General features: G+C 35.3%; 3 protein-coding genes, 1 non-coding gene and 1 pseudogene across 5 annotated transcripts in view; 2 read left to right on the forward strand and 3 right to left on the reverse strand.

The window, feature by feature from the left end:
* The window catches only part of LOC131022249 (uncharacterized), a 7,561-nt gene extending 470 nt beyond the window's left edge, over nucleotides 1-7,091 (forward strand). The window contains exons 2-3 of the mRNA XM_057951719.1: nucleotides 6,358-6,543; nucleotides 6,632-7,091. Of these exons, the coding sequence (XP_057807702.1) occupies nucleotides 6,358-6,543; nucleotides 6,632-6,928 (483 nt within the window). The 3' untranslated portion in view covers nucleotides 6,929-7,091. The remainder of the gene's footprint in view (nucleotides 1-6,357; nucleotides 6,544-6,631) is intronic.
* Nucleotides 7,092-27,572: 20,481 nt separating this feature from the next.
* Nucleotides 27,573-30,882, reverse strand: LOC131022871 (uncharacterized). Its single transcript, XM_057952418.1, has 4 exons — nucleotides 28,935-30,882; nucleotides 28,473-28,773; nucleotides 28,290-28,389; nucleotides 27,573-28,205 (listed from the first exon to the last, which is right to left on the reverse strand). The coding sequence occupies exons 1-4, from the start codon at nucleotides 30,880-30,882 to the stop codon at nucleotides 27,573-27,575; spliced, it is 2,982 nt and encodes a 993-aa protein (XP_057808401.1).
* A 1,286-nt stretch (nucleotides 30,883-32,168) lies between these two features.
* LOC131024062 (small nucleolar RNA R71) lies at nucleotides 32,169-32,275 on the reverse strand. Its single transcript, XR_009101656.1, has one exon. It is a non-coding gene; the product is annotated as a small nucleolar RNA R71 (small nucleolar RNA).
* Nucleotides 32,276-44,966: 12,691 nt separating this feature from the next.
* LOC131022221 (protein DETOXIFICATION 43) lies at nucleotides 44,967-50,433 on the forward strand. Of its 2 annotated transcripts, XM_057951670.1 has the most exons (14): nucleotides 44,967-45,022; nucleotides 45,309-45,359; nucleotides 46,973-47,063; nucleotides 47,151-47,524; nucleotides 48,440-48,594; nucleotides 48,692-48,827; nucleotides 48,910-49,006; nucleotides 49,094-49,194; nucleotides 49,262-49,425; nucleotides 49,516-49,587; nucleotides 49,666-49,782; nucleotides 49,869-49,964; nucleotides 50,048-50,169; nucleotides 50,250-50,433. In XM_057951670.1, exons 3-14 carry the CDS (start codon nucleotides 46,984-46,986, stop codon nucleotides 50,302-50,304), a joined length of 1,569 nt encoding a protein of 522 aa, XP_057807653.1. In that variant the 5' UTR covers nucleotides 44,967-45,022; nucleotides 45,309-45,359; nucleotides 46,973-46,983; the 3' UTR covers nucleotides 50,305-50,433. The 2 variants fall into 2 exon arrangements, with proteins under 2 accessions (XP_057807653.1, XP_057807652.1); XM_057951669.1 differs by lacking the exons at nucleotides 44,967-45,022; nucleotides 45,309-45,359 and having other exon boundaries at nucleotides 46,819-47,063.
* Nucleotides 50,434-51,737: 1,304 nt separating this feature from the next.
* On the reverse strand, nucleotides 51,738-55,568 carry LOC131022209 (zinc finger CCCH domain-containing protein 30-like; annotated as a pseudogene).
* Between the last annotated feature and the right edge of the window lie 11,950 nt (nucleotides 55,569-67,518).

The following is a 67,518-nucleotide window of genomic DNA, read 5'->3' on the forward strand; positions in this document are numbered from 1 at the left end:
CACTTCTACCTCCACTGTGTGTTACTATTAATTACTCCCTCCGTCCACGAATTAAAACCCTACTTGCACTTAAATTTTTGTCCACCAATTAAAGTCCTTAAATTTTTGTCCACCAATTAAAGTCCTAATGTACTTTTTGTACTTTTTCACTCATTTTCTTATATTTATTATACTTTACCACTAATGGACCCACCTTACAACAACTTTATCATTTTTATATTCTATTTTTATTACTATATTTTATCACTAGTGGACCCATCACACAACACCTTCAACACTTTAGTCAACTAGGTTATCACTTTAGTCAACTACCCTTATATTTCACCCACAACACATTTTTCAGCTTTCTTAGTCTCCGTGCCCACCCTCAAATAAGGCTTTAATTGGTGAACTGAGGGAGTATGAAAATACAGCTCAAGCGATAAAGCTGAAAACACTAAATTAAATAATCTCTTATAATTAAGAGGTTATATTGGTTCATGCTTCACCAATTTCGTATGGATTGTATTTTTATTTATTTGGTTGATTTGAGCTAGTAGATTGATTAATTCTTTAATATATATTCACTTTCGAGATATGATACATATATATCTTGTGTCTCAAAAAATAATTATGAAATAAATAAAATTAATATGATATAATTAAATCACTTCGAACGTCGTGGCATAATAATATTACAAGTTCATATGTACATGATAAAACTTGTATTAGTCCTAGTTCGATTGCATCAATTAATTATGATTTTTAGATATCAAGCTTTTATTTATTTATCTATTTATTTGAGGAATTATGGATTATACTTATCACGTGATATGTGAACGCTATATATTCTGCAAATTAGGGCATTTATCTTAGTTGCGTATGGATGCCATAACCACGTGAACGCATTTATATCCTACTCCATAATTTTTTTTTTTTTTTTGATCAATAAAAAATTCATTAAAAAACTGGGGTGGTACTAGGGGTACCAAAAACATCAAACAAGTGGTGCAAACTCGTTGGAGCACCACAAAGAAAAAGAAATATTGAACTCGACAACATGGAATATTTTGTTCCAGCTCCAAAGCCTCCCTTTGACCTCATTAACAAGATTGGACACCTCCCAATTCTTGTTCTCAAACCTACTCTCATTCCTATACTTCCAGATCAGCCAAACAGTCCCAATCCAAAGAGCTTTAAGGAAGTTCTTGTTTCTTTTACCTCTTCCTCCTCCAATGAAAGATATGAAATGATCTTCGACTTTTTGTGGTTTAGCCGTTTCCATTCCAATCCATTGATGAATTTTGTCCCACACGCGATCGACTTTCGGACAATGGAGAAAAGAGTGTTCAGATGTTTCCTCCCTCCACACACATGCATTGCACCACTGTTCTTCGGCTGGGATGAGGACATTCCTTTTGAGAAGGTTTTCGCAGGTTGGCAGCCTGTTACAAATGCTTCTCCAAGCTGTCACTTTTGCTTTGTGAGGAGCCGGTGTCGTCCACATTTGGGCACTAGCTACAATGTGTCTCCCAAAGTGATCACCTTCCGCCTTTGCGCACTCCTCATAGGCCGCTTTAGTCGAGAAGTTCCCCCCCGCTGCGTTCTTCCAGCTCCAGCCGTCCATAAGTTCTAGGCAAGGAGAAAGCGTCCCAACGACTGACAACAAATTTTCCTCCATCTCCTTCTCCCTCTCCCTCAGCTCCCTTCGCCACTTGAGATCCCACACCCATCCTTCCTCCGTCCATTCCCCAGCCTCTTCCACATTACCATCTTTAAAGAGACTAAGATTAAAAAGTCTAGGGAAGAGGATCTTTAGGTGGCTGTTCCCCACCCACGTCTCACCCCAAAAACTGACCTCTCTACCATTCCCCATAATCCTTTGAATATTGCCACTAAACCACTTTTCTTCCTCCCTCCCTGCTCTCCCAACAATTTTCGACCACCATCCCTTCATCCCGCCCCTTTTCTCCACCCTCCACTCCCCTCCCACCCCTCTTGACAAATCCCCGTACAAGGATTTAATCACCCTGACCCACAGCGCCTCCCTCTCGACCAAGTACCTCCACACCCATTTTAATACCAAGACCTTGTTAAACCATTCAATGTTTCGAAATCCCAATCCCCCTTGAAGCTTGTCGACACACAAGTCTTTCCATTTGAACCAAGCAATAGACCTAGACACGCCACTTCCCCCCCACAAAAATTTTCGAAAAACGGAGTTGAGGTCGTGAATTACCGATTTAGGAATGAAGGAAAAAGACAATTGAAACACTGGGATGGCTTGAAGGACCGACTTCACAAGAACGATACGCCCTGCCAAAGAAAGAGATTTCTTCTTCCAACCTCTGATTTTCCTCAACGCTTTTTCCACGACGCAACTCCATTCCACACTGCTATTCATCCGTCCCCCAACCTTGATACCGAGATAATTGAAAGGAAGAGATCCCTCCTTACAGTTGAGATAACCTGCCCACCTCCTTAAACACGCATTCTCGACACCAACTGCCATCAAGTTGCTCTTGTCGAAGTTGATTTTGAGCCCTGAAAGGAATTGGAAGAGAAGAAGGATCCTTTTAATAAAAGTCACATTCCCCTCGTTAGCTGCCAACAGGAAGACTGTGTCATCTACATATTGAAGATGCGACACAGAAATTTTATCCATCCCCAGAACAGCCGGAGCCACGAGCTGGAGATCAGTAGCTCTCTCCATCAGGGCATTTAACCCTTCGGCGATGACTAAAAAGAGGAAGGGAGACAACGGATCCCCCTGCCTAAGACCTCGTTCCATTTTGAAGACACCTGTGGATGATCCGTTCACCAGCACGCTGCCTGACGCCGAATCGAGGCATCCCTTCACCCAATTCCGCCATTTCTGATCGAAGTTCATATGACCGAATAAAGCATCAAGAAAATCCCATTGAACGGAGTCGTAAGCTTTAGCAAAATCGATCTTGAAGAAAATACGACCAATCTTCTTTTTCTTTGCTTCCGCAATTGCTTCGTTGAGAATATATAGGGGTTGGTTATAGTGAAAATCTCAATTTAAAATGAGAGCATTGCACTAACGTATAAAATTACTACAGTCGCTGTACAATTAATTACATTCGGGAAAAAGAAAATCGCTCCCTCCCTCCCTCCTTCCAGGATTTGAATCCAGATGGTGCATCCATCCATCAAAATAATGCATCCACCGTTGATATTCATGATCCAAGGATTGAGGATGATTCTACGTTTCATTTTAAATCTTAGTTCTCATTTGAACCTCCAAAATATATATATATATACATGGCTTCACATGTGGCTCGGTGGGTTGAGTGTTCCTTTGAACGATAGTTTATGAGTGATGGTTAGTCTGAAACTCGAAAATTGTCGTCCTGTTTCGTGTTTTTAATTTTTTGCGTCGTCTACAGACACTCTATTTCCTAATTAACGTTTTTTTCATTGGATTTTCGTTAAGCGGGTTTTAACGTTTGCGTCCTGTGTTTATAAAGGTGTTTTAGGTTTTCTCCCCTGCTCTGGTTCTTCTTCTTTTTTCTTTTTTTTTATTTTATCAATAAAATTTTATTTTAATAATAATATATATACATATATACCTTCTTATAGAGTGATATTTTGACCTCAATCATTAGATCACCGATCACTTTATTTTTGATATATAATATCAGCAGTGTTTAGGAGCTTTCGTCTGACCTAGGTATAGATAGGCTACATGTAATAATAGGTACCACGATTTAATTTGGCACCATATGTCATCAGTAATTTGTATGTTCCATGATGAATTTCACACAATTATTAACTTGCATTGCACCTAAATTCATTAATTCTCAATCTTACTTACGGCTGACATATGTTTCATCATTTATAAAGAAATGTCTATTTCATGACGACGGGATCGGTCATCCCCCCCCCCCCCCCACTCCCACGAACCTATAATCAATTCATAATAATAACATAATTTTTCAATATATATTAACTGCATTCCAAGAACCACATAAATAAAAAATGATAATTTCTTATAGAAAACTTAAATAAATTAAACTAAGTAGGAAAATGTTTACCATGTGAAAAAACTCAAGATTTTCAAACTTAAGCGTGTGTTTTCTTGGTTGATAAATTTATCATTAGAAAATGAGATAACAAAAAAATTTCTTTTTAAATTCCTTAAATAAATAATAAAAAATGACAATTTCTTATAGAAAACTTAAATAAATTAAACTAAGCTATTGATTTTTAAAGTTAATACAAAAACACTCAAGATATTCCATATGAAAATGTTTACAAGATTTTCAAATCTTAAGCGTGTGTTTTCTTGGTTGATAAATTTATCATATGAAAATGAGGGATGACATGAATTTTTCTCTTTTTAAATTCCCCCCCCCCCCAAATTTACACAAAAGAGAATTTCGTCATTTCTCCTCCCTCGTATTCATTTCAAAGAGAGATACTATTATTACACAAAAAATGGAGGGATAATAGTGGAGTGAAAAGAAGGAATGAGAAATGGTATAATTCTCTTTTGGAGAAAATAAGGGGGGGGAGAAGGAATTTAAAGAATTTTTTTATTATTATTCCTTATTTTCTCATGATAAATTTATCAACCAAAGAAAACACACCCTAAAAGTTTATTCATTTATCTAATTCAGTAAGAAACTGAGTTATAAAATCAACCGGAAAAAAGTAAAACATCACGGATATTGTTCTTAATTTTGAAACTGAAGTGACTTTGTAATTATATATATCGCTCGACTAGTAAAATAAATCTAGAACCAAAATATGTGTAGCCCAACAATACAAATCTTAAGCATAGCTTGAAAGCTTCATTAAGCAGTCCCCTCTGGCTATATTTATCAAGCCCAATTGAATGAGACAATTGGGCCTATTTCAGCCCAAAAAAGCCCAATAGAAATAACCCTCAATTTCCATCTAAAATTATTACTCAGCCCATTTCTCATCGTAGATCCCACCATTAAATAAAATTAAAATGCTATCAAGATATTTGTGTTCTTCCCTTATTGATCACTTCTTCCATACTAAAGATTTATACTGCTTCATTAGTTGCACCTTTAACTACTTATGCTATTCTTGTAAAATAATTGAAACGATCTGATAGAAAGAAAATTTATATTTTTCAGCTATTGAATCGTTGGAAGGCAAATGTCAGCATTTGTAAATTAACTTTGGGAATAATTTGAACAATACCCTGATTTCTGGCCCTATATATACTTCATTCCCATTTTATTTTGTAATTGTTGTTAGATAGAGAAAGTGCCCAAATTAGCATCAGCATAAGAATAAATTGATGAACGAAGTTCAAAATCCCAAATGATTTTTTTTTTGTAATCACTCCTCAGTGCTTTTCACCCTCTATACATATCTTGTCGACTAAAAGATGAAACCACCTTCCACCATTTGTGTTTCACCAGTCATTTCAAATCAATTTGGGTCCCTTTTTGCTAATTTTGTTTTCTAATTTACATTGTGTTTTATAACATCTATGGAGTATTAAAATTGCCATGGCCACAAATATAGATTGTCTATTTTATATCTATTACATATTTTATTTTAATGTTAATTTTATAAATTACATATTATATTTATAAGGAATATATTAATTTATTAAATATTACATTAAATTTAATTGTTGCAATTATTTGATAAGGCTTATAAATAAATATCTATATCAACAAAAAAAATTAGGAGAATATATATTGATTCATTATATATACATTAAAATTCTATTCATGGTTTTTGCTTTCTACTAAAAGAAGAAAAATTAGATAAGGATATATATTAATTCAGTAAATACACAATAAAAATTTATATAATATTATATTTCATTGCTACATTAATTAAAAATATATCTTTAATTTTATATTAATCATAAAAAGAATAGCTGTGAAATTTATTACAATTATTCAACTCTAACAAGTAACAAGTATGCACCCGGGTGCAAAATGACACTAACATATACACTATATGACACTAACACTATCTTGAAATGACACTAGCACTATTTTATTTTACAAATGACACTATTATGTTATGTAAATAACACTGTAGCGAAATGACACTAACACTATATTGAAATGACACTAACATTAAATGACACTATCATGTTATCGAAATGACACTGTACACAGGAGAATTTGTTATGTATTAATATGAGGTTCATTAATAGTTCTTTCAAAAGGAGTGATCGTGTGCAAAAATTTGGGTGTGGTCGCTAACCCACATTTTATATATATTCATTAAGATTTAGTAATTCATAATTAGGATTTTTAGTACTATTTCACAATTAATTCACAACGAAAGGTTAATTGATTGAGTAGAATGCATTAGTTAGAGTGATTAGTTGAGCTAATTAAATTTGTGCAGGTTGCAGGAATTAGACAATTCAGATTAGGGGAGGGAGTAGATGCATCTGGTGTGACAACCAAGTTACTAAGCTGCAATTTTTCAATTAATCTAATAATAGACAATCACTCCAAGCTCTTTGCTCTTCACATCCATCCTCCAACAATCAAATTAATATTTGGCCGTCTCACTTTTGCAATCTCACAGGTAAATTAATTAGTTAAATATACTAGTATATCAAGAAAATATTAGTATTTTATTTTATTAATAGTTTATAATTTAATTGTGGGAGCAGATGCAGGGAAGAGAACTGTATGCTGGGAATGATGATTTGACAATGCTGAGGTTTAATGTTGGGACCAGAAATAAGGCCATGTATGGTGCAGGGAGAAACATGCAAGATTTTCTAGAATCTGAAAAAGGGTTGCCTTTGGTAATTAGAGTGAGCTTGAGATCAAAATTTAATGTGATTTGGGGGATTATTGAACCCAAATATCATCACGAAGCCCAATGTTTGGTGGTCGTAGATAATAATTATGATAAGAAACATAGAACCCAAGTGTACAACAGCACATGTATAATTCATCCCTAGCATAATGCCTCGTGTGCTACACTTATTTTTATTTACTCTAATCTATGCCACACTGGAAAAAATATAGATAATAGTGTGTTGCAACAATGAGATACATTGTGTAATAATTGTATTTGTGTATCTAAATACTATTCAATGTGTAAAATGTTGAGTTCTTCTTTCACTCGAATTATGAAATGGAACATTTATACTAAGCTATGAATTAATTGAAGGGGTGAAAAACACACCTTCATAGAGCATATGAAGTGGATAAACACCTAAAGGTGAATCAAAGCAATGTCATGTATAGACAAATAAAACCACAAATTCTCATATTATATGTACAAACTAAATAAGTTGAAGTGAAATACGAGTCACTGCGTTCTTTATAGGAGAGTAGAAGTGGTTCAAATGAGTCATTTTTTATAATGAATTTATTTTATCCTATAAATCTAATTTATATAATAATTATATAGGGAATGGTTCAAATGAGTTCACATATATTGTATTTGCGGTGAATATATTAATAACATTGTTGAATGAATTCGTGGTCTAAGATTCGAATCTCATAAGCGCTGAAAATTCTATTTTTTTAAAAAATTTATAATGAAACTTATTTTATGCGATAAATTGATTGGTATAAAATCACTCCCTATATATTTATGTAGAAAGATAACATTTTTATATGGGAAGTTCGTGTAAAATTGACATGAACCTAAAGGTTCTAAAGCTAAAAAAGAGGAAGTAAATACCAAAAGGAAGTGGCAATTTGTAGCACAAAATCATATTAATTAACTACTAGCTAGCTAGGCAATAATAAACCCTCGAAACAAAGCAATTTGGGTGGATTATCTGAAAATATTAGAAACCACTTGTTTTTCAGTTTTCACTCGGATATTAAATTTATAAAATTTATCTTTATTTCTCAACCTCACGCAACCACAAAAACAAAAAACTAAAAAAGAAAAGAAAAAAGTATAACCATCACCGTTAAGATTGCATGCTCTCAAAAACAAAGTTTGAGAACTTAATTGTTACATGATCATCCAAGGACTCAATTGAATATAAAGATAGTATATTCGAAAACATTAGTTCAAGTAGATGGAGCGAGGTAAGGAAGAGAGCGGATGGAGAGAGTTAAGGAAGAGAGGGGTAGGAACACCTTTTGCCAAGCGCAATCCGGTAAGGCATGCAAATTTCCCCAACCCTAGGAACCCAAACCAACTGCATTGGAGAGTTGATGATCGGAACAGCGACGCAAGAAATCAGGAACCAAGGAAGAGAGGGAAGCGGAAGAGAGAGATAGATGAATGAATGGGGAGAAGCTGATAACATTCTTCTTCAATAACATACCAGAAGACAGCAACATTGACTTCTTACGTATGAAGTTTGGGACGGTGCTTAAGCCGGTGGATATCTTTTGTCCGAAAAAAGGGGACATCAAAGGCAAACAATTTGGTTTCGTACGGTTCGAAGACGTGGGCGACCAAGAATCTTTATTGGCTGAGCTTGATAATCTTTAGATCGGGAGCTACAAGATCAGAGTGTTCAAACTAAGGTTCGATAGAGAAAGGAAGGCGGCAAAGCAAGATGATAATGATTGGAAACGTATGGAGCAGCCGAGGTGTTCAAAGACCTATCTGGTTTCAAATAATACAAGAAAGTCTGGAATCTCTTAGGAAAATTGAGGAACCTATCGCAGATGAAACTATCTTGTTCCAAACAATGGAATCAGAAAAGGAGTGGCTGGATGGAGCATTCACAGGTGTCATCAAATCTGATTTTCTTTGGGAGGAAATAAAAGAAGAAATCATTGCCGAATGTGCAAGCAAACTGAACTGAGAACCATGGGAGAGAATCTTGTGCTTATCCAAAGTAGCAGCAACACACCTACTGATTTGGCTATGGCGGAACTTGAGAAATGGTGCTATTTTTTGTTTCAGTGGTTTAGATTGTGGAGCTATGTGAATGTCAATCATCAAAGGGTTGTTTGGACAAGATGGAGCGGGGTGCCCGTTCACACCTGGTGCCCCAAATTCTTCGAAGTCGCAAGCTCAAAGTTCGGCCTGGTACTCAAGATCGACGATGAAACTAAACAAAAGGAAAGGTTCGACGAAGCGTTAGTCCAAATATCCACAGGGCTGAGATCGGTGAACAGGTTGTTTGAATGCAGCATCGACGACATGTGCTTTCAAAGCCGAATCGAAGAAACATGCGAGAAACCGCTCCCAAAATGGGATGAGAACCACGACAGTGGTGAGTCGAAAACAGAGTCAGATTGGACATGGAAGGAAGGCTCTCAAGCGTCGGCGGACGCCCTGGTCGGAGAAGAGGAGGAACTCGTGGACAAGGAGGCGGACGTTTCAGTTAGGCAGGCGTGCGACCCCTTCGGTACACGCACACAATCATGCACGCTACACAAATGCCAAAAATGATAATTATGAGTTGCCAGCTGCGGAATTATCAAGGATGATTCAGGGTTTCGAGACCCAAGATAGGCGAGAACCTTCTGAAGAAAACAACGGGCCTTGTCCCGAAATGGAAATAAGCCTCCTCTCATCGCCAAATAAAAACATAGCGATTGGGCCTAACCTTGAAAATCCATCCGGCCCAAGTTCTTCTAAAAAACCAACCCATCAAGATTCTGGGACCATTGCCCATTTACTAAAGCATCCAAATCCAGCCTAATTACTCGCCGTCAAAACAAATAAAGGAGGGCAGACCCTCATTCCAATTGAAACTCCTAACTCTCAGCGCGATTCCCCTTTGCCGATTCTAGGGGATCATGGCGAAAATAATGTGGCGAACAGAGAGACAAATAGAGAAGAGAACGAAGCTGAATCCAGAGGGTCGGGACTCCTCAATCTTCTCTCGGCGGACTCAGCGTCTAAAAAGGACAACAATGGCAGCAGGGAAAATGAAACCATGGCCTTCAGTGAATCTCGCTATTCCCAAAATTAGCAAAAGAAAACAGAGGATGCAAGCTAAAGAAGGAGAAAGGCAAAAATGGGGTGAGTTTATAGCTTAGATCGAACCAAAGGTTGCGGTGGGAAGGAACGAGATGCGCGGCAGCAAGAGAACCCAGGACGCTCATGAGGGGGGAAGGCCTCATAACAGTAAGAATGAAGGTCTCGAAACTTGGAACTTTGCCAAAAAATTGAGTTTCTCCAGCAAGCTAAATGATAATGAAATTACAGAACAGATTGTATCTCAAAATGAGGATGGAGCAGCAACTATAAACCTAAGAGAAAACCAGTGTGGTAATCAATGAATTTGATTTCCTACAACATTAGAGGCTTCGGGAGTAAGGCGAAGTAAAGAGAGGTGGGCGAATTGATCAAATCCCACAAAATTGATATATTTTTTCTTCCGGAAATAAAGATGGAGATATTTTTCGAGAACATTTACCAGGTGTGGTGGGTCAAAACAACTTTGAGCTTGCTTTAAAGAATTCTGAAGGAAGGTCAGGGCGTATCCTAAGTGCGTGGAACAAAGAGGTGTTCGTGGCATCTAGCAAGTGGGATACACAAGGAGCGGTCATAGTGAACGGGGTGTGGAAACAAGGTAATATTAGCTGCTGTTTTGTCAATGTTTATGCCCCTTCGGATTGTGCTGAGAAATCTACTCTTTGGAATGTGATACGGTCTATCGTTGAACAAAATATGGATGTATATGTATGTATTTTGGGAGATTTTAACGCCATCAGACAACCGAATGAAAGACTTGGCAGAGGGGAGGCTTATGGCGCAGCAGAAATGAAGGTCTTTGACACTTTCATTAGAGAGAGTGCACTATCGGAAATTAGGACCCAAGGCAGAAAATTTACGTAGTATCAACCTAATGGGGCTTGCAAAAGCAAATTGGATCGCTTCCTTGTCAACTAATCTTGGCTTAGAGAGTGGGAGTCCACCAATGGTCATGGGCTCCAGAGATCTTTGTCGGATCACTGCCCGATCTTTCTCACGTCGAAGACTGTGGATTGGGGACCGAAACCTTTTCGGTTTCTCAATGCGTAGACCTCCCACCTGGAGTTCCTACAGGTTGTCAGAAGAGTTTGGGAAGGGGATCATGCGAACGGATGGGGCTGCTTTGTTTTTAAAGAGAAACTCAAGAGGCTGAAAAACGAGTTGAAAGAATGGAACAAAAGCTCCTTTGGAAATATCGATCACTGGATCCAGATTTTGAAGGACGAACTCTAGGAATAAGACCTCATCGATGATACTTTCAGACTGGAAGAGACTGAAATCATAAGAAGAAACGAGATTAAAGCAAACATCATCCTTGAAATGAAGAACAAGATAAGTGTTTTGAAACAGAAGGCCAAAGTCAACTGGGTTAAGAACGGAGATCTCAACTCCAGCTTTTTTCACAGAGCGATCGTGGGTAGGAGAAATAAAAACAAAATCTCTGGTCTGAATTTTGCGAATCATTGGATTGATGATCCTTCGACCATCAAAACTAAAGCTAGAGACTTCTTTGCGACCTTCTTCTGGAAAGAAATGAGAGATCTTCCAACTTTCCCACATGATTTCATTGACAGGAGATTAACAGACGTTGATAGGGCGTGACTAATCAGACATTTTGAGGAAGAAGAGATCAAAGAAGCAATTTGGAATTGTAAAGGCAACAAGAGTCCGGTGCCCGATGGATTCAACCTCACTTTCTGGAAAGTGTATTGGGAAATCATCAAGAACGATATGATGCAGGTCATGCAGGAATTTCACTCAAACGGGAAAATCTCACGTGGATGCAACACATCATTTATTGTACTCATCCCCAAAAAATAAGAGGCAAGTTCGTTAATTGATTTCAGACCTATCTCCTTGATTTGCAGCTTGTATAAGGTAATAGCTAAGGTCTTAGCCGGCAGAATGAAAGAAGTCATGGGGTCAATCATTGGCGAGAATCAAAGTGCATTTATCAGGGGGAGATTCATCCTTGATAGTGAGGTGATGTTGAACGAGATGATCGCCGAAGCTAAGAAAATGAACATCGTAAGAGCTTTTCTTTAAAATAGACTTCGCCAAGGCATACGATTCTATTGAGTGGGACTTCATCGATATCATGCTCGAGCACCTGAATTTCGACCTACAATGGAGGAGATGGATCATCGGGTGCTTGTCTTCGGCTACGGCAAACGTTTTGATCAACAGATCCCCCTTGGGAGAATTTCGATTGGAGAAAGGCCTCCGTCAAGGTGATTCGATGTCACCGTTCTTTTTCTCATTGCTGCAGAAGGTCTTCATTCACTGATTGTTCGAGCGGTGAAAAAATAGATGCTTCATCCAGCTGAGATTGGTAAAGAAAAAGTCAAAGTCTCACACCTTCAATATGCCGACGACACAATTTTTGTCTTGATGATAATGAAAGAAATGCGAGAGTAATGAAGAACATTCTTATTTGCTTCTAGTTTTTATCGGGCCTAGCGGTGAACTTCAATAAATGCAATTTGATGGCCAATGGGATTGGAGAAGAAAAGTTGTCGAGGATGGCGGATATTCTTAAGTGCAAGGTCGGATCTATTCCCTTCAAATACTTGGGAATCAAAGTGGGGGCTCTAAGCAGAAGTGTGTGTTGGGAACTTTGTTGAATATCCTAATCCTTGTTTTGATGATACCAAAATCCATAGGTCTTAATTGTAATAGACTAGAACTGTTTGAACTCAAGTGTTAGAGTTCGTTTCTAGTTTAGCTTGCGGTTCTGAAGACTGAAGATACAAACTGAAGTATCAGTTCGAAACTGATTACTTAATGCGTGCCACGTGGACTCAGCGGACTGATACTAAAGTCAAGTATCAGTTAAACATTCTTCCTCGGACTGAACTTTCAACGTTCAAAGGAAGCCACATACTCCAAAATTACAGCCGCATTAAATGCAGAGATCTCAGGATCATCCCTCTCTGCAGAGGTCATTCCTATTTGGTAGCTACTTTATCAGAGACGTCACATCTCCTACTCTTCAATATAGTCGTCCCACCAAACAAGGAACCTCGAAGATTGAAGCCTCAGCCCAAATTCGAAAAGCTCTCCAACGGAAGAAATCTTGAAGACGTTCTCCGCCAACGGATCTATTCAAGACCTCTCCTATAAATAGCGCTCGAGGATCACTTCAATCTTCACCGATTCAACAACATAAGCTGAAACTCTGCCAAAATAGTTTCTCAGCCAAAAGCTTAACCTCCCCAAAGCTTGAATCAAAGAAGAGAATTCCAAAGCCAAAAATCATTCACTGCTGATTACACACATTCTCTTAGACCTTAGGCAAACCTCTGGTATCCCAGAAGCCTAGGTCAAACTTGCTCCAAAGAACTTGTTCTTTGAAGTATAGTTGGCAAGTTTTCAAACCTCCTTTCGAAAGATAGAATCGAGTGTTTGAGTAGTAAAGGAGTTCAGGAAGGTACTCTGACTCCGTGAGATCCTAGCGCGGGTTGTGCTAGGAGTGAGAAATCCAACGCGAGTGAAGTGTTGGTACTGAAGAGTGGAATCTTCAGTGGTATGGTTGTGTGCACCCGGCAAGCACACGGTTCGGTTTGCAGTGCACCAGTTAAGCACTTGCGGAGTGGATTGTTGGTCTGATCAACCGACCGTGGATGTAGGAAGTGTTTTCTGAACCACGTAAAAGTCTCTGTGTTATTTACAGCTTTCAGTTTTACATTCTTACTTGTGTTCTTTCATTTGATAAACTGAATTCTGATTAACTGCAAAGAGAAACCTAAGACTAACAACGTGCTCAACCGAGGCTATTACGAAACAAGGTTATTTCCGCTGCGTATGATATTAGTCTGACTGATCTATCCTCTGATAGTCAGGAAGAGTGATATCATCTCTGCTTTAGCAAACTCGACTGAAGCCCTTACGTGCATCAGTTATGTTCCAGTAACTTAACTGATAACTCCTTACTGAAGAGTTTTTCAGTATCAGTCGTCAACCCTGTTTGGTCAAAACTCCTTTCTGTTAACAGGTGTCTTAGTTTGCTTGTAAAGTTTCGTTTTGATCTCTATCTTGAGATCCCTCTGTTTTAAGAGGAGAAAAATAGCCCATGGGTGTATTCTTCCCCCCCATACACCTATTCGAGACCCTCCGGACCTAACAGTGTGATTGATTGGAATTTCCTAGTGGATAAAATCAAAAAGAAAGTGGCTGAATGGAAAAATAGGCAACTATCTTTGGCTGGGCGAATCACCTTAGTAAAGGCGATTTTGCAAGCTCTTCCGATCTACCAACTCTCTTTTTCTTTCATTCCTAAAGCAACAGTAAGATCGTTAAACTCTATTTGTGGTAACTTCTTGTGGAAAGAAGGGGGAAAAGGGAGTCGGGATCAATCTCGTGGGTGAAATGGGGAGATTTGTGTCTGAACAAATGGGAGAGAGGGCTATGGTTTAGAAATCTAGAGTGGTTCAATTGTGCATTGGTTATGAAGCGGATATGGAGATATCTAGAGGGGAGAGGTTTTTTGTGGGCTAGGATAGTGAGATCGATTTACGGGGATTTGGAGTGGGGAGAGCAGGGGATGAGGTGCACCGGGCAAAGAAATAGAAAGGGTGGGTGGTGGTCAAAAATTGTTACAAAGGGAGGAGGTTCGGGAGGGGGGTGGTTTTGGGAGAACTTGTCACGTGAGATTGGGAACGGACACAATACTATTTTTTGGGGTGACAGATGGGCTGGTGAGAAACCTCTTAGACTTGTGTTTCCTAGATTGTTTCACTTGTGTGAGAATAAAGTAGTTAAGATTGGAGAAATCGAGAGATGGGAAGATGGAAAGTGGATTTGGGATGTTAAATGGAGAAGGGAGCTAGGGGTTTCTAACGCACTACTTTCAGCTATCTCTAATGTCTCTCTTAGTGTAGGCAACGAGGACTCCTGGAAATGGAAGGCGACCAAGGACGGGAAGTACTCAACAAAGTCGGCTTACTCCATCTTGATGACTGCCTGGATCGAGTCGCCGCCACCGGTTACTTCCAAGGAATCAATCGCAAAGATGTGGAAGACACCGGTGCCCCATAAGACAAATGTGATAGCGTGGAGGTTGCTCAGAAACAGGTTAGCAACTTGTGATAACCTGTTAAAAATGAACATTCCAATGACAGTCGAGGAGACCTTTTGCAACGCGTGTGTTTCGAGTATCGAGTCAGCAGATCACTTGTTTCTCCTTTGCCCAAAAGCTGGGAAGGTTTGGGACGATATCAGAAATGGCTTGGTTTACCCACGGCTCGACCCCAAGGTATAGCACAACATTTTAATGTGTTCACTCATATGGGGAGAGGAAAGAAGAGTGGTAATTTTCTCAAAGCATTATGGATGTGCACAACTTGGCTTCTCTGGAAGTGTAGGAACGAAAGCCGATTCGAAGGAAAGGTATGGGAGATTAAACCTTTAGTTCTGAAAATTAAGGGTTGATTGTGGAGTTGGAATAAAATTTTTAGACTTACCGGTTTGGATTTGAGTTTCTCGGCTTGGTGTTCTTATGAGCCGCTTCTCTTGTAACTTCCTGATTTTGGTACCTCTGGTACCCTCTTATTTCTAATATATTGGTATTTTTTCTGATTAAAAAAAAAGATCGCATGCTCTCAGTTTGATTTGAATTTTGTTCATCAATTATATATAAATTTGTTAGAATAAATTGTAAGTATATAGTAATTTTATTGAACCATTTTTGTGAAACGAATGATACAAAATGACATATTTGTACTATTCATCCCAGGTGCTGACGTGAAAGATATTGGGACGAATAGTGTGAAATGATATTTTTTTGTACCATTCGTCTCAATGTCTATTGTGCCAAGAGATTATTACAAATCGTACAAATATGTTATTTCGCAACATTCATGCCAAGTGCTAGTTTTATTGGAACAAATTGCGTAATTTTTATGAAACGACTAGCGCGAATATGCCATTTTGCACCATTCATTCTAAGTATTGGCGCGACTGATATATGCTAGTCCTGTAACGAACTGGCTACAAGCTTAACAGTTGTCCCCACATATCAACACGAGTCTTTTCTAGCTGGCGTGTTTTGTCCTCACTTACACGCTTTCTGAGAAACTTCACATGGTCACCCATCATAAAATTTGTTAGAGTTAATTTTAACTTTAATAATTATTTTATTCGTATGTTGAATAAATTCCTTGGTTTTATCTTCTTCATTAATTAGTATTTTTTTTAATAAGAGAATTAATATTCATATATTTTTAGGATACTACGAAGAAGGAAGGATAAGAATTGAATCCATCAAGACGTGGTCGGGATTGGTTCAAATATTAAAAAGTGGATAAGAAGGATTAAAGCTTGAAAGACTTGGTCTTCCTTCAAAGTAGGGATGTTGGTTAAATTTCTTATCCAATGTGCGTACTTTTATTTTATGTTGTTTTTATGTTTTTCATACGGTGTGTTGGGTTGATTGTTGCATCATTCTATCTAAAATTTTTGTATTTGCGAAAGCAACATAACTTTCAAAATTGATCCAAGCCAAACACGCTTAACCTTGGATTTTTTTTCATGTGGTCACCAGAAAAAAAATGCATCCTGTTGATATGAGTAGTACCTATCAATTCATTTAAGCTCCACTCGAATATGCAGTCTTATACCTGTATATTATGTGAATCCCTCTATTTCTAGTGTGTTTTGGTTTATTGATGTACCGCTACGCTTCAAAGCATTGATAAGAGTCGCCCTTTGTTCGTGCCTTGTGCACCGAAAAATCACTTCTTACTTCTGTCCTGGGCGTCTTACGTTCAATCCAAAAACAAGGCGTAGGCCCTTTGCATCAATGTTACAAAGCTAAAAGCTTAAGTCAAGCCCAACATTTAATTTGAAAACAAGGTGAAGGCCCTCCGCATCAACATCATAAAGCTGATCAAGTCCAAGAAGATTGGAGGCATATTTCTCCAACAAATCTCAAGGACTACTCAAAACTCATCCAAGAATCAACTTGAAGAGTGTGCGTGTGTTGGCCTAGTGGTAAGAGGTTAATGCCCAAGACCTTGAGGTCCTAGGTTCGAGTCCTCTATTGTGCGGTCTTTAACTTTCTTTAGTTACTTATGTAGTTTATTAAAAAAATCAACTTGAAGAAAATAATCGAATAGTTATTATAAAATAGGAGAGAAAAAAAATTGGAGTATATTTGTCAAAAATTTAGCAAAGAGAATGGAGATATACTTTTTTTAATAAAAATATAGTAGATAATTATTTGTGGATCACAATGACATTTGATGTAAATAATGAATTGAGTGAGAGTGTTTGTTATGCATTTATTTTTCATTTTAGGAAGTGGTCTATTAAATCGAGACGTCCAAATAAAAAGATATGATTTATTTCGACGAAAGGAGTATAACTTTAAAATTGAACATTATTACAAAATATATTAATTTTAGGGTTAATTGTCTATAAATACATGAACTATACCCAAATTTTGATTTTTAACCAGATCTATTTTTTGGTTAAAAAATACATAATTTTTTTATTTTTTAGAATTTGCCTATAATCAAAAAGTTTATTGGCCAATAACTTAATTGTCTGCAGTTTGATGAGCAATTCAAAGATACCGTTAGACCTCTTGATGATATATAGCTATCTAATGATACCCATAAAAAATAAAAGATTATGTATTTGTTATTAAAAGATTAATTTAATTAAACATATATTTACAGACAATTAACTTTTAAATTTAATATTAAATATCTTTTATGTTTAGATTTATAATTATTTGTCGTATCAAATTAAAAATCTTGACTGTGCCAGTGCCTATTATCTTGCTAGGAGTACTAAGTTGGTTTACTTCTAGAAGCGTCGGTGATGTAAAATCACTTTAAAAAGTGGTAACTCAAAAGATAGTTTTCTCCTCATTGACTAGAAGTCTAGAATGACCTGTCTCAAAAAAAAAAAAAAAAAAAGTCTAGAATGACCTAATATAACACTTAGACATTGTTGCATTAATACCTAACAAAATTATTAAATATTTCCTCCCTCTGTCAAGATTATGTAAAATTGTTTGGACACAAAATTTAATAAAATTGATGATGATTTTGATGTAGTGGAGAAGGTCTCACCACTTTATGAAATGTGTGGTTGAGATTGAATTTGGAGTGAGTTTTTTGTAAATAAAGAATGTTAATAAGGATAAAATATTAAAGACGATGGTGGGGCCATTGCCTTAAAAGGAAAGTGACATAATATTGACGGACGCCCGATACAATAATTTTTACATAATCTTGGCGGACGGAGGGAATAATAGGAATGACAATAATATATAAAAGCGATAATAACGTAACATCATACTAGACTATTGATGTAACATCATAATAAGACTATTGGTGTAACACATCATATTAAAACTATTGGTGTGGTACAACCGGTACTTGCATATTAGATCGATGTGAAAATAAACAAAGAGAGATGAAGACACTAATTAATTCCTAGTAGACTTATTTAGTAATTAAATCTAGCTCCCACGATTTCCTATTGCAATCCCTCTTAGTAAATCTCACTCCAGCCTCTCCACTGTCTTGAGACGGGGCTGAGGTTCACATCGAAGAAGTTGCGGCGCTCCAACCATGGTGAGTTGGATGAGCTTGACTTTGATGATCGGTGCAGATTTGGGTAAGGAGGAGTAGAGAGAGAAAGAGATGTATAGTAATGAGGATTTTATTTTTATTATTTATTTTCAATAAAATAGCTATCTCAGCTAAAATTGTCCACGCGTATAGATAAGGTGGATGTCTGTCGGAACACGTCAGCTTTCAGTTGTCCTTTACGGGCCACAAACAAGAAAAAAATGCAATAATGAGTATTGTCTTGTAATTAGCCTTAAGTTGGGACATTATCATAAAAACGCTTAAATGATTGGCCAAAAAGTGATAGACAAAAATAGTAAGACTAATCCCTCGTTTGCTTTGATGAATTGAAACTTTGGGATATCCCAAAGTAATTGATTATTTCTATTATTTAAATTAATTTTACTTGATTCTTATCCTCATTACAAAAATAAGATTAAAAAAAAAATACTATTATTAAAGATAAAAATATTCAATCATATATATTATCGATTGGAGGTTAACAAGAAGGATTCTCTCTCGCATATATTATCGATCGTACATGAATTAACTTTGTATCACAATATATAAATCACCCCACTTCCTTCAAAAAAATATAAACCACCCATTTATTCATGTTGATAAAAGAAACGGTGCTATTTGTAATATTTTATAAGCAAAACAGCCGCACTTTCCAAATTTATGCTTGTTTAATTGATTTGCCTTTGAAGTCACCTTATAACCTACTAACATTTTATCACTTTATCATGATTATTCCTAGTAACAGCCACATGCCCACACAGAAAGGAGAATTCTCCTTTATACTATACCCGACTTAAAACAATCACCATATATCTATAGAGTGTGTTTATTTGAGGTATAAGGGAGGGATAAGTTACATTTATCATCTTATATTTTATTTACTTTGATGTATAAAAAAATTTGAACAGATTGTATAATTTTTCGGACAGACCTTTATCCCTTAGAAAATAGATAATTTTATACCTAAAAAATGGTGATATAATTTTATATCACCTTATAAGGAGTGGATAAATATATTATCCTTCAAACCAAATAAGATATAAGTATATAGCAAATGCAGTCCCTACTTTAAATGATAAGTTTATACCTTATTATATTGTCTTTCCATTTAGAGGGATAAAATTCAAGCACACCCTAAGAAAAAAAATAGAAGCGATGACATTGACATATATAAAACGATAATTTTCAAATTGATATTTTTTTACGCTACAAATAAATATAAATAAACCACCGCATTTTTTTCTATATTTTGGTCCAAAGTGAAAAATCTGCCAAACAGTTTGATACATTTTTTTCATGTTTTCAATAGATTTTTTTGATACAGTTTGATTCATTTCTTCACGTATGTGTAACAGTGTAATTAAGCGATCGAGTATGGAAATTCTATTTGTGAGTCTTGTAGACGATATGACACAACATTTATATTTATCTTTTATATGGTTAATTTAGTTATATATATAGCTTATTTCCACAAGAATAGGATTCATAAAGAATATCCACGCTTGACACGCGCCACGCTTCTTATTACTCCCTCTCCCTCGATCCGTTCCATTGATCTTGTTCTGTTTTGTTTTTTGGATTGTTTCATTGATCTTGTCCTGTTTTTATATTTGATAATGATTTTACACTATAAAGTATAAACTATAAACAATATGAGTCTCACACCTTTACACACTTTTACTACATTAATTATACACTCCTTAATAATCGTACACAAAAGAAATGAGACAAATCTAATAGGACAGAGGGAATAGTATATATCAATCAATCTAAAATTAATTTCGTAGCTATTTTGACGGAATATATATTTATTTTGCGAGTTCGATCCTTGTTGGGAGCGTCTATAGTTTCCTTCACAAATTTTGTCTGCGTGTATTTAGGGGGGGGGGGGGCTGAAGCCCCCTCCCAAATTTTGAGATTTTTTTAAATTTAATTTTTTTTTAATATATGTCCATATTATAAAAGAAATTTGTTTTACAAAAGTTGATTTGCTTATTATATTCTTCCATATATAATTAATTTAAGGATAATTGTGTTATTTAAAACTATATAATATATAAAAAGATTATACATTATTATTACTATTGTGCTTGTCTTTTAATAGAAAATGCCTAAACTGTATGTCTTTTAATTTAAGGATAATTGTAATGTATTCAAATTAATTTGTAGTAATATATTGAAACTATATAATCTACGAAAATGTTGTTCTTTATTATTACTATTATGCTCGTCTTTTAATAAAAAATGTCTTAAATATATGAAATATCCAAAAAAAATCTTGGGGACTATAGCCCCCGAAACCCCGTACAAATTCAGCCCCCTCCCAAATTAATTTCTGGCTCCGTCACTACGTGTGTTGGCTTAACAATAAAGTGGTTAATGTCGAGTTCATTGTGATGCGGTCTTTAAATTTTTTTTGTTTAATTAATTGTAAATTTATAAAATGAAATAAAAAGAAAAAGTAGAAGTAAAAAAGTTTGAGATTAATTAAACGAAGTTTGTTGTTTGGTGATATCCCATTACATGGCCACTACCAAGTGTATGGAGCAATCATAAAGTTGTATATTACAGTATATTAAAAAATAAGCAGGATAAAAAGCTTTATGGAATGAGGCATGTGGATGCCACACGCACATCTATTAAACAACACAACCACTTAGAAAAGACACATTCATCAAATTTCACAACAACAGAGATATAGTAATATTTAATTGCTAGTGTCAAAGGGATTAATTTGTATATATCATATATATAGATTTAATTTAATGTGTAACGGAACTACGGAAGATAGATAAATCTTATATCAAGTTTTTTTTTTTTTGATCAGAAAAAGTAAGATATCATTAAGGGAGGTACCAGCAGTACCACAAGGGCTTACAACAGTTTACAAATTAAATCGTTGGAACACCATGAGTCTAACTCGATCTCTTTGTCAACGATCCTCCAAATCCTATTCCAACACCACACTCTAGTCTTAATCTCCCAAACAAAAGATTTTGTCTCCCAATTCTGACTATGAAAACGTCTCTCATTTCTATTTTTCCACAAAATCCAAATGCATCCCACCCAAATAGCCAAGAGCAAGTTTTGAATTTTCTTATCATTTCTGAAACTCGAAAACATACCAAGGTGCTTGTCGATGAAAGCTGGCCTAACTGTTGTGATGCCCAGCCATTTTTGGATTTCGTTCCACACCTCCTCCGTCTTAGGGCAAAGAAGGAAGAGGTGGTTGATCGATTCTTCCACCTCACCGCACTCTCCACACTTCGAGTCTTCCTCGCTCACCGGGATCTTCCTTTTCCTCAAGTTATCGCATGTCGGGAGGCGATTTTTCAGCATTCTCCAAGCTGTCATCGAGGCTTTATGAGGAGTTTTTGCCTTCCAAACAGCCTTGAGGGTCTTTGCGTCAACGGCCTGCCTAATTGGTTCGCTCCTTCTGGTTTTGATCATTGTGTATGCCGACTTGGTACTGAAAATCCCGTCCGGTGCAGCCAGCCAAATCCAAGTGTCGTTGGTACCTGCACAAGGGGAACATTGACCAATATAATTGGTTAATCTATCAATAGCCTCCTGTTCACTATCCCTCACTTCCCTTCGCCATTTAAATAAATCTTATATCAAGTGTACTCTATTTATTCATATACGCACAAATTGCACAAATTTATAATCATTACAATTGGCGAGCTAAAACAAGTAAAGTATCATGTATCTTAATAAACCTAAAATGTTACATAATAATAATATTATATACGCAAAAAATTAAAACAGAATAATAAGAGTCGAGCCACAACTGAATTGACGTTTCATGACATTTTCAAGAGCCATTTAATTAACATTTGAATTCTTTAGTATTATCGTAATGTATCAATGTAATAATTTCTTAACAACCACCAAAACCAAAAGAAGAAAAAGTTAATTAAGCATGCACTGATTAGTTAGCTAGTCAAATGCACACTATGAGCTAAGAATGTCGACATTTATGTTGTAGTAATACAATGATCAACATGAGCCATGTATATAACATATCGCATTAAAAAAGAAATTAAGAGAGATTGTACGTACGTATTCGACGTTGATTATATGTAATTAGGTACTCCCTCTGCTTTTTTATAAGTGTACCATATATGGAAAAAAAAAAAGTACGTATACCAAGGAAGTTGGAGTATTATCTTTGTATCTATATAATTGTTAATGCATAAAATAATTGCTAACTTATGATATTAAAGAAAAAAGATAAAATAAGAACTTTGTCATTTTTTTATTCTCAAATTTTGAAATAGGACATTTAAAAAGGAACAATAAATTTATTTTAATAGGACACTTAGAAAAAGACAGAGAGAGTATATAGCATTGCACTCTTCTCGTCCTTTTTACAGCATGCACTCATTCTCTCTCTCTCACATATATATATATAGAGAGTATATGTTAATAATATATGAGTAATATTAAACGTGATTGAGAGTGATAATTCACACTAGTTATCAGGAATGAGGGGAGAGAAAAGCACCTTTAGGAATTAAATATACTTTCCATTTCCATTGGACCATTGGCTAGCTTTCTCTCAAAATTCGGCATCCATAATGTCTTTCTTTCTTTCCTAGATTCCGGCTACCTCAAATTATATTTAATGCTCGTTTGGTTCAAGTAGAGAAATGAAAAGGGAATATAATCAAATAAAATAGTAGAATGGTAACAATAACCATTATTTTTATTGAGTGTTTGGTTTAACAATGAAAATGAGTCATTAGTAAGGGATTCTCTTTCTTTTGTTTTCCCTCTATTTTAAGGGGTAACAAATTGAGTGATTGTGTTACCCTCAAGTAAGGATAATGGTTAACTCATTACACAAACCAAACAAGTAATGGATTCAATTAATTGAATCTCTTTCTAACCTCTAAAAACATCCAACCAAACGTGAGCTTAACCATCACCAGCTTTTTTTCCATCAATATGCAAACTATATAGTTCGATTAAAAATATAAAAATAATAAATTCTTAAAAGAAGGCCCATTATTATTACCCTGAAAATGTTCTTCAACTATATATATATTGGGACCACATTTCAATTTCAATAAATTTGACATGCTTCGTGATAAACACTCATTTTATATTATTTTTATTGGTATAATTATGTTTGATTATACAAGTTTTACGTTCTTTTAAGATATTACATTTAAGAGTAGTTTTGGCTATATATTTTGGTGCAAATTTGAGTGTTGCAGAAATACAAAGTCTATAATGAAGAGTTCACTACTAAAAAAATAGATTATTATGACACTTGAAAATGTCATCAGAAACATATTTTCATGACACTTTACCTTTAATCGCACTTGGTGCAGATGTCATAATAGGTTAAGTGTAATGATAGATGTCTATTACTACACTGAAAAACGTCATAAAAAATGATATATAATGTCACTAAAAAGTGTGTTGAAATGTTGTATAATACTACCCTAATTTTCCAGGACATAAAATTATAAACTGCCCCCCACAAATATTTATAATTATGCATTTTCCCCATAAATGTCTATTATTTACATTTTTACCTATAAATATTTATAATTTATATTTTTCTCCTTCAAATATTTGTAAATTATTTTTTTATCCTTCAAATATTTTAAATTTATATTTTCTTCCTTCAAATAATAAATATAATTACATTTTTTCACTGCTAATATACTACTATTATTAAAAAAAAAATTAGACATAATGTTTAATACTAAAAGATTAAAATTACATTAACAGTAACAAAAGTATGAAATTTATATTAAACTATTAAAAATCATCCAACAAAAAAAACTAATGGACAACCCAATCAAAAAATACGCAAATTAAACATAAAAAGATCCAAATATGTAATGGTCTCATGCCACATATGTAAATTGAATACATACCCAACAATATAAAGTGTTGTGTCTTCTACTATAATTTCACAAGTATAAAAAAAATCTATAGAGTTCACTGCAAGAACTTTGATTGAAACAATCCATGGCAAATTATAGGATAGCATTGATCCAAACATTTCCATGTATTCGTCCACTCCAGATTTTCTCTTCCATCGTATTACCAAGCTATGCAAAGCTCTAAATCTGTCTACGCTGCATGTAAATCAAACCAAAATATATTCAATATAGAGTCATAAGATAATATAATAGCAATCTATCTTTTACGTGGGAAACAAATTTGGACATTTTATAGCAAGCATTTTCATCCCAACAACCTAGCGCTTACAATTGCAGATAGTCAATGACTAGTTAACATATTCAAATCTTTAATAATACAAATCAAAAGCATGGTTTCCTGCATCAGCAAATTAAGTGCATATCTCAAATCTCTTAATGAAAAAAATAAACTAATGAGCTCTATCCTTTTATGCCCTTATCATTTCTTTCGAAATTTCCACAAAGAATAATACACCTACTAATCATGTGCACATTCCAACACAAATACCAAGGGATTCACATATGATATAAGTATCCATGCCATTTAATATATCCCAAGAATGATAACACAAACAATACACTTTGTCAACATAAATTTAGAGTACCTGTCATCAGATGTAAACCGAGCAATCATTAATATTAATGAGTGTCAATATTGAGTAGGTGTCACCTGCATGTATAATGTAAGTACGTAATAAGAATCAAAGTATAATGTAATTGGTCATTATATGTTAAAAATCATTGATAATTTTTACCAAAGAACATGGCCAAGCAATCATATGACCAACTGTTTGGGAAAGCTCTTGAAAATTGTCGTAAGGCCTGATCAATTGCTCCTTAGGTTCAACCACAACTTTCACATTTACTTTACACCAATTTGATCCTAACATTTGTCCCCCAACTTTTGTACTTGGATCGATGCTATGAATACATCATTTTGCAACAATTTCTTTTGTAAAGAAACTTTTTAGAGAAACATATGTGTCAAGCTTCAAAAAAAAAAAAAAAGATTAGTAGTGATTTCTAATTACAATTCTAAAGAAAATGCAAAGATACCTGAATAGGAAGAGCCATTGAAGCATGTAGCGGGAGAGAGTCAGAAGTTGTCGTATCTAGCCCAGTGTTGACTTGTGAAGCAGGAGCAGTCTGTTGTGTTGCAAGCATAGCCTCTAATCGTGCAATTTTTGCTTGACACTCGACTAGGGCACGATTCGATGTACTTCTAGAGGTTTCATTCCATACATCAGATGGGCAGATTCCTTGACCCATCATCCTTACGTGACCATGTTCGTCCTTGCCCATAACTTGGGCAAATATATCATTTGGAGCAATGGCATCTTCAGAACCTTCAACAAGTTGACTACTACGCTCTCGCATTGCAGACTGTTTATAAAGTGTAAGAAATCAATGTATATATAATGAACTAAATAAAATGAAAAAAATACATACTACATTTTATATATTAAAGATATGTAACCAACACATACAATTTTAATTGAGACATCATCACTTGAGTTTCCATTTGATGTCACAAAACACGAACTAAATAGTTGAACACGAGTTGGGCATCGTCCTTGTTCCTTTGTCTAGAAATATGTATATTAATATGTTACTAATATGTTGTAAAAATATGATGAAATTAAAAATTGAAGAAAGCAAACATTATCAATCTAGCTTTAACTTGGGCAAATGACGTCTTCCCTATTCTTTGATTCATTAACTTTTTTGCTCGAGCTCTTTGGTTTCTCTCACTTGCTTTCTAAGATCAAGTTAAAAAAAAAAATAATAAGTAAATTCATCACTTTGTATGAAATTATAATCAAAAAAGTAAATTTGCAATAAACCTTTGCATCATCTGTTCTCCAATAAGCAAGGAGTTTGATCCATTGATCTTCCAAAACTCTAACATCCCTGTCATCTATTAAACATTCAATAGGTACATCAGCCCAATATGTTGTTTTCAAATAATGCTTCCAATTTCTCCATTTAAGCCCGATGGAGCTCATAATCCACTTCTCAACAATAATAGGGACATAGAATCGCGACTACAACAAATATAGCAAAATAAAACAATGTTACAAGCACAATTACAGTAATGCAGCAAATGTAGTAAGAAAGCGAATTAAATTTAGTCTAAAAGCATAAAGAGGACAAAAAAAAATATGGGAAATTAAAAACCTTAATTATTTTAAAACATTATTACCTTTACGACTTCCAGCATCTCATTTTTTTTTCCCTTGGCATAGAGTGCCAATTACTAACATCTATTGGACAATATTTACCATTTCTTGCAATTGAACCTAAAAAATGACAAAGCTTGCTATTTTCACCACCTATAGGTTGACCAAACTCATTATATTCAACACTAATGGGTGGTAGGTTTGGAGGGCAGCCCCAAATACTTTTCATATAGGTGGGGCCTCTAGTTTCCTTTTCCATAGTGTCAGCTCCAGATGCATTGCCTTGAAGCACAAAAAAAAATATCATGGTGAGTCTATCATTGAGAAATTTAGGTAGATTAATTGTAATGACAGACAACCATTACCTTCCTCTTCTTCTTGTTCGACGCCAACATTTGTATCCTGATTTTCCAATGGTGGCACGCTATGATCAGAACATGGGACCATATCATGGTTCTCCGATGGTGGCACAGTCTCATGGCCAGATGGTGACACAGTCCCATGGCCAGATTGTGGCATACTCACATGGCTATGATCGGAACGTGGACCATATCCTGGTTCTCCGATGGAGGCGTATATCCATTATATATTCTTCTACCCACTAGAGTCCTAGTTGTAAAGCCTGTAAATAATTTAAAATAATATATTAAAGTACATGCTAAATACATAACATCGGTAGTGCCACTGTCAAGCTGAAAACACAAAAAACAAGTATTAATATACTAAAATAATATGATTTAACTCAATTAATCTAAATTGAAAGGGAATCATGAATAACAAAACAAGAAGATTCTTTCTAACTTGTATGAAAAAATAAATGCATGAAGAGAATAAGTTCATACTTGTATTTTTATGATTTTGAGCAGGAGCAGTATGATCATGAAAATAGAACATTGTCTATTGCAGTAATTTTTTCAATAACATGAATTTACTTACTGAACACATCAACTATAACATACCATTATTCCATGATGTCATTGATTAATGTCAACCTCAATTCCATCGACATCTTCACGGACCCAACGAAAGTCACCAGATTCTCCATGATCAGGAGGAACACATAAATTGCTTTGTAAATATGTGTCGACATCAGCAACAGATTCCATATTGTAATGGGCTCGTGCAGTTGTGGATACTACTACACTCCATTGTGGCTCAACTGGATCTTCAACATAGAAAACTTGCTCTGCTTGGGATGCTAGAATAAATGGTTCATTGTGACGTTTCACGTTGGAAAAATTTGCTAATGTAAATCCATCAGCATCTGTCGTGAATCGTTTACCTTTCGACACCCACTCACAATCAAATAATACAACCCTACGTACACAACCATAATCTAGCTCAATGATATCTGTTAGAATTCCATAATAATCCAAGTCACTTAAGATTGGATTTTGATCCCTAGTACTTGAAAAACTTGATGTTGTAGCCTTTACACGCACCCCACAATTTTGTGTTTTCTTCGTACTCTCCAAATCTTTCGTGTGAAACCTAAAACCATTCACAATACACTTTTTATATTTCACTCCAATAAAATTAGGCCGACCAGCAAGTAATTTCAAATCTCTTAATGCTGAATTTTCCTCATTGATTTGTAACTCTGCAACCTATTAAAAGATTGAAGAAATTAAATGAATATTAAACATGCTGCAAAACCAAATAAATATAATAATTCTTTTAGGGTAACTTACATATTGAGCAAACCAACCAGCAAAGCTTTCATTGTGAATGCGTTCAAGTTGATGGCGTGCAACACGAGGATTAGATTGTTTAACTATTGTCTGATGTAGCCTAAAATAAAATATGAACCATCATATTTTCAAAAATAAGAAATTCAAATGTTATGATAAATAAAAGTAGAGTAAATAACTTACTCAATGTATGGTCTAACAGGCTCACAATTAAACAATACATATTGATGAGCTTTTGTCAATATTTCAGCATCAAATCTCATAGCAATTCCTTTTCCAAGAGAACGGCATTTGATTGCAAATATATCTAATCCAGTGTTTGCATTGTCATTCACAATTTCATTCCTAGATGGCCGATTAAACTTTGACTCCACATAGTCAGCTAAATACAAAGAGCAAAATGTCAAACATTCTTCAGCTAGATATCCTTGAGCACTCGAACCTTCGGGTTTGCTCCTATTACGCACATAGGATTTCAATGTGCCTAAATATCAAAAAAACAATAAAATAATAATAAGTATCAGATTTTCAAACACTTTAAATAGTTCATCAATCAAACATAGTTTTCTACCAAAAAATTTCATTAATTATAACATTTAACATATATAACTTGCAAAATGTTCATATTACCTCTCTATTGGATACATCCACGGTAGTGAACGGGCCCACCTAGCTTTACTTCTGTGGCCAAATGAACAGTCAAGTGGACCATAACATCGAAAAATGATGGTGGAAATATCTTCTCCAATTGACAAAGTACCACAACAATATCTTTCTCTAAACGAACTACATCGGTAGGACAAATTACTTTAGAACATAGCTCTCTAAAGTACTTACTCAAGTGAATTAAAGGTGAGCGAACTGTCTTGGAGAGAGTTTTGCGCAATGCTATAGGCAATAATTGTTCCATCATAATATGATAATCATAACTTTTAAAGCCTAACAGCCTCGGTGGTTTTACCTTAACACACCTTGAAATGTTTGAGGCATAACCATCGGGAACTTTAATTTTTTTTAAAACCTCACAAAACAAAGTTTTCTCCTTCCTGCTCATTGTAAAAGCTGCTGCAGGTAAATAAACTTTTCCAGGTTCCTTTGAAATTGGATGAAGGTCAGGCCTAATTCCCATTGCTTCCAAGTCAAGGCGTGATTCAAGATTATCTTTTGACTTACCATCCAGATCTAACAATGTAGCACAAATACTCTCACAAACATTTTTCTCTGTATGCATGAAATCTAGGTTGTGACGCACAACATTATCTTTCCAGTATGGCAACTCAAAAAATATACTCTTCTTTTTCCAGTTCAAAAACTTTGGTTTATCTTTAATCAGCTTACCAAATAAAATTGAGAAGTCTTTTAGTTCATCTATCACCATATCACCTGATAATGGTTGCGGTGCTTCTCCATACTCAGCCGTGCCATCAAAGAGTCGCTTGTTCTTCCGAAACTCATGTTCTTTGGGTAGAAACTTTCGATGACCCATATAGAAATGCTTTCCACCATTTTTCAATCTAATTGAATGAGTTTGTCTATTACAAACTGGGCATGCAAATTCCCCTTGGGTAGTCCATCCCGACAAATATCCATATCCTGGAAAATCACTAATTGTCCATAGTAGTGAATCACGTAATTGAAAATTTTGCTTTTTTGATGCATCATACGTTTCAACTCCTAGTTCCCACAAATCCTTTAGCTCAACAATTAGAGATTGCAAATAAATATCAATATCGTTCCCAGGTGCTGATGGACCAGGAATCAATAGAGATAACATAAAGTAGGGCTCTTTCATGCACATCCATGGAGGAAGGTTATAAGGAATCAGTATAACAGGCCATGTGCTGTGTGACACACTCATATATTTGAATGGATTAATTCCATCAGATGCTAATCCCAATCGAATATTGCGACATTCCTTAGCAAAATCAGGATGCAAGCTATCAAAAGTGCTCCATGCTGGGGAATCAGCGGGATCTCTCATATACCCATCCTTCGTACGGCCTTCTGCATGCCATCTCATATGGGAAGTCGTCTTCGCAGACATGAACAATCTTTGCAACCTTGGTTTGAGAGAAAAATACCACACCACCTTTTGTGCAATCTTCATTTTCTCACCCGTAGGATCTTTATTAGAAGTACACCATCTTAGCTCATGGCATGTGTCACAAGAAATTCTTCTTTCATTCATCCCCCAATATAAAGTGCAATCATTCGGACAAGCATCAATTTTCTCATAACCAAGCCCTAGTTCTTTCATCAATTTTTCAGATTCATAATAAGACTTCGGTAGACCATCCATGGCATTTGGAAAGGCTTCTGTTAATAATTGCAACAACATATCAAATACCTTATTGCTCAATCTCCCAAGACACTTTAAGTGTAGCAAACGGATTATGAACGATAGTTTTGAAAATTTCTCACATCCTTCATATAACTGTTGTTGTGAAGCATCAATTAACTTGTAAAATTCTCCTGCTTGCCCATTAGCAATCTCTACATCTATCGAAGTAGTGTGATCTTGAGTATATCCATCTTCATGTGGAACTCCAAAAGCATCATGAACCAAACTCTGCATATCATCATTGACAAACATGGTTTTCATACCTCAATTCCACATGTTTTGTTGTCATTTCCCTTCATGTTTTGCTTGTGAATGCTTGTTTGTGCCCGAATATTTAGTTTTATGAAGATTTGATATCTTGGTGTAGTTTTGGAGTAATTTCAGGAAAAATAAAGGATTAATTGGAGCATTTTGAAGATATGAGATTGAAGTACGTCTCGAGAGGAATCCGTGAGCGCAAACGGCGACCAAATCCGAGTCCGGACGAGGGAGAACGGAGCAAAACGAGCGGACTGTGCAAAACGCCCAGTACCCCGCGGTCACCACCCGCGGCCGCGGGGTGGGACCGCGGGTCAGCTGTTCCCAATTCCAGGGGTGTACCGCGGTCACCACCCGCGGCCGCGGGGCGGGACCGCGGGTTCCCTGAGTTTTGCCCACGTTTGAGCACCACGGGCGCGGGCCATGACCGCGGGAAAAGAGCGGAGTCGCATTTTTCAGCCCTTAAACCCCTTTCTCCCCCTTTTCCTCACACTATTCATCATCCCCAACCTCATACTCACCCATTTCCATCTTCCCCAATTCATTCACACCAAACCCTAGCCTCCATTACCACATCTTTTACCAAGATTACTTGTGATATTTTGAATCATTGTGCTTAACTACTTTGGACATTTTACTTGCTTTATTTTTATTTTCAATTTTAAGATTGTGTCTTGACTCTTTGTTTCTTTTTGGTTGGTAGGTAGTGTATGAACACAAGGTCTAAGGGTGCACCTCTTATACCCATTAACCTTGAGGTTGAAGCATTTTGCCGACACAACAAAGCAAGAGCAAGAAGAGAGAAAGAAATGGAGGGAAACATGATGGAAAATCAAGAATTGATCCTCCAACTCCAAAGACAATTGGAGGCTATGCAAGGGCGTATCAATGAGCAAGAGGCTCGAAGGAATGCACCACCACCACCACCTATTAGCAATATGTTCCAACCCGTGGTCCAACAAGGGGGAGTGCATGCCCCAAGAATCAATGCCAACAATTTTGAACTCAAGGCGAGTCTCATCAACATGGTGCAACAAAATCAATTTGCCGGTCTTTCTCAAGATGACCCGAATGGACATCTCGGCAATTTCTTGGAGATATGCGATACTATCAAGATAAATGGAGTCCCGGAGGATGCCATTCGACTCCGACTCTTTCCCTTCTCACTAAGGGGCATAGCCAAGACGTGGTATCAATCTTTGGAGATTGGTTCCATCACTACATGGGAGAAAATGGCTCAAAAGTTCCTTATCAAGTTCTTCCCTCCAAGTAAGACAATGAAGATGAAGAAGGACATTGTCCAATTTCATCAATTCGATGGAGAGACCTTCTATGAAGCTTGGGAGAGATTCAAAGAGATGATAAGGAAGTGTCCCAACCATGGTTTGGATCAAAACACCATTATTTGCTCATTCTATACCGGGTGTAGTGGTGAGATGCAAAGAGACATGAATGCATCGGCCAATGGAGCATTGTTGGAGAAGAGCCACGAGGAGGCCGCCCACATCATTGAAAATTTAGCCGCAAATAGCTACCAATTTCCGGGGGAGAGGACTATTTTGAAGAAGGTGGCGGCTACAACAAGCTCGGATCCAATAGCTCTTTTGACGGCTCAATTGACCGCTATGAATAGCAAGATTGATGCTATGTCAATATCAAGAGTAGAACCCGTGGTTGAAGAACAAACTAGCTTTGAGGATGTGAACTACATCAACAACAACAACAACCGAGGCTATGGGAACTTCCGGCCCCAACAACAAGGTGGCTATCAAGGACAAGGGCAATACAATCAAGGGTTTCAAGCAAATCGTCACCCGAATCTTTCCTATGGTAATCCCAATAACTTCTTGCAACCACCGCCCGGATTTGCGGTTAGTGATGGCATGATCAAGGAAGAGAAGAAGCTCAACCTTGAAGAGATCTTAATGAAATTCATAACGGCCACTCAAGCCCACATGACAAGAACCGATGAAAGGTTAGAGGCTCAAGCAACCCAATTGAAAATGCTTGAGATGAAAGTGGGACAAATTGTCGAATCCTTAAGCAACCAACATCAAAAGGGGCAATTTCCGAGTAACACCGTTGTGAATCCAAAAGAACATTGCAAGGCTATCACTATAAGAAGTGGGAAGATACTTGAAGAGTCCAAGATACCTCCGGAAGTCATGAACAATGATGAGAACATTTCCTCAAAAATGCAAGGCGATAAGGAGAAGGAGAAAGATGTGTACAAGGCACCACCACCTTATTGCCCACCAATTCCATTCCCTCAAAGACTTCAAAAGAAAAATGTGGAGAGTGAGTTCTCTAAATTCCTTGAGATCTTTCGGAAGGTACACATCAACATCCCCCTTGTTGAAGCTTTGCAACAAATGCCCAAGTATGCAAAATTTCTCAAGGAAGTTCTATCCAAGAAGAAGAAATTAGAAGAATTTGAGACGGTCAACCTCACCGAAGAATGTTGTGCCATTCTTCAAAAGAAGCTACCCATCAAGATCAAGGATCCCGGGAGCTTTACTATCCCATGTGATGTTGGAAATGGTCGTTTTGGAAAGGCCTTGTGTGATTTGGGAGCAAGCATAAATTTGATGCCTCTCTCCATCTTCAACAAGCTTGAAATAGGAACCATTAAGCCAACCACGATTGCTTTGCAAATGGCGGACCGTTCCGTTTCATATCCAAAAGGGATAGTGGAGGATGTCTTGGTGAGGGTTGACAAATTCATTTTTCCGGTGGATTTTGTGGTGTTGGATATGGTTGAGGACAAGGATGTACCTTTGATCCTTGGACGTCCATTCTTGGCGACGGGGAGGGCCCTAATTGATGTTGCAAAGGGCAAGCTCACATTGAGAGTGAATGATGAGAGTGTTACCTTCTCAATCCACAAAGCTCCCAAGCACAAAGATGGGGAAGAAAGAATGAGAGTGGATGAATGCAAATTGATGCAAGTGATTGAACCTTGCATCAACATGAAAGAAAAATTGAAGGGAGAAAGGAAAGAGGAGGAAGCCCAAGGCTTGGAGTTGAAGCTTCTCCCCACACACTTGAAGTATGCATTCTTTGGTGAGAATGAGATACATCCAATGGGGCAAGACCGTGTACTCCAACTCAAAGAGTTAGATGAGTATCACGCATTTGAGAAGTCAAGCCTCTACAAAGAGAGGACAACAAGTGCTAATGACGAGATGATGCACAAACGGGAGTTTGCACCCGATGATGAAGTCCTTCTCCTCACCTTCCGTCAATCACTACCTCCGGAAAAGCCAAGATCAAAATGGACGGGTCCTTTCAAAATCAACAAGGTTTTCAACAATGGAGCAATTGAATTGAGAAAGAAGGATGAAAGAACCTTTGTGGTTGAGAAGGAAAGAATCAAGGCATTTTTGCCTTTGAAACCAAAAGTTGAAGTGTTCGTTGGAACCACCCCCGAGCCATAACACCATCATGGAGACGTCTAGCTCATGACGTTAAACTAAGCGCTAGTTGGGAGGCACCCCAACAAGGTACCCTTTAATTTTTGTATGGTTTATTTTTTTTTTATATGTTAGTTTTTTTTGTGAGTCCGAGACAACTTCTCCTTCTCTTTTCTTCCAAACTCATTTTCACTTTGTGTGAAATAAGTTTGGGGGGAGGGGAGAGATGGATTAGTTGTCTCATCTATCTTAAGCTTTACTTGTTTTTGTTTGTTTTAGTATTGTTGTCTTGTTTTTGTTATTGTTGAATAAATGAAAGCTTGAGAGTTAGTTGGGTTGATATTTTTGTTTTTGTTTTGCTTGGGATAATTGTATCAAACTTTGTGATGTTGATTGAATGTCATTGGGCTTATGATATGAATTGTTTCTTGGAAAAATTGTGTGTATCACTTGTGGATTATGCATGAAAAGTTTGAACTTGTGACAAGTGAGTTAAATGTTTTGCCTCCAAGAACTTGATAATGAGCTTGTAAGATTTGAGCCATTGATTGTCATATTATCACAATCTCATTTCATTCTTGAGTGTAAATCATTTGAGCATGTGTGTTGATCTCTAGAACTTACCATGAGTCCTCTCTTGAAAATAAAAGTAGATGTGTTATTAATATTGAAGTAATTTAAGGCCATCTTTGTTAGCCACTTAACTCAAATTGTGTCCAAATTCTCATATGATCCTAGTTTACCCCTTTTGTGCCTTGTAGCCTTTCATTGAATAACCAATGATAAAGGGGTAGAACCTAGAGTGTGGTGGTTGCTTTGATGAAGAAAAGTTTGGGAAATGATTGAAAATGCTTATCAAGCTTTGATTAAGTGAAAATCACTAGTCCCCTATGAGCTTAGAAAGAGAAAGAAATGAAAATGAATGTGAATAAAAGAGCATAAATGGGAGTGATTTGCCTTTTGAATCATATCATGATAAGTATCACTAAGAGTGAAAAGAAGAAATGTGGGGATTTTGGTTTTTGATTGATAAGAACAATGGTGAATATGACATATTCAATTTGGGAATTGTGTGGGATATGAGTCACTTTGCCTATAAACACCTCACCTCACCAAAGAGCTCTCATTGCAACCTAAATAGAAGCCCTTTTTGATCTTTATTTGTAACACATTGAAGTATAGAGAGTTAGGATAAATGGCAAGCTTATGGTAGATTGCATATTTGTTTCAATTTGAGTGCAAACACGTCCATTCTAAACACTTGAGAGTTGAGTGCGTCATTGAAACATCCACTTTGTTAGGATTCAAGCTTGGAGGTTATAATATTGAACTCATTATCACTTGTGACTTCTTGGAATGCATTTCTACTTGTGATGCACTTTTGAAAGATTTTTTGTAAAATTTGAAGCCCTTGAAATAACACCAATTCATGCTCACATGTTTGTTTACTTTTATTTCTCTTCTCTTCGTCGTTTGGGGACAAACAACAATCATCACCTGAAGTCTCTAGATTATTATGTTGATTCTCACGCCTAGATGATAAACTACTAGGAAGTTCTTCATGAGCTATCCAATGGGTGTAACCGAGAATAAATCCATCGACTGTCAAATGTTCAAATGCCTTATCTCTACTCACAAATATACCAATTTGGCAACGTTTGCATGGACATAGTATCTTATCATTTATGCTTGCATTGCGAAATGAATAGTCCAAAAAGTATTGAAGTCCATTATGGTATTCCTCCGTTACTCTTGACTTTATCATCCAACTTCTATCCATATTGTATTGAAAATTCCTACCAAACTTTTATAATTAATAAAATAAATATTGACAACTTAGTAACAGAGAATAAATAATAAGATACAACACCGAATTGTATAATATAAGAAACAAACAGTGTACTAATTCAAATAGTAGGAATGCTTGAGAAATGACAAGATTATTTTAAAAACTTTTTGACTTAGACAAGTTGAGAAAAACCTAGAGTTCTTTTGACCACTATGTTCAAAGACAACATAAAGCATAACCAATTTCCACAAAAGCAAAATTTCAAAAAACTAAATCATATATAGACAAGAATAATCTTTTAAAGTGCCAACTAAAACCAACAAAGGGATTTCAAAAATTCAATCTTTGCATAATTGCATCAATTCTATATATAGAGGGACTGTATATCGACTAATCATATCCATGTTGCTTGTAATTTTTTGAAAAACTTATACCAAACCTTACCAGCTGCCAAGTTGGAGGTGGGCTGGTGGCTAGAGAGTGGAGCTGGACCGGTGGCTTGTCCGATTGAAGGCGAGCACCAAGCAACGGTGCGGGATAGTGGTGTGGATAGGGCGGCTGGTCTGAGTCATGCTCGACGTGGTGGCTCAACGAGGTGGTGAGAGGTGAGCCGTGAGCGTGCTCGACGCTGCAGTGAGAAGCCAACGGCGGCACTGGAGGTGTTGGGTGGAGGGCGATCGCCGGTGGCCTGAGAGATTTAATATTAAGATTTACTTACATTGTTTAGATATATTTACCTCAGTGGTATTGAATTATAACTAGATTTATATATCCAAACATCTCTAAAGCCATAATTGAGTTTTGGTGTTTAAATATTATCATATAGGGAATGTTTACAAACTACAAACAATAACTAACTAAGTCATACTTGAATCCATTTTTCAACATATCTATTTAGTTTATCAAAGTTCACATGTATGGAGACTATAAAAACTTGGAGATAAATAAAGTTTAATATGAAAGACCATATAATTTGCTGGCAAATTTAAGAGTTTCATTCTGAAATATCTCCATGACCATAGTTTAAGTTCTCATCATCAAGTACATATGGAAAAATCGCAGTTTAGTATTCAACTATTGATCTTTTAATGAAAATATCTCAAATTAGATATTTGCCACAAATAATAGGAAAAACATCAAAAATTTAGCACTTGACAACACAAATTACATCTCATCTCACTTCCACCAAATGAACACCCTTTGTAACACAAAATCACATTATCAAATTGCAAACATCAATCATCGCTAAATTTCCACCAAGCAAGCAATTTTAGATTAGACTAATTCAAACCTTAAGAGCTGTTGAGCTGAAGATGGGCCAGTGGCTGCGGCGGTGGAAGGCGATACCGAACTGAGGCGCTGGCTGGTTGTGTGGGGTGGGACGGGCTGGTGCGGGTCGCGCTCGACGCGGCGGTGAGTTGTGAGCTTGCTCAATGCCGCAGACAGAGGTGAGCGCGTTACACTGATAATGCTTGATAGGAGTGGCAAAGTGAAAGGGGATGAAAAATGGGGCGGCGCTAAATAGCTGGGTTACTTGGGTAGATAGAGTCCACTTTTTCTTTTTTATGTAAAATTTATTAATGTATATAATTATTTCCATACATTTGGTTAACTAATAGAAGGATATGCGTGAATGTCAATTAGAATATTCAACAAGTTCATAAGTTATCTTTAGAATTAACGGGAAAAAAAAAAACATATTTGTAAAAAAAGCTACTCCCTCTGTCCACGAAAAAGTGTCCTACTTACCCCTTTTTTGTTGTCCACGAAAAAGTGTCATGTTTACCTTTTTGTACATTCATACCCTTTACTTTTCAATTTATTTACAACTTATGTCATTAATAAATCCACACTTTTATTTAATCTATGCAATTAACCCACACAATTAACTCACTAATTAAAACTACGAAACCAACTCCCCCACGCCTAATCAATCCCATTTCCCCCAAAATTAAATTACACTTTCTCTGAACTCAAACAAGTGGAAGAAATACACACAAACCCTCCAAATTGTATCTCCAATTGTATCTACAGCCCGATTTAATGGCTTTTGAGCTATGTGTGTCTTTTGATTAGTTCAATGGAATAATAAATATGTTCTGAAAATTAACTCAACTTCACGTGTGAATTCCGCACTACAAGAAATTGAGTTTTAACTACATTTATATTTTGGCTTTAATTAATTATTTATGCAAATCTTAATTGATGTTTTACCCACACATATTTTGAAAAATGTGTAGGTGAAACAATTTGAAACTTTTAATTAGTTATTGACATTTAAAATGTGTAGCAGAAAATTTATTTGTAACATTTATTATATGGCAGTAATTCTTTTTTAAGTTTTATTTTATTTAATGAAGTTTATTTTTATATTTGGTGTGCACCTCTATTAATTTTTTTAAACCACACATAATATATGTGGATAATAATTTTAATATTTATATTTTGACAAATTAAAGTAAATTTAATTTCATTTTTATATATTAGTGCCAACTAATCAATTGATTTCTCTACAATTATACAATAAAATAAAAATTAAATAGTCTTTAACATTAAAATAGGCATAAAAAAACAAGAATGAATATGTTAACAAAAAACACAAGAATTAAAATAGGCAAAAAAATTAAATACTAGTCTTTAACATTAAAATCGAACTCAATAAAGAGTAGGATTGTTTAAACTCTCAACAACTAAAAGACAAGAAAATATTAACAAACTAATCAATGTCATTAGAACTACCCCTATTGTAATTTTTACCCCACTCAAAACAACTTTATCAGCTTTCTTAATACCCGTGCCGGCACCCAAATGGAGCACTTTTTCGTGGACGGGGGGAGTATTTATTATATGTGCAGGTCTTTTTACATATCAGAAAATGAATCCTATCATGACATTAATTTGAAGATGTAGTATTAGAATTTGATATAAATGTAGTAAAAGGATAGTGTATTAATTGAGTATTTATAATTACACTTTTTATAAAGTGTAATAAAATTAGTGTAGTATTAGGCCATTTTTCTAGTAGTTTCCATACTCTAGAATAAAGGAAACGAGCATGAAAAAATAGAAAATCGTGAAAAGAAAGGAGCTCAGCGACCGCCACAAGAAATGCTAAGGTGAAGCTTTGGTTAGGGCATAAGCTCGGCGATTGCCGTGGAGGTCGTCGGCGTCTCTAGATGAAATCAACGAGCTCCATTATTTTGTTAGTTTCAGGCTTTTATCTGTATTTTTCAATTTTTAGACTAGATTTTTCTCATGAGCCTATAAATAGGTCTCATTGTTGACCTATTTAGGGTTTCACATTTATATTTTCAGATTCCTAGACTTAGAATTTTATTAGTATTTTTTTAATTTTTAGAGCTTGGATCATATTTCTATAGGATTGGAGATTCAAGTTTGGCACGCTGATTTTATTTCGGGTTTTAATTAATTTAGTCTTTTTAATTGTTTTTTCCAATTATGTTTTGATTTATTTTGCTATGTCTGCTAGTTTCGTTTCTGATTCTACGGTTTGTATGTAGTTGATTGAATTTGTGTGTTTGATTTATTGATATCAATTTGCCTTCCATATCCTGATTCATCATTCATTTCATGATGCATGCCTGATTTCTTATTAATTGTCTTAGCAATAATTTGCACGTCTAGTTGTTCAGTTTGAGACTTGAATATGATAATTGTTCAGTCGATTCAGGAATAGCTGATTTCTTATTAATTAATTAATTTTATATATTTGTTTATATATATATATATATATACACACACACACACACACACACATATTTGTGTTCAATAATATGCATAATCAAGGCAGCCACTCAAACAATAATGATATATACTATTTAGATTGAATTTGTGTTTTCCACTGCGTGCATTTTATTTGGAATGCCTATGTCAGGTGTCGTATTCTTCTTAGTGCTACGTGAACAAAATGTATGGTTCAGATTTAGTATTACATGTTACATGATCTGTTTCTATATATATATATATACACTAAAGGGTAAAAATGTGATTCACAAATTAATAATTTTACACGTTATTTTCATTAAACATTTCACTTTCAATTCACTTTTTAACATTCACCTAGGGTTTCAAGAAGAAGAGCTTGTTGCCTTCTGTGCAATAGAAGAACCGCCGATCTGGAGGCGGACGACGTGGTAACGGACGGACGATCTCTCTGAAATTCGGCAACAACGGCGACGGGTTTGCGAAGATTTATCATAGGGTTTCGAAGAAAAAATGAGCCACCTTTTGTGCAAGTGAAGAACCGGCAGGGGCGGCGGAGGCGGACAACGAAGAAACGGCCGCTCGATCTCTGTGAAATCCGGCAGGGGCGGCAGCGATTCACGACCGACGGCGACAGTGGCGGTTGTAGGAGATTTGTTAGAAATCAGAAGTGGAATCTAACATCCGACGGCGGTAACAGCTATTAAGAGTTTACTCCAGCGATAGAAACAAAGCGGTGGCGATTCACGACCGGCGGCTACGGTATTTACTCTTAAAAATTTCAATTGCATAGTTGTTGGAATGTGATGCACAATTGTGTATGTAATTGCATAGTTGCTTTAGTTTATTGCATAGTTATTCACAATTCCTCTAAATTTGTTTTTATTGCATATATTGTTGTGTGATGTTGCTGGGAAAATTAAGTTAATTGTACTTGCATAGTTGATTTATTGTGATGCACGGATTGTTCTCAAAATATGTACGTGTTAATTAAATTTGTGGCAGTGTTCCTGAATTTGTATGTGTTGCATAAATTGTTGTTTGATATTGCTGGGATTTTGATTAAAATTTTAGTTGCATAGAAGCTTGATTGTATTGCATAGTTGGCTGGAATATGCATAGTTACATAGTTGATTCATTGCATATTTGCTTAAGTATGTTGCACAGTTAATTTGATTGCGTTGTTGCATAGTTGGCTTCATTGCGTAGATGCACATATGCGAATTTTTAGCATAAACTTTTAGCACACCTTAAGCATGCTATTCACTAGATCTAGAGGTCACTAGTTGCAGGAAATATTGTATTGTGAGTTGTTATATAGAAATTAGTTATTTGTTGCACAGTTGAAGCTAGTTGCATTTGTATGATGTTATTAGTTGCACAAATGGTTTTGTTTTTATTGTTATTGTGCATCAGTTGCACATATTGTGATGTTGTTGCATAGATGATAATATTGTGTTGCTCGATTATTGTGTTTTGTGTGGAATAAAATTCTTTGTTGTTGCATACAGGAGAGTATTGTGTTGCTTGGTTATTGTGTTTTGTGTGAAAAATGTTATACTTTTTATTTGAATTTAAATATGATTTTGAATATGCAAAGAGATCTGGTAGTGTTTGCACAATTTAGATACGTGGAAAATATGTTAATTTTATAGAGAATTTGAATATAAGTTTGTTGTTGCGGGAAATATGTGTTAGTGTTTTCGTTTGCGTAGAAATTTCTTAGTTGCACATATGGTAATATACGTGGAAAATGATATTTTGTTTCCTAAATGTGAAAGAAATATTCTTGGCATTTATTGAGGTGACTAGTTGCATGAAAGATTGTATTGTGAGTTGTTACATAGATAAGTTATTTGTTGCACACAACATAAATTATTATGCATAGTTCTAACATCTATAGTATGTGGTTACTCATGCATTAAAGTTATTAGAATAAATATATTATATCATGATAAAAATATTACTTGTAATAAATGTGATGATTGTTTATGTAGAATTTTGAAGTTTGCATAATGACCTATTCGTATTGGAAAAGTACATTTGGTTTTGTTTGTTGTTGTAATTGTTTTGTTGCGTCATTATGTAGTACGAGTTGCACTCAAATCATCCATTTGCATAATAATAACATTCATAATGCATATTCACGTATAAATACATGATATTCTAGACTTTCATGTGTTTAGTTCCAACCAAATAGGCGATGAAAATCATGATTGGTGCAGAGATATGTTTGTTCGTGCGTCGGTCTACAAGAACTGAAGTCACGATGTTGAAGTATTTGGCGATAGACAGAATTCTTGCATGGGTTACTAGTGATTGATTTGTTATTGTGAAGCTTTCCAGAGTAGATCAAAACATCAATTGAGAAGGAGATCGACTGCTGTGCAACTTAGTTTTTTGGAGAAGAAAATGTTCAATTTTTTGGAGAAGAAACTGAACGTAAATTTTATGTCATCTATATGTTCTTCACATCATTCAGTTAAGATAGGTCATTAAAGATATATTTTACTTATTGTGCAAACTAAATTTGATTGTTATATATGTTAAATTATTTATTAATGATCGTGTTCAACTCATAGTCATTTATTGTGCAACTCTCAATAATCTCATTTGATAAGCATTTCACGTAAGTGCTATGTGCAATTGGATCTTACGCAAAAAGCAACAACCAAACTATCGTATTACTATGTTATATGCTACAAAGAAAGAAGTGAAACATCAAAGTAAGTGAATGTATGCAACTCATAAATGGTCATTATGCAATTCAAATTTTCTCTAAATGCAGCAGTCAAATCTTACATTACTATCCTTATACAAAGAAATAAACAAAAAACCTAATTAATTTATTCTATGCAGCTCGTGTTATTATGTTATGCTACAAAGAATAAGCAAAACATCATGTTAAATATATGTGTGCAACACGTAAATAGTCATTATGCAATTCAAATTTTTCTCTAAAAAATTGAACTATCGATTTTTTTGAAGAAACTAAAAATGAAACCATGATGATAACAAAAATGGAGATACAAAAAATGAAGAATATCATTATTATTTAATTCGTAAAATATATGATTTCAACATTCACAAAAGTAATTAATAATAATATGATTGTAGTTTGTAGAGAATTAAAGAAAACCTAAAACTGTAGAAAAAAAAAAACAAAGTGATTTATCTATGTAAATGAAAAAGGAAATGAAAGCAAATCTCTTAAATTTCGGTTACCTATATATGTGGAATCATAATCAATTACATTATTAATCCCACTACGATTTTTAATTAAACTAAAATCATAAATAAAGAAATCAAATCCTAACCGCACATTAATAAAAATAAATGGCTAAGATTAGGTTCCTAGTTCTCATTTTAACACATATTTTTATTAGAACATCTTCCTATATATATATATATATATATATATATATATATATATATAGATATAGATAATAGATTTAGAGAGAGAGAGAGAAAGAGAAAATAAGAAGAATGCTATATATTTAGATAATGGAGAATGTGTGCGAATAAGTCGAATAAATTGAATAAATTAAAATTTTATATGAAAATATATTTTTACTTGAGTTTAAATTCTGAAAAAATGAGATTTTTATTATATACATATACACGTGCGTAATAAGGAAATTGCATTGCGAGTCAACTTACCAATAAAAATTAGGTAAGTTTAGCCGAAGGAAAGTGGTGGAATCATACGTGCTCCATATTTGCAGAAAGTGGACAATATAATTAAACTCATTATTTTTGTCTTTTCTCCGATGTATAAGTGGTGGAATTCCACCCTATAATGACAACTATGCCCCTTTCTACTATATGATGTGCCGAGTGCAACACTCGTTCCATTTATTCTTTCATAATACTATAATTAATTTTTCATCTAACCTACTGAAAGAAGAGGATGATAACAATTTTAGATATATAAAATGGTTTCTTATCACTTTGGTACGGTTTTCGAGCTAAGAATATTATCTCAAGCTCTTCCAAAAATTCTCTTCAAGAAAATCAGCTAAGATTATATTATCTCTAGCTCTTCTAAAATTTCTTTAGAAGAAAATCTGAGGTATAATTATGAATCAATAATTATTCCATTGTAATAAATTAGTGTCATGCATATATGACTAATCATTTTTGCTCATAATTATTGTTTTTTATATATTACACCTCTAAACGAAAAGAGTTTTTATATGATATACTTTTTTTTTTTTTTTTGAAAATGAGTTGTTATATTATGGAAACTTATGAGTGTTAAATTTCAAAGAGCAATGTGCAAACTTGTGTCATCGACTCATCATAAAACACCTAAGAGCAAAATTGCAAATTAATTAAGAGGAGGTAGCCTGAAAACGAAAGAGGCGACGAAGGTGGCGGCCTATTGGTCGACGGGGAGCGGAGGGTGGCTACTTGAAGGGGTTCGGGTCTCTGGGGTGATTTGAGAGTGAAGGCGCACGATCGATGGTGGTTGTGGCTTCACTTGTGGCAGTTATTAAATAAAATTTATTAATTATTAAATATCATATACAACTCAACAATAATAATTTAAATTATTTTTAAATATACAATCTTACAAAAGCTATATATAAATCCTTAATTACAAATTGATCAAAGTCATTTCAAGAACATAGATACTACACATTCAACAAAACTAATACGGACTAATAATAATAATAATTAAAAAAAAAAAAACATAAGACGAAATTACAACATAATTTTTTTTTTTTGACTTGGGGGAGTTGGGGAGGAGGAGCAGTGGGGTTTGAAACCGAGACCTCACTGTTCACACACATGAGGTCGCACCGCTTGGTGTCCCTTTGGGAAATAATAATTAAAAAAAAAAAACATAAGATGAAATTACAACATAATAAAAATACAAAAAAAGGAGTGTTAGAAATTGTAAGGATGTGGTGGACATGATTGTACGTAGTTGCTCTTAGTAATCACCACTCTTCCCTTTAAAAATAAGTCCATATTAGATCTCTCTGAGACACACATTGGATTCACGTTCTCTCTCACACACAATCACAGAGTGACGCATTATTAGTGATGTGTATAATATTGAATTGATTAAAAATAGAATTAAGGAGAAAAGTAGTGAAGTGAAAAAAGGTGTATATAAAGGGCGGAGTGATGGGGTTTTAGTGTTCAAACCAAACTCGACACCAAAAGCATTTACACTTCTTAACTTGAGAGAGAGAGAGAGGTGAGATGTGCATGCTTCATCAGTATTAATTTACTTTCCAGAAACTGTATCCCAGCCTCTTTCACGTTCATCAATCTTCTTTCTCATTTCATTCTGTTACATTCAACAATACTCCATTTATAGAAATATTGTTTATTTCACTTGACAAATTTTATTGCTACTTTCCTAACATATTTGAAAATGTAACAAACAAATGCAATTAAACCATTCTGTATATTTTAGTTTGCATCTTATTTCTAGGTCTCTGGTATTAATTTTTTGCCTGTTATTTCCTCTCTTTTGCTAGGTGATCTGCAGCATTGATACAGCTAATTTACTGGTCTCATCAAATTCAAGTGTGAGTACATTATATGTTATCAGTTTTACTCTTATGTATAAATTAACTTTTTTTGTTAATCTTGAAACAAAAATATATACTCCACTCATTTAAATACAGCTATAATCTAAATAAATTATAGATACATGTCATGGCGATAATTTCGTCCATTGCTTATCGTCGCTCCTAATGGAGGATGAGTAATCTGTCACGGCAGCCCATATTCTCTCTCTCTCTCTCTCTCTCTCTCTCTCTCTCATGCACACACACAAGAAATTATTTTAATACACGTACGAGAAAATTTTCTAGAGCAGTCCATTTCATAAAAGGGGTAATATAATGGATATATGATTGGATCATCAATTAATAAAATAGCTTTAATTTACTTTACTTTCGACAAATCGCGCACGTACATGTGTGTGTATATATATCACTACTCAAAAGTATTAATATATGAGTCGGTGATGCTAAAATCAATAAAAGAAATGACTAGGTATATCTTCATTCATTATTTATCATCTGCATGTATAATTGAGTGAATTTTAGACGTTACTTTAGGCTTTATGTGATGTAGTTAGAAAGAATTGATTTCATTGGCCTGTGTTGCTGTCCACCTGTCCTTCTCAAGATATAATGTAAATCCAACGTGCATCACTACTTCTTTCATTCTCAATGTTTTAATAAAGACCTCATTCTTAAAATAGGACCCTAAGTTTTAGTGGTTTTGAAAAAAATGACTATATGTTATGAAATTTGAAAATAGGGACTATAGCTTTTATTTTTTATATTTAATTACACTCCTATTTTGGGTCATGATGTAAGTTATAGTCATCATTTTGATGTGTTAAATAGGAATGTAAATGTAAAAAATTGAAGCTATAGTTCTTATTTTCAAATTTCGTAATATATAGGCCCCATTTTTAAATTCCGTAACACATGGTCCTCTTTTTCAAAAACACTAAAAGTTACGGTCATGTTTTAACAATTAGCTCGATTCTAAACATATATTCATGTCATGCTTCCTAATTTTAACTCCTTTTTACAAATATTTGCTAAATTTATAAATATTTGCTTCATACTATATTAATTTAATACTAGGTATAGTTGATGCATGCACGACTCGGATCCTTCATAATAGCAAACACATTAATTAGTAGTATTATTTAAAAAAAAAAAAAAAAAACTATGTCTGTACAGAACTAAAATATGATACTTGACTATATGAAGTTAGAAAGCCCCAGATAATACCTGTTTGAATAAAGTTCGTTTGATTAAGACGCATGCATTTGATTAATTTTGATGAAACGTTTTTCAAGATAGTTCCACACCGTAGTCTTGATTCATGCAACGTCATTTTTCTTCACCACATTTGTTAACCATTTTTTGGGGAGAATAAATAATTATAGTACTATGATACTATATAATTAATTAGTTGTATATATGTGGCCTGTTTTCATTATCCAGGGGAGTGAGAGCCTAGGAAGGCTCTTGCATCTCCTTTCCTTAACAATTAAATAATTCATGGAGAAATTACCTTGTCATTGCTAGCTACCTCCAATTATCACACAAATTAAGGTGGTGATCGATGTCTATATATGCTCATGCTAGGAATAATTCATATGAATTAATTGCAGTTGGAAGCTCAATGGGTGATGAGAATAATGCTGAGGTGTCAGCTGCCGGAAAGTGGAAGTTCCCGGTGTTTGTCTTCTTCCAAGATGCTAGGTTTCTTTTGTTTAATTTTCTCATCAAGCTTTAATTAATTTAGCATACTATATATTGTGTTTTAATTCAATTTGGTTTGAAATGTAGGAATGTTTTGAAGAGGGATGAGCTAGGGCGGGAGATACTGCGCATCGCGTTCCCGGCGGCGCTGGCGCTGGCCGCCGATCCCATCGCATCTTTGATCGATACGGCGTTTATCGGGCACTTAGGGGCGGTGGAAATCGGAGCTGTAGGAGTTTCCATTGCTATCTTCAACCAAGCCTCCAAAGTCACCATATTCCCACTTGTTAGCATCACCACCTCATTTGTTGCTCAGGAAGATACTGTCAACAGAATCTCCGATGCTCATGACTTGGAGAAGCCGCCATCTGACAACAACGACAACAATAACAACAACAACAGCAGCAGCACCACCAACATTGCCATCATTGATGAAAAATCCAACAACATCAACCCTCATGGTATATATATTATTCACTATATATGTTTTCATAGTTTGTAGTTTTTATTTTGATATGAGTTTAATGCGTAGCCTAACCCTACCCTATATACGTGGATCGGATAAAATAGAAATTCGTTTTAAAATTTAAATTAGTTTTCATTTTCAGCCTTTAAATGGTGAAGATCTATACTGAATTCATCATTTTATCGAATAAATTCGTGTTCCTGGGCAATTTTTGTTTTTTTTTAATTTATCATGTTTTATGAAGAACTTATCATGTGTTCACAATTAATTTTTACGTAGGTTATATTTAAAAACAGATTTGTAACAAAACATCCTAACATTTTCAGCTTAAAACAATTAGCTCCATGTCATTATTGTACAACTTGCTTTATACCATTGTGTTTAATTTGTATAACTAATTTTCTATCGTTATATTTTGTACAACTTATTTCTTATCGTTGATAAATATAAGCAAAGATCTCTCAAATAACTAACGGGCCTTCCAACTCCATCAACAAAATTATTACTTTTTCTTTTCTTATTTTCTATAGTGAATGTTTTTCATTTAGTTATGCCCCCACACCACACACACAAAATCTAAATTTTGTTGAGGGAGTTGGAAGACCCGTTAGTCATTTGGTCGATCTTACCATATTTATGAAGGATAGGAGGCTAGCTGCACAAAATATAACTACTTAGGGTGCGTTATCTTTGGTCGTAAATTTATCATGAGAAAATGAAGGATAACAAAATTTCATCCTTTAAATCCTTCATTTATTTTCCCTCATTTCCTACAAAATAGAATTTGACTCTTACTTATTCCTCATTTTCACTACAAATGAGGGATAATATTATCCTTCCATTTTTAGTGTGATAATATTATCCCTCCGTTGCAGTAGTTGAATATTGATTGTTTTGTTTTGTTGAGCAGAAGGTAAAGGAAGCAAGTGGAAGTGGGAAAGTGAGCGGCGTAACATCCCTTCAGCATCGACTGCTCTGGTCCTTGGAGTAGTGCTGGGCCTCATCCAGACCATTTTCCTTGTATTCCTTGCTAAACCACTCTTGAACTTGATGGGTGTCAAAACGGTTATTACTACCACCATATATCCCTTTTCATTACATAACTTATTGTAATAATCAAATGAAATGATGATGAAATTGTGGATCATATATATATATATAGGGATCTCCAATGCTGGAACCTGCAGAGAGGTACCTCACCATAAGGTCACTTGGTGCTCCTGCAGTCCTTCTCTCTCTAGCCATGCAAGGCATCTTTCGCGGTTTCAAAGATACTAAAACTCCTCTTTATGCTATTGGTAACATTAATATTAACATTTCATTTTTATTTTTAATGTGTATGTATATATCATTCATATATGTCTTGTTTTCTGTCAACAGTTGTAGGTGACCTAACCAACATAATTTTGGACCCCATTTTCATATTTGTGTGTCGTTGGGGCGTCGCCGGTGCTGCCATTGCTCATGTCCTTTCACAGTCAGTTTCCACTCACTACCTACCATATATATTAATTACTACTACACTTCCAAATTAAACATGAAATGTTTAATTTTTTATTTTTAGGTACTTGATCACTCTGATTCTATTTAGCAAGTTAGCAACACAGATTGTGATGTTGCCTCCAAGCATCAAAGATCTGCAGCTGAAGAGATTCCTCAAGAATGGCAAGTTAATTAATTAGTCGATACTCCTTATTCTAGAACGCGCCTTTTGACACTCCCTCGCCTGCAGGTTTCCTTTTACTAGCAAGAGTGATAGCTGTGACTATCTGTGTGACGTTGGCTGCTTCGTTGGCTGCAAGGTTCGGCCCGACTCCAATGGCTGCATTCCAGATATGCCTGCAGGTCTGGCTCACTTCTTCACTCCTTGCTGATGGCTTGGCAGTTGCTGGACAGGTTACTTACTTACTTACAATGCTTATCAAATTTTTATATATATTTTTTTTTGTTAGAGTATAATCAATGCAAACCACTAATGATTTTTAGGCAATCCTTGCTTGTGCATTTGCTGAGAAAGACTATCAGAAAGCAACAGCTGCTGCAACTCGAGTGCTGCAGGTGATTTTTAACTACCACCAATTAATCTAAAGCAATGTAACAGCACATTCGTGATCCAATAAACTGCGTTTTTTGCAGATGGGATTCGTGCTTGGGCTCGGGCTTGCTGTCTTCGTTGGAGTCGGGCTGCAGTTTGGATCAGGAATATTTTCCAAGGACAAGAATGTTATTCATATGATCGCCATAGGCATCCCGGTAACTCACTCACTCAAGCTTCCTATAATCTAAATGTTAAATGCTAACTTAGGTTCGATCTTGACTGGCGTTGTATGATGATTCAGTTTGTAGCAGCAACGCAGCCTATAAACACTCTGGCATTCGTTTTCGATGGTGTCAATTTTGGAGCGTCTGACTTTGCATACTCTGCATACTCCATGGTTAACTCCATTAATTTACCATCTAAGATCAACATTTATTCATTACCAACTTTTATTTGACATATATATTCACAATTTTTCAGGTGCTTGTATCCATAGTGAGCATTGGATCATTGTTTCTTCTGTCAAAAACTAACGGTTTCATCGGTATCTGGTTCGCTTTAACCATCTACATGGGACTAAGAACATTTGCTGGGTTTTGGAGGTGAAAAAATCTGTGTTTTTTCACCATAACTTTTTTCTCTTTTTTCTAACTAATATCCCAATTTTTGTATTTGAATGCAGGATGGGAACAGGAACAGGACCTTGGCGCTTTCTCAAGGGGAGATCGTCCTCATAGAAAATATGATCCTTCAAATGTAATAAAACAAAAAAAGAAAAAGAAAAAAAACTATCTTTGTTCCTTCACCCGTTTTGCTTTATTTTTGTGTTTCTCATTGTTTGTTAAGGCAGTATTATCTTCGTACAACTTATCTCTGTGTCCTCTCGTCCAATTTGTCTTCTCTTAGAGCACCCGCATCGCGGGTACTCGAGGAGGTCCTCGAGGAGAGGCCGTGCGTCGAGGAGGGCGATGCGGCGTGGAGCTCCTCGAGGACTCCTCGAGTTATCGAGTATCCTCGAAGCCGCGGAAGAGATGGCGCGTGCAATGCACGCGCCCAATTTAAAAAAAAAAAAAAAGGAAAAATTCGAAGTGAGTAAAGTCGATGGTGCCGGAGGGGCGACGCTTCGCCGGAGACGAGAGGGAGGAGGCGACGGTGACTGAGGAAAAGGGGGAGGGAGACGATGGTTGTCGCCGGCACCTAGTCGGGCGGCCGGAGGAGAAGAGAGGAGAGAGGGAGAGAAATCTGATTGTGTGTGTGTGCGGCGGAAGAGGGGGTGAAGGAGAAAGAGGGTGGAATTTTGGGCCACTTACTTGGGCCGATTTTAATTCAAGTCGGCCCTTTGTTTTACTTGGGCCACTTAATGATATTTTAGGTTTTTTAAATTTTTATGTATTTTTTTTAGGTGTTTTTAAATTTTTATGTATTTTTTTTATGTTTTAAGTAATTTTAAATTTTATGTTTAATCCAGTATTTAAATATGCAATTTAAATTATGCAATAAAATTTAAATGAAAAACATAAAATCAAAACTAATATTATCAAGTAGGCTATCAAGGAACCCCAATGCAGCACTACCTACTCAATAACACAAACACTATCAAGTAGGCTATCAAGGAGGCTATCAAGGAACCCCCAATGCGGATGCTCTTAAAATCAAATTCATAAAAGAAAAAAAAATGTTGACTTGGTTGCTCTTGAACATATGATCATAAATGTTTTTGTTGCACAACTAAACAAAAATCAACATAAATGGTCTCATAAAAGAACATTAAATAACTATATAATTTAATAATAGCAAAGAAAATAGACACAATACGACAAAGACTTCCTTGTTTTATCCGAAATAAACTGGAGTTTGTCCCCATGAGAGAGATAAAGAAGGCAGTAATAATTAATTAAGGAACCCCACAAATCAGCATCAAAGATAATGCAATCACCAACAACTGATCCCCACCACCCACACCAGTCCACTCCCCCATTTTTCCAACACAAGAAAATTAGTGCACATTACGTCCCTCTCCACTTCTAACCTAAACCAATCACCATCAACATATGTGGCATCCAATCCATTCCTACTTCTTGTCGCAAGCAAAACAATGAAATATCATAATCACTCACTAACATTCATGAATTCATCACATTTGCTTAAAGAATCATGGAAACATGATACATGGGAAATATAATATTCGGATTTAACAGAATACAAAAGAACAATTGCCCAAACTGGGCTGGGTTTACTTTAGTACAGCCCCCGATATAACAAATGAAAACTCAGGTTGTAATAATCAATAAATGAGGTAAGGTTTTTTAATACAACTTTTTTGAAGAAAAAAATTAAATTTCAGTTTACCAATAAGAACTCCCGAAGTCCATCATTGCTGCTGCTACCTTCGACTTGCACCTTTTCTTCCACGAGCCAAAAAAGAGCACAAAATTTTTTATATACTTCCTACACTTTTTGCTTGTCTAAGTGAGAATGAATTCAAGATCTGTTTCGCTAGACTATGAGCTGATCAAGTCGCATCTGATCGAGCCAAGCCCCTAAAACAGTGTTATCGACGGAGTCAGTTTGAGGGTGTGGTTTCAAACACTCACCGGATGGTGCAGCGCCAGAACTCGGGGCTGCGGGCTTCTCCATCATCTCAGGTGGTGATTCTTTGACAAGAGATTGCACCCACGACAAGTCGGGTTCTTCTCCATCAGCTACTCTGCGATCAAATGAGGATGATCTCTTCAAACCACCTTCATGGTCTGTGCCAACTGCCCAATCAACTTTCCCGTTCGCAGGTCCCCACTTAGACCATGCACTTGTTGGAGATCCCACAACAGAGGCACGGTTGGACCCAAGTTCCCGGGAGCTGATGCTGCGCATCTGCTGCTGCTGCTGCCTCTCACGCTGAGCAAAATCTGAGAGACGGGCACTCATGGGGGATGCTGGCTCCAAGCTTCTTGGTGACATCCTTGGAGATGACACACCAAAAGAAGCCTGCAACAAAGGATGTTCAACATTTCTTGGAGAAAAAACATTAGTATTTATGGGTGATAAAATGTTTTGCTGCGGTTGGAACTGATTAAGAACAGCTGATTTATGTGAAGGAGAAAAAACACCAAAAGCCGCTGCCTGATCAGAAAGTCTTGGAGATGATGCGATCTCAGCAGAAAAAAGCTCTTCAAGATTGGAAGGAGTCAACCTTGCCTGGGAGCGGCCAGAACCCAACATAGCAGAATTAGGGCGTGGCTGTGAAAAACAAGCCATGTCATTTAAAATCAGTTGCTGGGAATCATAATTCTGCAACATGTTAAGATCCTCAGGTGGAATATCGCGAGCACTGAGGGAAGATCTCAGGCGACTAGACTGCAGATTGCTACCAGGTAGACTGAGAGTGGGGACATTTGGTTGAGTCCAAGCTCCAGAAGATGAATGAGACATTCCATTTGCTGTAGGGGACAAGGTCTGATTGAATGCAGAAGGAGACATCACAGACTGTGATGTTGGGGAACCAGGCAAAAGGCTTAAGGCAGCAGCCAAGTCCATGAAGCTTGCTGTAGAGGCCACAGATCTTGGAGAAGGCACGCCGGATCCAGTAGAGACATACAGAGGACGAAGCTCTTCCTGGGTGTGCGCAAAAAAGCACACCTGTCTCGCACAGCTTGTGCCATCTTTGCACAGCCTTGTCCGATACTGAGCAGGGTGCAACCAGCATTCAAATACGCCATGAGCATACTCACACATATCCCCACGCCTACATGCACCCTTTCGAAAATCAGGGCAAGGGACACAGCTGTAGTGGTACTTCCGCGGGTCTCTTCTGCGGGCATTTTCTCCAGGGGTGAACAAAAGGGCATTCAGTCCAATCATGAGAATATGCCCTTGAACAAGGCCTGACCTTGAATGAGAACATGCGGAATTCATCAGTTGAGTAGATACTATTTCTAATATCTGGTAGAGATGGATCCACAAGATATTGTTTCTTCTCTGACACAGAATTAGACGCAGGATCGACAAACTTAGGAGCTGAGGGAGAAGATACAGAATCTGACAGCGAACACGTAGACCTGCTTTCTGGCGATGAAGACAGTACAGGGGAAGATGCATTTGAGCCAGATATGTTGACCCGTAAATTGCACTCACCAATAGACCCATCAGAAATGTTGTTCATGAGCAAGTCCTCAAGAGCAGCTTTAGCTCCAGGAAGTTTTGGAGGAACTACAATCACATCACCTGGACGCAAGCCACGGGAATCCTCAATATTGGGATCAGCACCAGCAGTTAACAGCAACTTCACAACATCAAATGCATGGATAGAACCTCCAAAAGCCGCACAATGGAGCGCAGTCCACTTATTGCCACCACATGATTTATTTAAATCAACTTCAGGCAACGCAACTATTAGCTTCAATACATCGACGCTACCATAAGTAGCGGCTACCATCAACGGAGTTCTTTCTTCCTGGCTGATCTGCTTTGAACCTTTCTTACGAACATACCAAAGTCCGGCCTCATCAACCACAGACAAATCAACCTCTATCAATCTCTTGAAAGACTCAATATCATTGTTGGCGGCAAATTCAAGCAAACTGGAGAGGGAATCATCAGTTTCTACAGATAAGTTGTTCAAATCCTTCTTGTTTGATTGGTTAATAGCTGCCCCGTGGGTCGTACAAGAATTTGGATTTGATTGCTCAGGCCCACTGCACATACTTCGATCAACTGCAAGTCAACCAATATCAATAACCATATGTAGAAGTTTAACATAAACTGTTTATAAAGTATACCAAAGACCTAACAAAAGACAGAAAAAGTAAAACAAGGATAGAACAAAAACAACATAATCAGCTAGCATTTGAAGTTGAACAAAAATCATTCAAAAGCATGCTTGTACTCATACTACAAAGATGAAAACAAAATACACTATCGAAGCAAAGTAACCTACGGTAAAATTATCTTATGTAAATTGAAGGGGAAGGGCAACCAATTTCATATCTCTATTCGTCCAGTTATAAGTCTGTAATACTTAAATTAGACAGAGACAAAGAAGCAAACCAAATTTATACTATGACTAGATGGAAGATACAGAGAGTTCCATTCATATATCATTAACGAGAAATGGAAAATAAGATCATCAAGAAGAGCAATCAATAAAGCAAGAAGTGCATATTAAGCTAAGCCACCTAAATAATATTCCCCGGAGTAAATAATAAAGTAGTAGTCGAGAAAAGAATCTACTTTTGCATTATATTCAAAAAAATGAATAATTCCTATATGTATCTATAGCCCGCGAAAAACGAATCTTTATCCCGAAAAACATATATATTCACCAGATACATTCACCTGCATCAATAATTACCATCCACATAAACCAGAAGCGTTTGAATCTATCCACACAGAAAGATCGCAGAAAATGACTACAAATCAACATAGCAGGATGTGCATAATCACCTAAAATACAACGATTTGATTCAAAAACCAAGCCATTGCGAATCAAGTCCAAAAACTCATGAATAAAATGATTTCACTTGGAGAACAAACATAACTCCTAACCGAACTAACAAAATCTCAATTCACAGAATCGCAGATAAGTTCAGAGAATGAAGTCAACGACTACTCAGTCAGTAGCCAAACATATTAAGAAAGAAGCCAAAAAGGAATCAACTCACCTACGATCGCGAAAAACCGGAGCTTTCACCGGAGATCTGCAAATAGATCATGTCAGCCGCTCATTAATCAATCCAACGACAGAAAAGAAACAACGAACAGAAACAAGTCTGAAGCAGAAAAAGCGATCTTCATCGCAGAGATCAACTAGATAAACAAAAACGAAGGATAAAGACGAGGTTTTATGAAAGGATACATACAGATACAGGGTGAGTGTATATATATATATATATGTATGAGTTGGGGTGGAGAGAAGAAAAATCGAGAGAAAGCGAAATGAAGGGAAAGCTTTGTTTTGTTCTGCGCGGTGTAGAGAGAGAAAATGTTTTAGGTGTGTGTCTCTGTCTCCTAGACAGAGAAAGAGTGGGGGTTGGGAGTGGTTTTGAAATTCAAATGAAGATGAAATTCAAATGCAGATGCGAATGCAAATGAGATTACTTTGAAATGCACGCGAAATGATGTGGAAATTGGAGTCAAGTCTGGGAGTGGGACCAAGTGGGGGGAAAGGAAAATAGGTTTTGGACGGTGTGTGATGTGTCCTACTTCGGTCTAAGAGCATCAACAACAGTGGGTGCAATAGGGGGATCGAACCCGGCCTATTGCACCCGCCATCATTGCCGCACCCGGGAGCAATGGAGATGTTGCAATTGGGCGCACCGGGTGCAATGGAAGGAATGGAAGGGGGGTGGCAACACGCGCCCCTTTTCAAGCAAAAATAATGCCACTTTCTAGTACTCCCTCCGTCCACCAATTAAAGGCCTATATGAAAAAACACGGATTTTAAGAAAAAAGTGTATTTTTATTAGTTGAGTGGAGAAAGGGTCCCACTTTTTTGTAAAGAATCTTTGACTTTTTTGATTAAATAATGAATAAAAACTTACCAAAAATAGGTAGGCCTTGTTTTTGTGGACGGACCAAAAAGGCAAGTAGGCATTGAATTTGTTGGACGGAGGGAGTAATTGCTATTCCCTCCGTCCACAATTTAATACCCTACTTACTTTTAAAAAATTGTCCACAATTTAATGCTTTATTCTGTTTTTTGTACCCTTTTATCATCCCTTGTTTCATTTAATTACTACCCTTTGCCATATTTAGTTCATCCTTCCTTATATTTAAATTAATTACGCTTTTTATTACTCTCCCTACTTGGTTCTAGATTATTCCTATCTAACCTAGATCTAAGGCTCTCTCTCTCTCTCTCTCTCTCCATTCAAAACATTAGATCTCTCTGAATTGTGTTCTTCGTCTTCCTCGATGGAATCTGAGACGATGGTCGAAGAAACTCCGTTTCTCAGAGATAGATGTGTGTGAATCGGGCACTGTCGTGCCGGAATCGAAGCTGTGCGCCCCTCTCTTTGAATCGGAGCCGATTCCGTCGGAGTCCGAAGCGGCGCCGTGGTTGCTGCCGGACACCGAAGCTGTGCGCCTCCCTCTCTCTGAATCTGAGCCTATTCCACCGAAATTCGAAGCGGCGTCGTGGTTGCTGCCGAACACCGAAGTTGCGGGCGTCCCTCTCTCTGAATCGGAGCCAATTCCACCGGAAACTAAAGTCGCGCCGTGGTTGCTGTCGGACACCGAAGCTGCGCTCCTCCCTCTCTCTGAGTCGGAGCCGATTTTGCCGGAGTCCGAAGCGGGGCCGTAGTTGCTTCCGGACATCGAAGCTGGGCGTCTCCCTCTCTCTGAATCGGAGCCGATTCCGTCGGAGATTGAAAAGGCGAAGCGCATCTCCGACCTCAGAGAATCATTCAGTCGCGAAAGGGATGAAGCCAAGAGAACCTCCGACCTCAAAGAATCTTTCGAACGCGAAAGTGAGGCTAAGAGAAACAGGTGATTTCGTTCTGTGATGCCTTCCTTTGTGTATGTTCATTCTCTATGTGGTGGGGGATGGCTGGTGATGCATTAGTTGCGTATGATCTCTGTATGCTGCCCTATGATGTGTGTTTTGGCCAATTTTGAGGGTTTGTGTATGCCCTATGATGACTTGAAGCGTCTGAAGGTACCAATTGTGTAGTGTATGCTGCCAATTGTGTTTTTTTGTATGCTGCCAATTGTGTAGTGTATGTTGCCCTATGATGTGTGTTTTGGCCAAGGTACAGCACACATAAACATAATCTTGTCAATGAACCTCTTTGATTTGCATGTTCTATACGGTTCCTCTTCATCCGGCATGAGGTAATACATATCTTTGGTTTTAGTAAGGTAAAACCATTTTTCATCAATATGAATGGTGTTGTACATGGTTTGGAAGTTTATAAAACCTCCCTCACTGACTGAACTTAGCTGATTTAGGCTTCATCTAAGTCTTGACAGCCTATTGTGTGGGGTAAGAAATGGTTTGATAACACTAGTGTGTGGTTTTAATTTTTTTTGCTTTACCTATTTTTGAATCAAAGACTTAGACACACCTAGGTTTCTAGACATGACTCTCATTGATGATCTTTGAAGCACTGGCAGATTCTTTACTTTTTTAACATCAATACTCATCTTATTCTTGTATGAGCAACCTTTTCTTATGGATTTTACCTGGACAGGTACACCACAAGCTCGCTGATGTGAAACTTGGCTCCAAATTCTCCACACTGTCTTCAAATCCACTTTGAAGAGAAGGGTTGCCTCCTTTTTTGCACCATAGTGAAGCTTACCTCCAATGATATGCTCAAGAAGCTATTGGGCTAATTTATTTCTTTCATTGTCTTCAATTTTTTTCCTTTCAATGGCCATTTTGTATGTTTAGTTGGAGTAGTTGGTGAGAATTGAATTCTCTGCAGTGATGTTGTATTTGTAGTTGTGTTTGTGGTTCTTTGAAGTTTGATTTTCCCTCCAAACTTTTAGAGGGATAAATGTGCTGTCACAGCCTTATTTCTAGCAATGCAATTTCTGTTTTGCCTCCAGTTTTCTGTCACTTTTCATCTACCGGTTTCCAAGTGTATGTGTTTGACAGATTTTAATTTGTGAAGAATTTTATAAGCAAAATTAAAGAATAAAAAAACAATAATGCACATCAGAATGTATATAAAGAAAAAAAAAAACAATTTCAATTAACTGTGAAGAATTCTTTAATGCCTCTGAAAAAAAAAAACAATAATCCATAATGCATATAAAGAATAAATTCTAAAAGAAAAAGCAATCTCCTAATCAAATTAGTAAAAGTAATCTAATCTCTTAACCACTGCCATTTTATTTCATTCACATCACCTTTTTCAGCTTTCTTAGTCTCCGTGCCAGGACCCAAGTAGGGCATTAAATTGTGGACGGAGGGAGTAGTATTTGCATCCCGTATAATACACGAAAAAATATTTTTTATTTTTATATTTATATAAAATTAATACTAATTCAATTATTATACTTATAAATATAAAAAATTAATTAAATATATTTGAATTGAATATTAAAAAAATAAAAAAATATAAAGAATTCACAATTATAAAATTTGATATTATGAAAAACAAAAATAAAAAATAAGTTAAAAAGTTAAAAATATATTTATTCAAAATAGATGAGAGAGGAGAGAGAAATTTATAAAAGTTTAATATTCAAAAAAATTTAATTTTTACATTTTAAATAAAATATTTTCATAAAATATATATTATATTAAAGCTCTTATCCTGATCTTTAATTTGATATGCCTATTAAATATTTTATATTTAATCGAATTTCACAATTTTGGAAAGAAATGTAACAACAAATAAGAAGTTAAAGAAAATGAAAATAAAAAGAAAAATATATAGTTTAAACATAAACCTTCAATTTTATTATAACTACAAAATTGCCATTCAATTTTAAAATTAATTTGAAATTGATTTCAAATTGGAAACTCTTTTTTTTAATATAGTATAGATTTTTTATTTTCCCTTCGGGAACATCCGATAAAATAAGTATTTTTTTATTTTAATTTTGTAAATATTGTACTAATATAAACGAGCCAAATTCAAACTATCTAAAAATTTTCTATTAATCTCATTATTTTCATGATTGAATTCGGGTTACGTGGCCTCCAATCTATATATTATATAAAACAGCAGTTTAACGATAATATTTTACTTCCAAAAATCTACGATTTTCTCTTCCAAAGTTTTAGGTATGTTTAAACAAAGTGGGTGTATGTCTCTCTCTTTCAAATTTATTTCTCATGATCGATAAATTGTCCAGGAACTAATCAATCAAATTTCTTTTTCAAGAAAGATAATTAACGAAAATATTTGAATTGAAAAAAGATGACGATCAATTAACAAAAAAAAAACATCTGAACTGAAAAAAAAAAAAGATGACGATTTTAAGCTAAAATATTTTGTAGCATTCACACAACACAAAAAATCGGAAATCAACATAATTAAATAGGGAAGAAAGACCGGAATGAGCACAATGCAGATTTGGGAGCGATTATTTGAGCCGATAGCGCAAATGGTATAAGAATTATTCAAAAATTATTGAAAAAACTAGTTCTCAATTGGGAATTAGTTTCTTGATTATTTTTAAAACTAATTTCTTATTTTTCTAATAGTGTAAAATGCGACTTTATTCATTAATTTTAGGGAAAAGGTGCAGATTGGCCCCCGAAGTAGTAGTCCCTATAACGTATAACCCCTCTTACTAACTGTGTGTGCAATTAAACCCCTGAACTCCGAGAAAAGGGTGCAAATTCCCCCCTCTGACCTAACGCCGTTAAGTGTCTGTTAATGTTTGAGTTTAATTGCACCCTCTACTTCAGGGGTGGATCTGCACCTTTTTTTTATTTTTTTTATAATTTCAGCAACCCACCTCCGGCATCAACTTAACCGCCCCCGTACTCATCGATTCTGACTTGCACCTTGTCAGCTCGCACGCACCCAATCTCTTAGTTGTCGACTGCCCACCGCTTACATGTAGCAACGCCACCAGATTCTTCACCGCCCCGCACAACAACATCTCCTCCAACACCTTAACCTTTTAGGCTTATCTTATGATATTAATTGTGTATATATTTATCTATATAATATATATTTAAATTTTATTTATTTATTTTTGAATAATTATTAAAACTCTAGATAATAATTATGATTTTATTTTTGGTTAATTTAATATTTGTAAATTTATTTTAAAAAAGAAAAAAGAATGGATCTGGGTCAGGACTCGAGACCTGTGAATCTAATGGATCTGGACATGAATCTCATTTTTTTGGACCTAATGGATTTGGACCGAATCCTGACCTAAGTAAAAAAAATATGGATATGGATTTGGACCAAGCAAGATTCGATCCAGGTCCACATCTGGAGTTGGTGATGTTGCTGCATGTCGGCGGTAAGCAGTCGACAATCAAAAGATTGAGCGCGTGCGAGCTGACAAAGTGTAAGTTGGAGCCGATGAGTACGAGGGCGGTTAAGTTGATGCCATAGGTTGCTGAAATTAAAAAAAAAAAAAAAGGTGCAGATCCACCCCTGAAGTAGAGGGTGCAATTAAACCCAAACGTTAACGGACACTTAACGGCGTTAGGTCAGAGGGGGGAATTTGCACCCTTTTCTCGGAGTTCAGGGGGTTAGTTGCACACACAGTGAGTAAGAGGGGTTATACGCTATAGGGGCTACTACTTCGGGGGCCAATCTGCACATTTTTCCCTTAATTTTATGAGTATTCATAACAATCTCAAGGGTGCCTTCAATGATGGTTGCTTCCAATTTGGAGGCAACTTTAGGAATATTTACTTTGCATGATTGATAAAATGGATAATTGAATATTTTTATTCTCAATAGTAGAATTACTTCAGTATCACCTTTTTGATGTGATAAGAATCAAGCAAAACTAACTTAAATGATAAAAATAATCAAGGGCCTTGAGATATCCTTTCAATCCAACAAAATAAACAAGGGATTAGCGTCTTACTATTTTATCTATCAAGATTAATAATTCAAAATAACGCTACCTTAAAATTTTGGAAGCCATCATTGAAGGCACCCTTAGGATTGTCATGAATACTCACAAAATTAATGAACATGTAATATGTGATGCGTAATAATATTGATTTCTAAATAGCGGATAAGATATTATTCTCTTTAGGGAGTTTACTTTACACGATTGATAGAATATATGATTGAGTAGTTTTTTTTATTATTAAAAGTAGGATTTCTTTAATTACACATTTTCAAATGAGATATGAATTAAGCAAAACTAGCTCAAATGATAAAAATAATCAGAGACCTTGGAATATTACAAAATTTCATATCCGTCTAAATAAACAAAGGATTAATCCGACTAATTTTAATATATCAAGACTAATCCTTCAAAGCAAACGTCCCTTTAAGAACTTGTCTCGAGGACCTACCTTAAGAACTTGCCTTTTCATGAGCTAGAAGTTAGGACCAAGCATGAATAAGGAACTTTTTTCTTTTCTTTCAAATGTTCAACATATGAATGAAAATTAAATATAAAAGGTTGAACATATTTAGATTTAAAATATTGTATTTATATTCAATAAAAATTGATGTCTTTGACTTTCCTTTTAGTATATGTGTGAATTATTATATTGAATTTGAAGTTATTTTAACTCACATTCATGAATGTCGATTGTAACTTAATAATGGTAGTTTTACTCGTGATTTGGGGTACATGCTGATGTTGGTACCTACCCTAATGGGATGGGGGCAAAATATTGGGAATTGGATAGGTGTTGGGTTTATATTTTCATACCCATTTGGGGCGGGGGCTAGGTAAAGAACTCAGCATCGAATTCATTTCGATAAACTACAAACTTGATATAAGTTGTTTTTGCAATGTCGAAGAACTTATATAGCTACTATTATTTATTTTAATTTTTTCATGAATTTTATGCCAATTGTGATGGATCAATATATATATATATATATATATATATATATATATATATATATATTATGCTACATACCTTATGTGAGCTCCTTATATGAGCACCGCTCACATTTAGCATTCGTTAGCGTTATCTTTTTTGTTTTAGACATTTACTTTTATTCTAATACTTTATAAAATGTTATTGAGATCATTAATTTTATAAATTACATAAAAATCAAAGTCCAATTTGTTTATATTCCCTTTAACTTCAAATAATTATTAAAAAGAACAAATGGGACTTTGATTTTTATGTATTTTATAAAACTGGGGGGGGGGGTGGGTCAGCGACTCAACAATCAGAAAATCAGTTTTGAAAAAAAAAATTGGGGGTGGGGTGGGTGGGGGGTCAGTGGTCAGAAAATCAGTTTTAAAAAAAAAATTTGGGTGGGGGGTGGGGGGCGGGGCAGGGGTGGGGTGGCGTGGCGAAAATACCAGATTTATTAAAATGAAATGCATTTTTTGTATAATTTAATGCATTTTTATGTAAAATCTTTATGCACTTTTGTTTGATTTTATATGCATGTGAAACATGACTATTTTGGGGGGTGGCAATGGGGAGGGTTGGGGGGTGGTGTGGGGTGGGTTGGGGGGGTGGTGCGGGGTGGGGTGGTGAAAATACCAAAACTGTAAAAATCAAATGCATTTTTCTGTTCAAAGTTATGCATTTCATGTGAGAACTTTATGCATCTTCGTGGAAAACTATATACATCTAAAATATATCTATTTTGATAAAATCTAAAAAAAATACATCTTCGTGGGAGTATATTTTTTTTTTAATTATTAAATCTGAAAATTACATTCCAATTTTACCTCTCTCCATATTTTGCCTTGAAATGCTTGGAAACTCATTGCCACGTGTCACCATCTTGATGCGCCATATGTCATAAATGTGTGGTCTAGATTTGGATCTACGGATCTATTATAAGCATAGGGATTACATGATCTCATTCATATATATATATATATATATATATATATATATATATATATTTTCAATAACATATAAAAGAAAATATTTGACGAGTACCTGACAATATCCTTCCCCTATTCAATAACATATGCCCCGCCCTTGTCTCAATTTAAATAGATACGAGTCGAATTTAAGGGTAAATTTCTACGACATTTTTGATGCGAATATATATACGGAAAACAATATATGATCGTGTCCCGCCTTAATTACATTCCTAGTTTTGAATATAACTGCACTAGGGCTGGAAAAATATACCGAAAATTCGGTATACCGGCCATACCGTACCGTAAAATACCGCAAAATACCGAATTTAAGGTATACCGAGTTTTTTGGTAAGGTATGATACCGTACCGAAGATTTACGGTAAGGTAAAGGTATGGATTTTCCAAATACCGGGGTATACCGGTGTATACCGATACCGCGGTATATACCGAAAAAATCAATAAATATCGTATTAAAGATATATACCAGAATACGGTATGATACCGTATTACTGGTATACCGAATATTACTGCATATACCGGTGATGCGGTATCATACCTTATTCTGGTATACCTTAATATTCGGTATATACCGGTAATAAGGTACAATACCTTATTCTGATATACCGCAGTTGTCCGTATATATTGGTATACTGAAAATCGCGGTATATATCGTATCAAAATCTATAGTTTTAAAATATAATATTTATTTTTATGTCTATATTTTTAAAAATATTTATAAATTTTATAAAATGATGTATATTATCTATATTATGTGAATATATACAATTGTACATGAATTTATAAATATCATCAAATGATACAAAAATAAATAAAATATAGTATATAGTATAGTTATAATATATAACTAAAATTATTGTTTTACAATAGATTATACATCTAACTTATAATAGTTACATATATAATAGCATAGTTATAATATTAGTATTATATTATAAATAATATTACGTCTAACATATAAATTATATGTAACTTATAACATCTATATAATTTACTATATATTACATGAATGCATACAAATATGTGAATATAAATATAATCAAATGATACAAAAGTGAATAAAATATAATATAGTATGTAAGTTATATAATTTAATATAACTGAATTATTTATATTGATATCATAACACAGTTATAATATAATATTATATATTATATAACTAAGATTATTGTACAGTTATAATATAATATTCTATATTATATAACTAAGATTATTGTTCTACAATAAATTATACATCTGACGTGTAACATCTATGTATATAATAGCATAGCTATAATTAATATTGATATTATATTATAACTTAGATTACATCTAACTTATAAATCTCATATAACTTATAACATCTATATAGTATATAGTATATACTATATAACTTATAAATTTATAAATATCATCAAATGATACAAAAACAAATAAAATATAGTATATAGTATAAGTTATACAATAAAATAAAATTATTTATTTTGGTATTATAGTATAGTTATAATATATAACTAAAATTATTGTTTTACAATAAATTATACATCTAACTTATAATAGTTACATATATAATAGCATAGTTATAATATTAGTATTATATTATAAATAATATTACTTCTAACATATAAATTATATGTAACTTATAACATTTATATAATTTATTATATATTACATGAATGCATATGCATACAAGTATGCGAATATAAAGTACAGTATACCAATTGAATTTTTTCGATGTTGATAATACCGATTATTTTGGTATACCGTTAAAGTGCGGTATACCGTGAAAGTACGGTATACCGAAATTCGGTAAGGTATACCGAAATAAAGGTACGGTAAAGGTTTTGTGTATTCTCCATACCGTACTTAAGGTATACCGAACTAAGGTATACCGTAGGTAAAGGTAAGGTAAAGGTATGAATTTTCTCCATACCGGAGGTAAAGGTAAGGTATAAGGTATGGTCGATTTAATAAGGTATACCGTACCGTGCCACCCCTAAACTGCACCCTTTATTAGAGTATGAATCCCGATTTTCTAACTCAGCAAAATTGGTAGTCGCCGGCTATAGATTTTTACTTGGCATCAAAATAAATAAATTGTAATTTTTACATGAAAAGGCTAATTGTATTTTTTTTTTAATGAGAAAAGATTTGAGCGTGAAATTATCTTTTACGTGATGTTTGATCAAAAGGCAAAACTACAATAACAAAAATAATTTCGATCGGATTTGAAAGGAAAATATGTTTATTATAAGTTTTATTCACCTTTCTATAGAATTTTGATTAAAAAAATACGTCACCATTTGATATTAAATTTTGTTGGATATATGCAGCCAATTAATGGGGACAGCTTTACAGTTTGGATGACTTTTTATGATTAAATGTAAAGACTTAATTGGTTCAAGTGAAAGTAAAGAAAAGATAAGCAATTTGCAAAGGATAGTGATTAGTGAATTAGACTCGTGTCGACGCCTATCGTTACTTTATTGATTATAACAATACAATAGCCCCTTTTTACCAAAAACGAATTTATTCAAGTGTCACACAGATTCTAATCTTATTCCGCTTTTATACCAAGAATGAGAGAGAGACATTTGAATACAAGGAATTTATGAGGTGGGCTGAATTTTCGTGTTGGGTTTGCCGGTGCCCAATTATTCAAAGTGACACGACGTGTTTTAAATGAATTAGCATATAATAGGTGAGAATCCAATTGGATCATTTTAGATCTTGATTTATAGTTATTTTATATTATTTTTGTAGTCATAATATATAAAATAATATAGTACATCAAATAATATATGAAATGGTCTTTATATAAACTATTTTTAATTAATTTAATTTGACCAATTTAAGTTGATGATATAGATAAAATGATAGTAATGTTCTCAATCACCTTTGTCAATTAAATATTAAGGTTTAGTTGGGAAAATATAAAATTTATTTATATAAATTTTCATTTGAAGTGCAGATAATAAGATTCATTATTATCATTATGCTATTTTTTTTTTAAACATTTTAGGGCTTGACATTTGATTTCTTAATGTCGGCATTGACAAGAGAGACCATTTATAATTTTGGTGAACTTGTTCGACATTCGAGTGTGTGTAATTTTAAATATCATCTCTAATTTTATTTTTTACGAGAATTAGTAACCAGTTTGTCTATGTGAGACTAAGGGGTGAATTAGTTCAAGACTTTAATAGATTTCTGCAGACTTTTAAAGTATGGGTGTATTAGTTCAAGACTTTTAAAAGTATATGAAAATCTGGGTGTATTCGTTCAAGATTTTTAAAGGTCTATAAAAATCTGGGTGTATTCGTTCAAGACTTTTAAAGGTCTATAAAAATCTGAGTGTATTCGTTAATCTATGTACTTTAAAGTTAGAATGACTTTCATTGATTTCGTTGAAAAAATAGGCATGAACAAATCCGAACACAGACCACGAGAATTCACAAATCCTGTAAAATACCCGCGCTCGCTCGGTGCCAGCGCCCGCGGCCAAGAAGCCAGCGGCCACTGGACCCTAGCGCCCGTTGCCAATGATTCCAGCGGTAAAGTTTTTTCTTTGTTTATTTGCATGGAACATGTTTCTTTTAACAGATGTCTTGTTTTAGACAAAAGGTATACATGCATGTCTGTTTTAGGTGTGAGTGTGTGTAATTTGAGTGTGTGTGGAATGTGTATATATATTACATGATGTACATGCCTTGCATTTTGTGAGCAGACACAAACACTCTGGCTTCTGTGCTGCAACTCTTCTACATACAATTCTCCTTCATCATTATTTGTTGTATGGCATCAAAAACAAGCATTCAGGCAAGTTCTTAACCATTCAATAAATCTTGAACAACGACGAGTGTTTATATGGTTTGAGCGCTCGCTGGGTATCCAACGCTCATGGGCCCCTAGCGGCCGCTGGAAGTGGGTCTAGCGCTCGTTCAATTCCCGAGCTCGCTAGGTTTGTCGATTTCAAGTCCAAAAATATCACGCCAAATTCTTGCTAATTCATTAAAAATCCGACCAAGAATTCATTCAAAATCATGAATAATCCGTGAGAATTCTATAGACTTTTAAAATTCACGGACTTTTAAAATTTACATAAATCTTGAACTAATACACCCCCTAAGTTTGAGGGCAATGCCAAGTCATAAATTTTTAACTATAGTTTTCAGATACAAAATGTAATAGGAGAACACCTATTAATAATTGCAAGTGACTGAATCATGATCCTAAGCCTATGAGGATTTCACCTGAGCCCAAAAAATAAACTATGCGAATTATCCAAAAAAAAATTGATTCGAGACCACCGTTAGCAAACCCCCTTAGAGCATCCATAGTAAAGGAGGGTGCGGAGGCCGGTACAGACCGTAAAAAATAAAGGGAAAACAAAAAAATAAAATTAGAGAGTCAAGTAAAAGGCTTTCCCACTATGGAGGATGGACTCTTAAATGGTGAGGACCACTTTTAAGAGCCCACCTTAACTCTCTACTACGGATGCTCTTATA

Source organism: Salvia miltiorrhiza, chromosome 4, assembly GCF_028751815.1.
Source record: "Salvia miltiorrhiza cultivar Shanhuang (shh) chromosome 4, IMPLAD_Smil_shh, whole genome shotgun sequence".
Taxonomy (NCBI): domain Eukaryota; kingdom Viridiplantae; phylum Streptophyta; class Magnoliopsida; order Lamiales; family Lamiaceae; genus Salvia; species Salvia miltiorrhiza.

Excerpts from the sequence above, each read along its gene's own strand:
- LOC131022221 (XM_057951669.1), top strand. The coding sequence starts at position 46,924 with ATGTCTATATATGCTCATGCTAGGAATAATTCATATGAATTAATTGCA. Across the intron at positions 49,195-49,261 it reads GAAGAGATTCCTCAAGAATG|GTTTCCTTTTACTAGCAAGA; the intron begins GCAAGTTAATTA and ends CCTCGCCTGCAG. Across the intron at positions 50,170-50,249 it reads ACATTTGCTGGGTTTTGGAG|GATGGGAACAGGAACAGGAC; the intron begins GTGAAAAAATCT and ends ATTTGAATGCAG.
- LOC131022871 (XM_057952418.1), bottom strand. The coding sequence starts at position 30,882 with ATGTTTGTCAATGATGATATGCAGAGTTTGGTTCATGATGCTTTTGGA. Across the intron at positions 28,390-28,472 it reads CCTGTTAGACCATACATTGA|GCTACATCAGACAATAGTTA; the intron begins GTAAGTTATTTA and ends ATTTTATTTTAG. Across the intron at positions 28,206-28,289 it reads CTGGTTGGTTTGCTCAATAT|GTTGCAGAGTTACAAATCAA; the intron begins GTAAGTTACCCT and ends ATCTTTTAATAG.